Source organism: Oncorhynchus clarkii, chromosome 8, assembly GCF_045791955.1.
Source record: "Oncorhynchus clarkii lewisi isolate Uvic-CL-2024 chromosome 8, UVic_Ocla_1.0, whole genome shotgun sequence".
In the NCBI taxonomy this organism is placed as follows: Eukaryota; Metazoa; Chordata; class Actinopteri; order Salmoniformes; family Salmonidae; genus Oncorhynchus; species Oncorhynchus clarkii.
The window spans coordinates 9,898,664-9,970,752 of NC_092154.1; the positions used below are offsets into that span (position 1 = coordinate 9,898,664).

The 72,089-nt window shown below is 42.9% G+C and overlaps 2 protein-coding genes across 7 annotated transcripts in view; one reads left to right on the forward strand and one right to left on the reverse strand.

Moving 5' to 3' along the window:
• Positions 1–1,026: 1,026 nt before the first annotated feature.
• Positions 1,027–52,583, reverse strand: LOC139414914 (B-cell lymphoma/leukemia 11B-like). 2 transcript variants are annotated; one of them, XM_071162531.1, is made up of 5 exons: positions 51,639–52,583; positions 33,305–33,667; positions 5,696–6,405; positions 4,737–5,552; positions 1,027–4,505 (listed from the first exon to the last, which is right to left on the reverse strand). In XM_071162531.1, exons 1-5 carry the CDS (start codon positions 51,700–51,702, stop codon positions 3,885–3,887), a joined length of 2,574 nt encoding a protein of 857 aa, XP_071018632.1. In that variant the 5' UTR covers positions 51,703–52,583; the 3' UTR covers positions 1,027–3,884. The 2 variants fall into 2 exon arrangements, with proteins under 2 accessions (XP_071018632.1, XP_071018633.1); XM_071162532.1 differs by lacking the exons at positions 33,305–33,667; positions 51,639–52,583 and adding an exon at positions 31,222–31,716.
• Positions 52,584–62,727: 10,144 nt separating this feature from the next.
• The window catches only part of LOC139414915 (cyclin-K-like), a 13,633-nt gene continuing 4,271 nt past the window's right edge, over positions 62,728–72,089 (forward strand). The window contains exons 1-9 of one of the 5 annotated variants that reach the window (XM_071162533.1): positions 62,728–62,869; positions 63,226–63,455; positions 64,254–64,335; positions 66,419–66,550; positions 67,070–67,202; positions 67,286–67,343; positions 68,180–68,349; positions 68,678–68,904; positions 69,228–69,330. In XM_071162533.1, coding sequence (XP_071018634.1) covers positions 62,861–62,869; positions 63,226–63,455; positions 64,254–64,335; positions 66,419–66,550; positions 67,070–67,202; positions 67,286–67,343; positions 68,180–68,349; positions 68,678–68,904; positions 69,228–69,330 — 1,144 coding nt within the window. In that variant the 5' untranslated portion in view covers positions 62,728–62,860. Of the gene's footprint in view, positions 62,870–63,038; positions 63,059–63,169; positions 63,456–64,253; positions 64,336–66,418; positions 66,551–67,069; positions 67,203–67,285; positions 67,344–68,179; positions 68,350–68,677; positions 68,905–69,227; positions 69,331–72,089 lie in introns of those variants that run through there. The other 4 variants (XM_071162535.1, XM_071162536.1, XM_071162538.1 and 1 more) reach the window with 4 other exon arrangements.

Here is a 72,089-nt window from a genome sequence, read left to right on the forward strand (position 1 = left end):
CTGCCCTTTAAAAATCATTGACAGGTGCCACCTTTGACTGATTACATCAATGTGCGTGTTACAATAAACAAATAAATATTATTTTTTGAAAGAATAGCTGTGAAATAATTTGCATAAAGGGAGGGACCAGGGAAATCTGGTCACAATGCAGACACGGTGGACGGATAACAGACATATTTTAATACCATGTGTGTAGACACATTTCTGGAAATGTGGACGCAATCAGAATAAAGACAAGATCAGGACAAAGAACCCATGTAGGCGCCAGGTATAAACGGGGCTACTGAGAGCAACAGTTTTAAGCACCAGTCATGAGACATTCAACATAACTACTGGTGGTTATGGTAAAATAAACAACTAAAGATGCAACAATGGAAATGTAAAAGATGCTAATGTTATTAGTAATAGTGATATTAATGTTAATAACCACTAACAGATGTTAGCACTAATGGTGATAGTCATGTTAAAAAATACTTCAGATAGGGCAATTGCAACATTTATTGGATTTGTTGACTTTCTTTTCAACACATTAGAAAAATACAGATATGTTGAAAACAGCTGACGTTACTGCTGCTCTGAAACGCCTTGTTTTTCACAACTATCCCTCAAAAAGAAAAAAATTTTTGTACAAAGAGCAAAAGTCATGAAAGTTGAAAATGTGTTAAAATTTAAATTTTAAGTGCCATCACAAGAACTTCAACCAACCATGAGAAGAAAAAAAAACAATATTGTCCATGAACGCCTCCTAAAACTGATTTTATAAAAAAATAATAATAATACAATTTAAAAAAAAAAAGCATTTCTCCCATAACCCATTGCAGAATCCCAATCCCAAAATTCCTCTGATATTATGGATGATTTCTAATTCAAATGTTTTTTTTTAAATCCATATTAGGATAGATTTACCAAAAAAACGACTTTAAACATTTGAATCAAATCACAATTGGATTGGGAAGGTAAAATAGGCTAACAGAATGTTGGAACCATTTATTTTTAAAAACACAGCATCATTTATCAATATATCGTCATACAGTGAGCAAGAAATTATACGTATCTGCTCATGTAAATCTACTTAATAAAATCCCTCCACCATCATAACCATACAATGCTCGTTATGGCATTCAAAACACTGAAGAAAATAATACTTTGTTATTTCAAAACACAGAGGATTTCATCATTAACATACTTCAAACACTGTAAACGTTATTCTGGGACTGAATGTTCTTGTATGAAATGACTAGTTCTGTTTTGCGAGTCTGTCTTCCTGGTTCCTCAATGTGATTAAAATAACTCTCTAGCATCCATATTTTGGATGGAATATATGAAGCTTGTTCAGAAGTGGGAATTGTAGGTTTCTCCTCTCCCGCTGTCTCAATTGCAACAATAACAGTTATTATAGTTATTATCAACTTTGTTCTGAAATGAGAATTGATTAAAACAAAAAATGTTTTATTGGAATACACTAAAGATGTACTCTTACTGAATATCAACATGTGTTTTCCCCAAACACATGTCTCTATGGTATCTACACCTTTTCAGCCAGTCGCATACATTATGATAACTAATCTATTCCATTTCCACATGCTGATCTGAAATAGAGGACCATTATGAGATAAGTGTTTTGTGTAAGAATCTGATTTTTATCAACAAGATGATGATAAATAGGAAGATTTTCATTCGAGAGCACACCCATGTCCAATTGCCTAAACACACACAGCACATTTAAAACAGGCTGTGTGAAGTGATATCTTTGAGGTGAGGTGATTATCTCTATTGAAGATGGTTGTATTAAGGGAAGATGTGGCCTCAATCTTCCCTAATATTGGTCCTCTTTCTCTCTCTCTGATGTCCTTGGTATTAGATTTGACCAGTAGATATGCATTTGGGTTAAAACACACTTTTCATATGCTTTCAATTTCATTTGAATGACTTTGATCCTTGCTTGGGTCTCTCTCTCTCTTTCATTCTATGTCTCTCTCCCTCTCTCCCTCTCTCCCTCTATCCCCTCTCCATTTTCTCTATTTCAATTTTTCATTTTCTACCTCAAGAATGATCCAATCAGATCTCAAGGTCATGTGGCCATCAGTCTAACAGCTGTGCTGAACATTATTACCATAACTCAATGTAACTCAAATCGGCTTTTTTAGATTCATTCAAGGATGAGCCATCCTCATTCCACGCAGCTGAAAATCACAAATTGTAAATCCCTAAAAGTCACGAACGCCACGTACAGTGTCTTCACAAATCTGTTATTGGGCGTTAAACCCCCATATCGCTTTGTGAAGAAAAATGAACAACCCCCACCTTTTCCTTTTCAAAGCTGCTCTACTAATACATGAACGCTGAGTTAGTGAACTGTGAAAGCAGGCAGGCAGATTGAGGCTTAGAGCACACAGTGGAGAAACACAGGCATTGATATGAATTCCATTCTGAGACCGTTTTGCTGAATCCTGAGGGGATCAGAACTCACCCTGGGCGACGAGAACACTACTGTTCAAGAATTCCCCAGAAGGAACAATGAAATGATTCTAGAAGTGGAATGTACAGTACAATGTAGAATGTTTAAAAGTTTAACTTAACAAATTGGTTTTGATGAAGCTTTATCAAGTGTCAAGAGGGTGTAAGCGACATTGCCGCTATGTTGTTCAAATGTAAACAGTATGACCATAGGAAGGAAGCACTATTGAGAGGACCTGTATTGCAATTATCTAGTGAATGGTTGCAATAACAATGGATATTATTCAGAACTTAAATAACTCAAGCCACAGATCTTTGATTGTTTTAGTTAGAGTGGACATTCTGAATGTAAAATATGGGGCTAGTATACATTTAGTTTCTGTTAATAATGATGGATCAAAGAAAATCTAATATTTACATAACGTTTGATGAAATAAAACGGTTTATTCTTCCCAAAACATCCACACACATAACGTTTTATAGGACTGTTCTCCTTTCCACATTTACTACAGCAAGTTTGAACTGATATATCTTAAATATTCCCATGGTGATTTAATCCTGCATCTAAGGAGTTCATGTCAATGTCTGCAACCGCTATTTATGTCCCCGGCTAATATTGGGAATGTGGGGACTGGATTGCATCATCACAATAACACATGCTGATATTAAAAAATAATTGTTTGTGTAAAATTGGCTGTAATCTATTCAGACTTTTAAAACATCAACATTTGGGGTTTTTTGAAATCCTAAAATGTAAATTCTGTTGTCATAGTGACATTCAGTGCTTGATGTCAGAGATGAGCAGATGGATTGTAGTCTGCTGTTGACCTAATAGGATATTAATCATACAGATAAAAAATAAATAATTGCTATCATAATTTAAAAAGTTTACTCATTTACTTATAGTTTCCTTAAAGGAATTGTTTTTAATTAACAAATCAAAATTAAAATCGTATTTCTAATCAAGTGTGACCTGTTTCAAGTTATGTGTTTTTTTAGAAAAAAAATCTTCAGCATATTTTTTTTTTTTTACTTACTAGCTAGCTACCTAATTCCCTATAAAACCCCACAAAGATGTACCTGCACATGCCCAATATCTTTACAAAACTCCAATAAATACAGACATTATTGCACAGTAGAAAGGCTCAATGGATTCCGAAAATGATAAAATCCTCAGATAGATCAATAGTTGGCAGGAAACTAAAGGTTTCTAGAAACATCCCATGTTTCCCTTTGTTATATTTCTCAGTTGGCAGTTTCTGTGACAAAAAGAACAAACAAAAACAGAATTACGTACATTAAATTGTCCCCAAAAATATTCAAGAAGATGAAAGATTATCCAGCCAAGCCCCGTGTTGAAGTCCTGTTCATTCAGAATGAGTCTGAGGTGTTAGCCTAGCCTAGCCTTAGCTTTAGCCTAGCGTAACCTAGCCTCTCTCAGCCTCCTCCAGTTTGACGTCGCTGGCCATCAAGTGTTCCCCGTGCCACTTCTTCATGTGTTTCTCCAGGGTGCTGTAGACGCTGAAGGGCATGTGGCAGATGTCACAGCGGTACACCTCCTTCCCAAACTGCCCGTGGGTCTTCATGTGGCGAGTTAGCTTGGAGCTCTGTGCGCAGGCGTAGCTGCACAGGTCACACTTGTAGGGCCGCTCTCCCGTGTGGCTACGTCGGTGCACCGTCAGGTTGCTGCAGTTCTTGAATATCTTCCCGCAGTACTCACAGGTGTCGCTCCGTCTGCTCTCCTTACTAGGGGGTCGACCCGGCCCGGGACCCCGCAGGAGGTGAGGGGTGGAGCTACCGCTGCGGCCCGATGCGCCCACTCCCTCCAGGAATTCCCCAGGAGAGGTGGAGAAACGGAGGGAACCCGTCTCGGAGGAGGAGTGCTCTGAGGAGGTGGCGAAAGGGGACTGGTGGGCGTCACTGAAGCCGTGGAGGAAGGGTTCTCTGATGAAGTGGCGTGAAGCAGCGTAGCCCGCCAGGAGCTGGGAGTACATGTTCTCTGGGGAGATGAGGGTCGGAGCTGCGGGGAGCTCCAACTCCTTCTCCACCTTCACATCAAATAGAACGAAATTAAAGTTTATTTACACTGAATTTAACAAATCTAAACCCAGTAAAACAATACAACTAGATAAGAGAAAAATTATGTACTTCTTTCAGCAGTCTAAAAGTCTGTTTTATAGTATTGGAAACAGTTGTGTAAACGACAAATATAAGAAAACATAAAAACACAACAAGTTATTTAAGAAGAATAAAAGGAGTAGCTAAAAGGGGGTTCTTACCTTGATTCTCTTGTTGGAGGGGTTGGGGCTGGTGATGGGGGTGGGCCGGCGGTGGAACAGTCCAGAGAAAGAGTCTTCAGACCCACTAATCCTTCCGTTCATCAAGGGCCTCTCCTCTCTTTCAATCTCTCTCTCTCTGTCCATCGCTCTGCCCATCGCCCTGTCCAACGCTCGCTCTCTGTCCCGCTCAATCTCCATCTCCCCCCTCCCTGCATCTCCCCCCTCTCTCGACTCTCTATTAGGCTGCCTCTCCCTGTCCAGACTCATGGTCTTCTTGGAAGGGGCCAGCCTCAGGTGATTGTCCAGGTGGTTGTATGGGTGCATGATACCCACCCCTCCGCTCTCCGTCACTCTATCCCCACCATGAGGCTTCTCGTCTGGGGAAGGCCTCGACCCATTCTCCCTGTTCTTGTGGAACTCTGAGTCCATGCTCAGGTTAGACTCAGGCCTACTTAGGCCGTTCCTCATCTCCTCCTCATCCTCAATTTCCTCCTCCTCTTCTTCCTCTTCCTCATCCTCTTCCTCCTCCTCGTTGTCCATCCCCATTCTTCCCTCCCCCTTTCTGCTCTTCTCCTCCCCCTCTCCTACCTCTCCTCTATTCTCCTGTTCAGGGGAGCTCCCCATGGAGCCTGACTTGTGTATGTGTGTCTTCATGTGTCTCTTCAGCTTGGAGGCTTGAGAACAGGCATGGTCACACAGATGACACTTGTAGGGCCTCTCTCCTGTGTGACTCCGTCTGTGGACTATCAGGTTGCTCTGGAACTTGAAGGTCTTCCCACAGAACTCACAGGACTTGGACTTGGCTTGGGCCTGGACCTGAATGAATGAATGCATGAACAAATTAATTGTTTATTGTCCCATAGGGTAAATGTCTTGGCAACATTACAGGCAATTCTGTAATACATATAAGACATTACAAGACATACATCAGCATATATCCCAGGACACACTGCACATACCTGGGCCTGGTTCTGGCCCTGGGGAGGAGTGGTGGCGTTTCCCTGAGGCGTGGGGGGCTGTGGGGGGTAGGTGAGGAACGGTGGGGGCTTGGAGCCCGACTGGAAGAGAGTTGGACTCAGCAGGCGGTGCATGGGGGGCACCCGGGTGGGCGAGAGAGGAGGTGTAGGGCCTCCGTTGTTAGTATTGTTGCCAACCGCCAGCTCTCTGAGCCTTCTGGAGAAGTCCATGGAAGGAGGATCCATTGGGGTCAGACGCATCACCCTCTCGAAGGCACTGGGGTGCTGGAAGAGCAGGGGCCCCATCTCCTCTGGACCCAGGCGCTCCAGGAGGTGTCTGGGGGGCGGGGGTCTGACGAAGGGTGGGGTGGCAGGGAGCCGGGTGTCCAGATAGCCCGGAGGGGGACGGGGGTGGTGAGGGTGTTGGGGATGGTGTGGGTGGTGCTCTCTGAGTAGTGGCGCCGCCATCCGGAGGAGGTGGAAGGAGTTAGAGGTGTCCCCCAGGAAGGTTGGTAAGGGAGAACGAGGGAGGGAGTCTCCCCCACCCATGGGAGGGGGGAGGGCAATGCGAGGGGTGAGGGTGTAGTTGGAGGGGTGCGTGTCCAGATAGATGCGGATGCCGTGGGTGTGTTGGGCGTGCTGAAGCAGGAACCAGGCGCTGGTGAAGGTCTGTTTACAAGAGGTGCAAATGTAGCTGGACGGCTCATCTTTACCTGAGAAAGAGGGGGGGGGGGGGGGGGGGTAGAAAAGGGAGCGAGAAAAAGGGAGCGATTGTAAGTGGTTGGTTCCTATTTTAATAAGAGGTGTCTGCTAAATGACTAACATGAGAAAAATGTAGAAAGGATTGCATGACTGACTCATACTGTAATACAGTTTTGAATCACCTACATAACAACATTGGTATAATCAACATACATACATTATCTTTTGGCATGTCTGGAACGACAGCATATAAAATTAGGATCTCAATGACCTTTTCACACGACCCTGCTGTACACCAACATAACAACATGACGTGAGAGAGATATTCTATTCTCCCGGGACAGTCGACTTCATCACAGAGCTCCCACGGAGAGAATATCATATGATAACCTGAGTGAGAGAATATCATATGATAACCTGAGTGAGAGAATATAATATGATAACCTGGGTGAAAGAATATCATATGATAACCTGGGTGAAAGAATATCATATGATAACCTGAGTGAGAGAATATCATATGATAACCTGGGTGAAAGAATATCATATGATAACCTGGGTGAAAGAATATCATATGATAACCTGAGTGAGAGAATATCATATGATAACCTGAGTGAGAGAATATCATATGATAACCTGAGTGAGAGAATATCATATGATAACCTGAGTGAGAGAATGCCATATGATAACCTGAGTGAGAGAATATCATATGATAACCTGAGTGAGAGAATGCCATATGATAACCTGAGTGAGAGAATGCCATATGATAACCTGATATGATAACCTGAGTGAGAGAATATCATATGATAACCTGAGTGAGAGAATATCTGATATGATAACCTGAGTGAGAGAATGCCATATGATAACCTGAGTGAGAGAATATCATATGATAACCTGAGTGAGAGAATGCCATATGATAACCTGAGTGAGAGAATGCCATATGATAACCTGAGTGAGAGAATATCATATGATAACCTGAGTGAGAGAATGCCATATGATAACCTGAGTGAGAGAATGCCATATGGTAACCTGAGTGAGAGAATGCCATATGGTAACCTGAGTGAGAGAATGCCATATGGTAACCTGAGTGAGAGAATATCATATGATAACCTGAGTGAGAGAATATCATATGATAACCTGAGTGAGAGAATGCCATATGATAACCTGAGTGAGAGAATGGTTAGTGTGATCTCCTCAGACAAACACATATGAGCAATAAGAACTATATGCAAACAAACCCGGGGCTACCTAGGGGCAGGATAATACTAATGTGTGTGTGTGTGTGTGTGTGTGTGTGTGTGTGTGTGTGTGTGTGTGTGTGTGTGTGTGTGTGTGTGTGTGTGTGTGTGTGTTTTGGTGTGGGGGAACGAAAGATATATGACAAAAGAGAGACAGGGAGAGGGAAAAAAAGAGAGAGCTGAGAAAGGAAGAGAGAGCTGAGAAAGGAAGAGAGAGCTGAGAAAGGAAGAGAGAGAGGGAAACGCCTCCGCGAGGGTGACAGCATTCCCTCCCCCATATGCCCCCCTAGGCACAACTACGACAACATAACCAACAAAAACAGGTCACAACTCCTACAGCTCTGTCGCACGCTGGGTATGTACAGTACATAGTCAATGGTACTGTGGGCTTTGAGGTGACTCCTCTGGTAGGTGCACCTATAGCTCATCTCTTGGCAGTAGTACTGTAGACTACTTTATCACTGAGCTCAACCCAGAGTCTCTCTCTCAGAGTGCCTACTTGAAACAGAGCAATACTCAATCAAGAGGCATCAAAGCCAAAGGAATGGAATAATATTAAGAAACACTATTGATGGAAGGAAGGTAGTGTGGAAACCTACAGTGCCTTCCACTAATATTGGCACCCTTGGTAAATATGAGAAAAATATGAGAAAATTGGCTGTGAAAAAAAGGTCTTCGCTGTTTATCCTCTTGGTATTCAAAATATTCACAAAAATCAAACCTTAAATTGAAGTAAAATGATTTTAAAAAATAAAACGGAAATAAATTAAATAAATATTTTTCTCCGAAACTTGTGTGCCACAATTAATGTCACCCCTAGAAATTATTATGTGTAAAATCTAGCTGAAGTATGTTCCCATTCATATTTAATGTTTTAAAGTTCACCTGAGAGATTAGGAACACTTAAGTGGTAAGCCATGACTTCCTGTTTCACTAGGGTATAAATATGAGGAGACACACAGGCCAAGTTTCCTTAGTCATCCATCACTATGGGAAAGACCCGAGAATACAGTAATGATATGTGACAAAAAGTTGTTGAGCTTCACAAATCAGAAAATGTCTATAAGAAAATATCTCAACGGTTGAAAATTCCCATTTCCACGATCAGGGCAATAATTAAGAAGTTTAAAACAACTGGCTTGGAAGAGGACGCGTGTCTATATTGACCCCGAGCACAGTGAGGAGGATAGTTTGAGTGGACAAAACATCTCCAAGGATCACAGCTGGAGAATTGCAGACATGAGTTGGGTTTTGGGGTAAAAAGAAAGTCTCCAAAACTACAATCAGACGTAACAACAAGATGTTTGGAAGAGTTGCCATTGAAAAGCCTTTGTGTAACGATCGTCGTCGGTGGAAGGAAGAGTGGACCAAAGCGCAGCGTGGAAAGTGTTCATGATATTTATTTACAAGAAACACTCAAACAAAAATACCGTTCCGTCAGGCACAGACACTAAACAGAAAATAACTCCCCACAAAACACAAACGGAAATTCACAACTTATATATGATCCCCAATCAGAGACAACGATAGACAGCTGCCTCTGATTGGGAACCACACACACACACGGCAAAACAACAAAGAAATACAAAACATAGATTTTCCCACCCGAGTCACACCCTGACCTAACCAAACATAGAGAATAAATAAGGATCTCTAAGGTCAAAGGTCAGGGCGTGACACTTTGCTGTCATCAAACAACAAACTCAAGCGCCTACAGTTTGCCAAACGTTACTGGGACTTTCAATGGGATCCGGTTCTATGGTCAGATGAGACCAATATAGAGTTTCAATGGGACCCGGTTCTATGGTCAGATGAGGCCAATATAGAGTTTCAATGGGACCAGGTTCTATGATCAGACGAGACCAATATAGAGTTTCAATGGGACCGGGTTCTATGATCAGATGAGACCAATATAGAGTTTCAATGGGACCGGGTTCTATGATCAGATGAGACCAATATAGAGTTTCAATGGGACCAGGTTCTATGGTCAGATGAGACCAATATAGAGTTTCAATGGGACCAGGTTCTATGGTCAGATGAGACCAATATAGAGTTTCAATGGGACCAGGTTCTATGGTCAGATGAGGCCAATATAGAGTTTCAATGGGACCAGGTTCTATGATCAGATGAGACCAATATAGAGTTTCAATGGGACCAGGTTCTATGGTCAGATGAGGCCAATATAGAGTTTCAATGGGACCAGGTTCTATGGTCAGATGAGGCCAATATAGAGTTTCAATGGGACCAGGTTCTATGGTCAGATGAGACCAATATAGAGTTTCAATGGGACCAGGTTCTATGGTCAGATGAGACCAATATAGAGTTTCAATGGGACCAGGTTCTATGGTCAGATGAGACCAATATAGAGTTTCAATGGGACCGGGTTCTATGGTCAGATGAGACCAATATAGAGTTTCAATGGGACCGGGTTCTATGATCAGATGAGACCAATATAGAGTTTCAATGGGACCAGGTTCTATGGTCAGATGAGACCAATATAGAGTTTCAATGGGACCAGGTTCTATGATCAGACGAGACCAATATAGAGTTTCAATGGGACCAGGTTCTATGATCAGACCATATATAGAGAATGGGACCAGGTTCTATGATAGAGTTTCAATGGGACCAGGTTCTATGATCAGATGAGACCAATATAGAGTTTCAATGGGACCAGGTTCTATGATCAGACGAGACCAATATAGAGTTTCAATGGGACCAGGTTCTATGATCAGATGGGACCAATATAGAGTTTCAATGGGACCAGGTTCTATGATCAGACGAGACCAATATAGAGTTTCAATGGGACCAGGTTCTATGGTCAGATGAGACCAATATAGAGTTTCAATGGGACCAGGTTCTATGGTCAGATGAGACCAATATAGAGTTTCAATGGGACCAGGTTCTATGGTCAGATGAGACCAATATAGAGTTTCAATGGGACCAGGTTCTATGGTCAGATGAGACCAATATAGAGTTTCAATGGGACCAGGTTCTATGGTCAGATGAGACCAATATAGAGTTTCAATGGGACCAGGTTCTATGGTCAGATGAGACCAATATAGAGTTTCAGGGACCGGGTTCTATGATCAGATTTCAATGGGACCAGGTTCTATGATCAGATGAGGCCAATATAGAGTTTCAATGGGACCAGGTTCTATGGTCAGATGAGACCAATATAGAGTTTCAATGGGACCAGGTTCTATGGTCAGATGAGACCAATATAGAGTTTCAATGGGACCAGGTTCTATGGTCAGATGAGACCAATATAGAGTTTCAATGGGACCAGGTTCTATGGTCAGATGAGACCAATATAGAGTTTCAATGGGACCAGGTTCTATGGTCAGATGAGACCAATATAGAGTTTCAATGGGACCAGGTTCTATGATCAGATGAGGCCAATATAGAGTTTCAATGGGACCAGGTTCTATGGTCAGATGAGACCAATATAGAGTTTCAATGGGACCAGGTTCTATGGTCAGATGAGACCAATATAGAGTTTCAATGGGACCAGGTTCTATGGTCAGATGAGACCAATATAGAGTTTCAATGGGACCAGGTTCTATGGTCAGATGAGACCAATATAGAGTTTCAATGGGACCAGGTTCTATGGTCAGATGAGACCAAAATAGAGCTTTTGGAAACAAACACCAGAGGTGGGTTCGGCGTAGACAGAAAGATAACCTTGCAGAAAAGTACCTCGTCCCCACTGTGAAGTATGGTGGTGGATCTTCGATGTTGTGGGGCTGTTTTTCTTCCAAAGGCCCTGGACAACTGGTTAGGATACATGGTATCATGGACTCCATTAAGTACCAGCAGATATTACCTCAAAACCTGACTGCCTCTGCTAGGAAGCTTAAACTGGGCCTTGGTTGGATCTTCTAGCAGGACAATAAACCAAAGCACACCTCAAAATCATCACGAAATTGGTTCACTGACCACAGAATCAAGGTTTTGCCATGGCCATCCCAGTCCTCTGGCCTAAACCCCATAGAAAACCTGTGTGATGAGCTGAAGAATCTGGGAATCTGATGGATCTGGAGAGATTCTGTATGGAGGAATGGTCTCAGAGCCCTTGCCATGTGTTCTCCAACCTCATTAGGCATTATAGGAGAAGACTTGGCAAAGGGAGGTTTAAAGGCACAGTCAACTTAGTGTATGTAAACCTCTGACCCACTGGAATTGTGATACAGTGAATTATAAGGGAAATAACGAGTTTTAATGACTCCAACCTAAGTGTATGTAAACTTCCGACTTCAACTGTATCTCCCTCAGATTACACAGACCCACAAAATGTTGATAAACTCCCATATCTATTGGGTGAAATACAACAGTGTGCCATCACAGCAGCAATATTTGCAACCTGTTGCAAAGAACAACCACCATTGTAAATACAACCTATGTTTATGTTTATTTATAGAGAGAGAGAAAAATAGAGAGAGAAATAGAGAGAGAGAGAGAAATGGAGAGAGAGAGAGAGAGAGAGATAGAGAGAGAAATAGAGAGAGAGAGAGAAATAGAGAGAGAGAGAGAGAGATAGCAATAGAGAGAGAGAGAAATAGAGTTTGTGGTTCTCACTAGGCATATGCATCCACTTCTTGATGTTATGTGGGACTACCTCCAGGGAGACGGAAGGGGCCTACTCCGACTCTGCCGTGTTCCCGGCCCAGGATTAACGTCTTTAGTAATCAAATAAAGGGTGTTTAAAATGGCTCCACACACACACAGCACTGACTGAGAGAAGAACAGACCATTTCAGTAAATGAGCCTCTCATTAACTCGCTGACCTGCCTCCCTGGGGCTCTGTCTAACCAATCACTGAGCCAAGACAGGCACACGTCGCCACAGTTACTGGAGTCTGTGTGGAGCGTGTTGCGTGTGTCGGTACGCTAGGCTGTCTACCTGTGTTTAGTTTGGCTGGTCTTCACAGACCTGTTTGGCAGCTGAGCGCTGGACAGCTTACAACTTGGACGGAGAGAAGAGAGGGAGAGAGGGAACCAGAGATGAGGAGGAGGGGAGTGTAAGTAGAGAGTCTTTAGGGACCATGGTGGTTGTAGAGCTTTTTCCTGATAGAACAGTGCAGTTGAACATCACGGGGGGGGGGGGGGGGGGGCGCTCTTAGTCCTGCAATTACATATATTTCAATACTAGGTCATGAACATCTCAGCAATGTGTGTGTGTGTGTGTGTGTGTGTGTGTGTGTGTGTGTGTGTGTGTGTGTGTGTGTGTGTGCCTATGAGTGTGTGGCTAGCTAATCAAACCCGCACAGACCCCCTCCCTGTGTGAATTTGCATCTTGTCACATCTTCCAGAGAGAATGCCATATGCTGTTAGATCTGCGTGGCAGTTAATGGACTGGCAGCTTAATGGCTCTCTGCTGATGGCTCTCTGCTGATGGCTCTCTGCTGATGGCTCTCTCCTAATGGCTCTCTGCTGATGGCTCTCTGCTGATGGCTCTCTTCTGATGGCTCTCTCCTAATGGCTCTCTCCTAATGGCTCTCTGCTGATGGCTCTCTGCTGATGGCTCTCTCCTAATGGCTCTCTGCTGATGGCTCTCTGCTGATGGCTCTCTGCTGATGGCTCTCTTCTGATGGCTCTCTTCTGATGGCTCTCTGCTAATGGCTCTCTGCTGATGGCTTTTCTGTTGGCTCTCTGCTAATGGCTCTCTGGTAATGGCTCTCTTCTGATGGCTCTCTTCTGATGGCTCTCTTCTGATGGCTCTCTGCTGTTGGCTCTCTGCTAATGGCTCTCTGGTAATGGCTCTCTGCTAATGGCTCTCTGCTGATGGCTCTCCTCTGATGGCTCTCTGCTAATGCCTAATGACTGAAAAACACTAATTTCATCATGGTCCCTTACAAGCATGAGAAGCGAGGGTAACAGTGAGAGGGGGAGGAGGAGAGAGGGGGGGAGGAGAGAGAGAGAGGGGGAGGAGAGAGAAAGGGGGGGAGGTGGAGGAGAGAGGGGGAGGAGGAGGAGAGAGAGAGAGAGAGAGAGAGAGAGAGAGAGAGAGAGAGAGAGAGAGAGAGAGAGAGAGAGAGAGAGAGAGAGAGAGAGAGAGATAAAGGATATGTAAATGAGTCAATCAGGACTTGCCAATCAGCTGTCTCTGTGTGATGCTGTGAAATCCCCCATCAGGAAATACAGCATTTACATGTAGTAGAGCCACACGGAGTCACACACCAGAGTAGACACACACACCAGAGTAGACTGAACACACCAACTGAACACACCAACTGGAGCAGACAAACACACACTCACACACACTCACACACACCTCTCATGTACGCAGGACTCTCTCTCTCTCTCTCTCACACACACACACACACACACACACACACACACACACACACACACACACACACACACACACACACACACACACACACACACACACACACACACACACACCAGAGTAAACACACACACAGACACACACCAGAGTAGACACACACACCAGAGTAGACACACACACCAGAGTAGACACACACACACCAGAGTAGACACACACACCAGAGTAGACACACACACACACACACACACACACACACACACACACACACACACACACACACACACACACACACACACACACACACACACACACACACACACACTTCTGTCCTCTCATACACACACACACATACAAACACACACACTTCTGTCCCCTCATACACACACACACACACACACACACACACACACACACACACACACACACACACACACACACACACACACACACACTGTCCTCTCATACACACACACACACACACACACACACACACACACACACACACACACTTCCGTCCTCTCATACACACACACATACACACACACACACACACACACACACACACACATACACGCACTTCTGTCCTCTCATACATACACACACACACACACACACACACACACACACACACACACACACACACACACACACACACACACACACACACACACACACACACTTCTCTCCTCTCATACACACACACATACACACACACACACACACTTCTGTCCTCTCATGTGTGTGTGTATGAGGGGACACACTTCTGTCCTCTCAACCCTCTTCCGCTGACCAGGAAGTTCAACTACTAGTTACCGTGCTTACACTGTCATCTCCATGGACCCAACGAAGAGATCAAATGACCCATTTAACTTCCCCTTCCTCACCCCTCCTCACCCCTCCCCCCTCCTCCCCCTCCTGCCCCCTCCTCACGCCTCCTGCCCCCTCCTCACCTTTCCTCTCCCCTCCTGCCCCCCCCCCCCTCACCCCTTCCTCCCCCCTAACATTATTCTACTCCAAATTAAGTGGGAGGGGCCAGTAACTGTAGTGGGAGGAGCCAGTAGTCAGACAGGACATCATTAATGGTGGGTATATGTGTATAGGTGGGCCAATCATAAAATAGTTTCCCTCCCTCCTGGGTTAGTTTTTACTAAACCCCCACCAGCCAATTAGGTATTCTGTAGGGACCTTAGATCTTAAACCTAACAGCGCTTATATTCTTTCCAGATTGGCTTTTATAGCAATTATTTGTCTTAAAAGCACAAACACAATGCCAGGGAGCAGAGAGAAAGAGAGTGGGGGGGGAGAGGGAGGGAGGAGGAGAGGGGGGAGAGAGAGAGTGAGAGGAGGGAGAGAGAGAGAGAGAGGGAGGGAGAGAGAGAGAGAGAGGGAGAGAGAAAGAGATAGAGAGGGAGAGGAAGAGAGGGAGGGAAGGAGAGAGAGAGAGATAGAGAACTGTGCCATGGTATTGAATGATTACATCTGGGGTTGAAGAAAGTGAGGCTTGGTGAGGTTTGAAGCAGTAGACACGGTAACACTCGGTATCCCTATTCCAACCCAACATTTGAGAAAAATGTCAAATTCTGACATGAGTCTGTGAGAGCAAGTCACACACACACACACACACACACACACACACACACACACACACACACACACACACACACACACACACACACACACACACACACACACACACACACACACACACACACACACACACACACACTCCTGACAAACCCACACACAAATAGGGCCTCCCATCCTGGGTGCACCTGTCAGGGGAGGAGCTGACCCCTCTGGTCTTGTATCTGACCCCTCTGGTCTTGTATCTGACCCCTCTGGTCTTGTATCTGACCCGTCTGTCTGGGCTTGTATCTGACCCCTCTGGTGATTGATCTGACCCCTCTGTTCTTGTATCTGACCCCTCTGGTGTTGTATCTGACCCCTCTGGTGTTTGATCTGACCCCTCTGTTCTTGTATCTGACCCCTCTGGTGTTTGATCTGACCCCTCTGTTCTTGTATCTGACCCCTCTGGTGTTTGATCTGACCCCTCTGTTCTTGTATCTGACCCCTCTGGTGTTGTAAACAGGTTCTCATTAGCCTGGCTGTGATCTAGAGGCTCCCGGAGGTCCCCTTCAAACTCACCCCCCTACTCCTGTTCCTTCACCTCGTACCCCCTGCTCTCCTCCCTGTCTCCTCACCTCCTCCCCTCACCCCCTTCTCCCTTTCCTTCCCATCCTTCCCCTCCTGTCTCTGCCTTCTCTGCATGCCCCTCTCAGCTGTGCTCCGATGGTTTGTTGTTTGTCATAATGGGGGCTAATCAGGCAATAGAAGGCTATGTAGAGCAGAACAGAACAGAACAGAACAGAGCAGTGCAGAGCAGAACAGAATAGTGCAGAACAGAACAGAATTGAGCAGAGCAGAATAGAGCAGAATTGAGCAGAGCAGAACAGAACACAATTGAGCAGAGCAGAGCAGAACAGAACAGAATTGAGCAGAGCAGAGCAGAACAGAATAGAGCAGAACAGAATTGAGCAGAGCAGAATAGAGCAGAACAGAACAGAATTGAGCAGAGCAGAACAGAACAGAGCAGAATTGAGTAGAACAGAACAAAGCAGAATTGAGCAGAACAGAGCAGAACAGAACAGAGCAGAGCAGAGCAGAACAGAATAGAGCAGAACAGAATAGAGCAGAACAGAACAGAGCAGAGCAGAGCAGAACAGAGTAGAACAGAACAGAGCAGAACAGAGTAGAACAGAACAGAGAAGAGCAGCATATAGCCACTGTGAGGGTGGCAGTAGCAGGAACAGAGTAAGGCTCTCAAACTAACTCAAAGCAGGCCCAGGCCAACTATAACCACTTACATGTGTGTGAGCTCTATTGGTGTGTGTGTGTGTGTGTGTGTGTGTGTGTGTGCATCTGCAGTCAATCTGAACTAGGCCTGCTGAAAGCCCGGACAGACAGAGGGAGGCTTTAAGAGGACGGGGCTGCCAAATCGGTGTGTGGGATCCAAGGACAAACACGCACATGCACACGCACGCACGCACACACACACACACACACACACACACACACACACACACACACACACACACACACACACACACACACACACACACACACACACACACACACCTGGCTAAGGTATGTCTGGCTCCCTGATCTGTATGTCTCATAAGATGCAGGTCAACTGAGTGAATGGAACAATACAGGTATCAGAAACAGAAACAAGACAATAACAACCAGCCTCTCGTGTATCATGTATCTCCAGCAGCATAACCAGAGACAGACAATACCAACCAGCCTCTCGTGTAGCTAACTGTGAGAGCTGCTCTGCTGTGCTCCAAGCCTCCAAGGCATCTCTCAGGGCACGGGGACAAGCTGTGAAAAAGAACTGGAAAGACCTCTCTGTCAGTAAGAGCTATGGTTCTTGACTCAGCCTCTGTAGTCGCTCAAAAAAAAAAAAAAAAAAAGAGCTCCAAAAGTGCATCAGCTTCCTGGGGCATCTCTGTGAGCCTGACTCATCCACTCATAACTGTATGTGTGTATGTGTGTTTGTGTGTGTGTGTGTGTGTGTGTGTGGGGGGGGGGGTCCCGCTGTGTCTGCTGTCTATCATGTGTCGCTGGATGAGGTTGATGGATGACTATCACATGTGCTTGTGCTTGAGAGAAAACAAAATTAAGGGAATATATATATATATATATTTATATATATATATAGAGAGAGAGAGGGAGGGACAGACACAGAGAGAGAGAGAGAGAGAGAGAGAGGGAGGGACAGACAGAGAGAGAGAGAGAGAGAGACAGAGAGAGAGAAATACAGAGAGACAGAGAGAGAGAGAGAGAGAGAGAGAGAGAGAGAGAGAGAGAGGGAGGGACAGACACAGAGAGAGAGAGAGAGCGAGAGAGGGAGGGACAGACACAGAGAGAGAGAGAGAGAGAGAGAGAGGAGGGACAGACAGAGAGAGAGAGAGAGAGAGAGACAGAGAGAGAGAAATACAGAGAGACAGAGAGAGAGAGAGAGAGAGAGAGAGAGAGAGAGAGAGAGAGGGAGGGACAGACACAGAGAGAGAGAGAGAGCGAGAGAGGGAGGGACAGACACAGAGAGAGAGAGAGAAAGAGAGAGAGAGAGGTATTGGCTGATGTATTTTGATTATCCCATGAGGTCAAACAAAGAGGCACTGGGTTTGAAGGTAGGCCTTAAAATACATCCACAGGTACACCTCCAATTGACTCATTTGGTCTCTCTCTCTCTCTCTCTCTCTCTCTCTCTCTCTCTCTCTCTCTCTCTCTCTCTCTCTGTCAGGTCATATGGTCTCTCTCTCTCTCTCTGTCTGTCAGTTAATATGGTCTCTCTCTCTCTCACTCTCTCTCCCTCTGTCAGGTCATATGGTCTCTCTCTCTCTCTCTGTCTGTCAGTTCATATGGGCTCTCTCTCTGTCTGTCAGTTCATATGGGCTCTCTCTCTGTCTGTCAGTTCATATGGGCTCTCTCTCTGTCTGTCAGTTCATATGGGCTCTCTCTCTGTCTGTCAGTTCATATGGGCTCTCTCTCTGTCTGTCAGTTCATATGGGCTCTCTCTCTGTCTGTCAGTTCATATGGGCTCTCTCTCTGTCTGTCAGTTCATATGGGCTCTCTCTATGTCTGTCAGTTCATATGGGCCCTCTCTCTGTCTGTCAGTTCATATGGGCTCTCTCTCTGTCTGTCAGTTCATATGGGCTCTCTCTCTGTCTGTCAGTTCATATGGTCTCCCTCTCTCTGTCTGTCAGTTCATATGGGCTCTCTCTCTGTCTGTCAGTTCATATGGGCTCTCTCTCTGTCTGTCAGTTCATATGGGCTCTCTCTCTGTCTGTCAGTTCATATGGGCTCTCTCTCTGTCTGTCAGTTCATATGGGCTCTCTCTCTGTCTGTCAGTTCATATGGTCTCCCTCTCTCTGTCTGTCAGTTCATATGGGCTCTCTCTCTGTCTGTCAGTTCATATGGTCTCCCTCTCTCTGTCTGTCAGTTCATATGGTCTCCCTCTCTCTGTCTGTCAGTTCATATGGTCTCCCTCTCTCTGTCTGTCAGTTCATATGGGCTCTCTCTCTGTCTGTCAGTTCATATGGTCTCCCTCTCTCTGTCTGTCAGTTCATATGGTCTCCCTCTCTCTGTCTGTCAGTTCATATGGTCTCCCTCTCTCTGTCTGTCAGTTCATATGGTCTCCCTCTCTCTGTCTGTCAGTTCATATGGTCTCCCTCTCTCTCACTCTCTCTCCCTCTGTCAGGTCATATGGTCTCTCTCTCTCTCTCTGTCTGTCAGTTCATATGGGCTCTCTCTCTGTCTGTCAGTTCATATGGGCTCTCTCTCTGTCTGTCAGTTCATATGGGCTCTCTCTCTGTCTGTCAGTTCATATGGGCTCTCTCTCTGTCTGTCAGTTCATATGGGCTCTCTCTCTGTCTGTCAGTTCATATGGGCTCTCTCTCTGTCTGTCAGTTCATATGGGCTCTCTCTCTGTCTGTCAGTTCATATGGGCTCTCTCTATGTCTGTCAGTTCATATGGGCCCTCTCTCTGTCTGTCAGTTCATATGGGCTCTCTCTCTGTCTGTCAGTTCATATGGGCTCTCTCTCTGTCTGTCAGTTCATATGGTCTCACTCTCTCTGTCTGTCAGTTCATATGGGCTCTCTCTCTGTCTGTCAGTTCATATGGGCTCTCTCTCTGTCTGTCAGTTCATATGGGCTCTCTCTCTGTCTGTCAGTTCATATGGGCTCTCTCTCTGTCTGTCAGTTCATATGGGCTCTCTCTCTGTCTGTCAGTTCATATGGTCTCTCTCTCTCTGTCTGTCAGTTCATATGGGCTCTCTCTCTGTCTGTCAGTTCATATGGTCTCCCTCTCTCTGTCTGTCAGTTCATATGGGCTCTCTCTCTGTCTGTCAGTTCATATGGTCTCCCTCTCTCTGTCTGTCAGTTCATATGGTCTCCCTCTCTCTGTCTGTCAGTTCATATGGTCTCCCTCTCTCTGTCTGTCAGTTCATATGGGCTCTCTCTCTGTCTGTCAGTTCATATGGTCTCCCTCTCTCTGTCTGTCAGTTCATATGGTCTCCCTCTCTCTGTCTGTCAGTTCATATGGTCTCCCTCTCTCTGTCTGTCAGTTCATATGGTCTCCCTCTCTCTGTCTGTCAGTTCATATGGTCTCCCTCTCTCTGTCTGTCAGTTCATATGGTCTCTCTCCCTCTCTGTCAGGTCATATGGTCTCCCTCTCTCTGTCTGTCAGTTCATATGGGCTCTCTCTCTGTCTGTCAGTTCATATGGGCCCTCTCTCTGTCTGTCAGTTCATATGGGCTCTCTCCCTCTCTGTCAGTTCATATGGGCTCTCTCTCTGTCTGTCAGGTCATATGGTCTCCCTCTCTCTGTCTGTCAGTTCATATGGGCCCTCTCTCTGTCTGTCAGTTCATATGGGCTCTCTCTCTGTCTGTCAGTTCATATGGGCTCTCTCTCTGTCTGTCAGTTCATATGGGCTCTCTCTCTGTCTGTCAGTTCATATGGGCTCTCTCTCTGTCTGTCAGTTCATATGGTCTCTCTCTCTGTCTGTCAGTTCATATGGGCTCTCTCTCTGTCTGTCAGTTCATATGGGCTCTCTCTCTGTCTGTCAGTTCATATGGGCTCTCTCTCTGTCTGTCAGTTCATATGGGCTCTCTCTCTGTCTGTCAGTTCATATGGGCTCTCTCTCTGTCTGTCAGTTCATATGGGCTCTCTCTCTGTCTGTCAGTTCATATGGTCTCTCTCTCTGTCTGTCAGTTCATATGGGCTCTCTCTCTGTCTGTCAGTTCATATGGGCTCTCTCTCTGTCTGTCAGTTCATATGGTCTCCCTCTCTCTGTCTGTCAGTTCATATGGTCTCCCTCTCTCTGTCTGTCAGTTCATATGGGCTCTCTCTATGTCTGTCAGTTCATATGGGCTCTCTCTCTGTCTGTCAGTTCATATGGGCTCTCTCTCTGTCTGTCAGTTCATATGGGCTCTCTCTCTGTCTGTCAGTTCATATGGGCTCTCTCTCTGTCTGTCAGTTCATATGGGCTCTCTCTCTGTCTGTCAGTTCATATGGGCTCTCTCTCTGTCTGTCAGTTCATATGGGCTCTCTCTCTGTCTGTCAGTTCATATGGGCTCTCTCTCTGTCTGTCAGTTCATATGGGCTCTCTCTCTGTCTGTCAGTTCATATGGTCTCCCTCTCTCTGTCTGTCAGTTCATATGGTCTCCCTCTCTCTGTCTGTCAGTTCATATGGGCTCTCTCTCTGTCTGTCAGTTCATATGGGCTCTCTCTCTGTCTGTCAGTTCATATGGGCTCTCTCTCTGTCTGTCAGTTCATATGGGCTCTCTCTCTGTCTGTCAGTTCATATGGGCTCTCTCTCTGTCTGTCAGTTCATATGGGCTCTCTCTCTGTCTGTCAGTTCATATGGGCTCTCTCTCTGTCTGTCAGTTCATATGGGCTCTCTCTCTGTCTGTCAGTTCATATGGGCTCTCTCTCTGTCTGTCAGTTCATATGGGCTCTCTCTCTGTCTGTCAGTTCATATGGGCTCTCTCTCTGTCTGTCAGTTCATATGGGCTCTCTCTCTGTCTGTCAGTTCATATGGGCTCTCTCTCTGTCTGTCAGTTCATATGGGCTCTCTCTCTGTCTGTCAGTTCATATGGGCTCTCTCTCTGTCTGTCAGTTCATATGGGCTCTCTCTCTGTCTGTCAGTTCATATGGGCTCTCTCTCTGTCTGTCAGTTCATATGGGCTCTCTCTCTGTCTGTCAGTTCATATGGGCTCTCTCTCTTTGTAATAATAATTTTGCTGAGACTTAAAAACGTCACATGGAGTGTGGCTGTTCTGCTGCTCTGCAGGGCTGTGGGAGGTACTGTAAGCCTGTCCCAGGTGGGGAGTAGGGGGTCTGGAGCTGGGAAGAAACAGGAGGGATTGGAGGAGAATGGTGAGCACTAGTGGTTGGGAAGTTGGACTGAGACATAGAGGACTGAGGGATAGAGGACTGAGGGATAGAGGACTGAGGTTGGTACTGAGGCTGGGGCTGAGGCTGGGGCTGAGGCTGCAGGACTGGGACACTAGGGGACTGGCAGACATGCCTAAATGTGGGTTACTAACCCTCCGCAGCAGTGTGGAGCATTCTCTGGGTTCAGACAGCACAGTACACTGCAGCGTAAACATCCCCAGCTGCCCCAGCCAGCTAAATCCATTATCTTATTACACTGTAAAGTACCACCACTCTCACAGAGAACAAGCCTTCCATCCTAACCAATCAGGGAGCTATAAAAACCGGCTCGTCACATGCTGCCTTAGACCTGGGACCGTAGTCACAACTTCTCAGAGTAGGAGTGCTGATCTAGGATCAGACAGACACCAGTAGAAGGGATGTTACAGTAACAGCCTAGTATACGAATGGGTGGTCCACTACACTCTGTGACAGTCAGCTACAGCACAAATTCAGGCTTCAGTAGGAGACAGTAGAACAACAGGGAGGAGATGTTATCACTATAAAAGCCATGTCTCCAGGTCAACTCTATCTGTGGACTTCTGAAACAAAGTGAGGGCGTATCGAACCATCTCTTGGCTGGCAGCAGAGGTGTAAGCTCAAATAACACACCTCACTCCACAACAGTCCCCCTCCCCCGCCTCCCCTAAATCACATTCATGCACAGCAGAAGACACACACAGAGAGACACACACTGTGAGAACGATGGGGATGTGTTTGACCCTGGACTTCCCCTATGGGTTTATTTCTCTGCTCCGGTAGATGGAGCGAGAGATGTGACATTTGAAATGTCTTTATTATTTTGGAGTGAAATGTTTACTGTTAATTTATTATTATTTATTTCACTTTCTTTATTATCTATTTCACTTTCTTTGGGAATGTAAACATGTTTCCCATGCCAACAAAGCCCTTTGAATTGAATTGAATTGAATTGATAGAAAGAGAGAAAGAGAGAGAGACAGACAGAACCAGAGAGCGAGAGAGAGAGAGAGAAATAGAGAGAGAGAAATAGAGAAATAGAGGGAGAGAGAGACAAAGAGAGAGAGAGAGAGAGAGAGACAAAGAGAGAGAGAGAGAGAGAGAGAGATAAAGAGAGAGAGAGAGAGAGAGAGAGAGAGAGAGAGAGACAAAGAGAGAGAGAGAGAGAGAGAGAGACAAAGAGAGAGAGAGAGAGAGAGAGATAAAGAGAGAGAGAGAGAGAGAGAGAGAGAGAGAGAGAGAGAGAGAGAGAGAGAGAGAGAGAGAAATAAAGAGAGAGAGAGAGAGAGAGCATCCCCTGGCTCTTATCAATCTGATACATGTCCTGCTCCTGGCACGGCTCCTGCATAGCTTATAGTTAAGAAGGCCTTCATCCATCCAGTCTAACACACACAGACTGAAGTAGGGGCCTGCGCTGTCCCACCACACCCCAGCCCTGGCTACCCTGGCTGTTACCTCCTGCCACAGGCCCAGACTAGCTCCTTGCTCCACTGGCTCCAATCACACTGATAACATCTGACTCTTTCTTTTAGCTCTGTTCTGGGAAAGAGCACGGAGGAGAAGGGGTGTGTGTGTGTGTGTGTGCGTGTGCGTGCGTGTGTGCGTGCGTGCGTGTGTGTTTAGGTTGACTTGGTACCTCTGTAACCTTGCAGAGATAATTCCCTTGGGTCTGTTGTCATCAACCATTCTCTTTTTAAATAAGGAAGGAGGATATATACAATATAAAACTCCACAATGATTTAGATCAAATTATTGAGCAGGGACAGTACATACATTATTACAAGATTTAATAAAACAAAAAGAAGATATGATATTATTTGAACAACATCATTTCCATTATTTGTCTGTGATTCATACAACTGACAATAATGTAGCTAGTAACAATGTAGCTGAATAAAGTAGCTGTTAAGAATTTAACTTAATAATGTAGCTGTTAAGAATTTAACTTAATAATGTACTCTAGCTATTAACAATTTAACTTAATAATGTAGCTGTTAACAATTTAACTTAATAATGTAGCTGTTAACAATTTAACTTAATAATGTAGCTGTTAACAATTTAACTTAATAATGTAGCTGTTAAGAATGTAACTTAATAATGTAGCTATTAACAATTTAACTTAATAATGTAGCTGTTAACAATTTAACTTAATAATGTAGCTGTTAAGAATTTAACTTAATAATGTAACTGTTAACAATTTTACTTAACAATGTAGCTATTAACAATTTAACTTAATAATGTAGCTGTTAAGAATGTAACTTAATAATGTAGCTATTAACAATTTAACTTAATAATGTAGCTGTTAACAATTTAACTTAATAATGTAGCTGTTAAGAATTTAACTTAATAATGTAACTGTTAACAATTTTACTTAACAATGTAGCTATTAACAATTTAACTTAATAATGTAGCTGTTAAGAATTTAACTTAATAATGTAGCTGTTAACAATTTTACTTAATATTGTAGCTATTAACAATGTAACTTAATAATGTAGCTGTTAACAATGTAACTTAATAATGTAGCTGTTAACAATTTAACCTAATAATGTAGCTGTTAACAATTTAACTTAATAATGTATTGTAGCTATTAACAATTTAAGTTAATACTGTTGCTATTAACAAGTAGCTATTCAAAATTTAACTTAATACTGTAACTATTAACAATTTAACTTAATAATGTAGCTGTTATCAATTTAACTTAATACTGTAACTATTAACAATTTAACTTAATAATGTAGCTGTTATCAATTTAACTTAATAATGTAGCTGTTAACAATTTAACTTAATACTGTAACTATTAACAATTTAACTTAATAATGTAGCTGTTATCAATTTAACTTAATAATGTAGCTGTTAACAATTTAACTTAATAATGTATCTGTTATCAATTTAACTTAATTAAGTGTAGACACTGCAGTCTGTCTCTTGACTTTAACAGTACTATATCAGACAGACAGATCAGCCAATAAGATACTAAGATACATAATAACACTAAAGTAACTGGGATTAACCCTTCTCTCAAACACACAAGACCGTCTTTACAAAACCACACACAGTCAGAATGTAAACACACCATCTACTTTTCAACAGAAAAATTCAGGGAGTGAACATGCCCTGGTCAAAACACACCATGGTCAGAAAACACCCTGGTCAGAAAACACCCTGGTCAGAAAACACCCTGGTCAGAAAACACCCTGGTCAGAAAACACCCTGGTCAAAACACACCCTGGTCAGAAAACACCCTGGTCAGAACAGCTCTCCTATTTCCTAAATGGGTAACATATTTTCTGAAGTTTGCAGACTGTACAATAGACTTAGAAAAATGTCTAAAGAGCTTTTTATCCCATGTCTGTCATCTATGAAAGGCTTAAGTTGTTACCTAAAGACTGGTGTTAAAACAGGGGTAAGTCTCTTGTCTATGTTGCATGGCAGGTTTCTAACTGTTGTGACAATCCCTGGTCGGGTCGAAAGCGTCTCCGAAAATAAAAAAACGTGTATGGTTGTTGGCATCATGTTCAATCTTTAGAAATATAGCTCTTCTTGGGAGAATCAGAGGACGTTAACATCATGTCTCTAGAACACCTGCACAGCAAGGCCTTGGGCTCAACAGAACACCATTCACAGCATTCAATCTCAATCACAAGGTGTATGTATGGAAAATCTCTCTCAGTGAGCAGCAAACTACATTCACTGTGATACTTTAACAGTACAACGTCAGACACCTTGTAGAAACAGTCTCCTTCCATTCACAGATCAACTGAGAAAGCGTATCAGTACCACTATCGCTACTTGCTAGTCGCTACTCCTTCTACTCCTCCTTCTCCTTCTACTCCTCCTTCCCCTCCTTCTCCTCCTTCTACTCCTTCTACTCCTTCTCCTCCTACTCCTCCTTCTCCTTCTACTCCTTCTACTCCTCCTTCTACTCCTCCTTCTACTCCTTCTACTCCTCCTACTCCTCCTTCTCCTTCTACTCCTCCTCCTTCTACTCCTCATTCTACTCCTTCGCCTTCTACTCCTCATTCTACTCCTTCTACGCCCTCTCCTACTCCTTCTACTCCTTCCTCTCCTCCTTCTACTCCTACTCATTCTCTTTCTATTCCTTCTTCTCCTCCTTCTCCTCCTTCTCCTCCTTCTACTCCTACTCCTTCTACTCCTACTACATTTTCACTTAAGCCTTAACTTAACCCAAAATCAATGAGTGACACACACACACACACAGTGTGACATAGCTGGACGCGGTGTGATTCCTCTACGCGTTTAAGACTCGCCCATTAAGCAACATAAAAATCCACAGCACATCTGGACAACACCATCAGACAACACATACGTGTTTCCTTCAAACACACACACACACACACACACACACACACACACACACACACACACACACACACATAAATTCACACACGCACAATTATGCGGAAATTTAGCGGCAAGCATCTCTGAATGCTCCCTTGCTAGCCCAGTCCAAATTAGTGGTGAGTTTTATTCCTCCACTGTGGTAGGAAAATATCAAATGTGCTGCCATATGAGTGCCATAAAGATGGCAATGAACCGTTTGAAGCCTTCATGTGGGAGCCTGTGTGTGTGTGTGTGTGTGTGTGTGTGTGTGTGTGTGTGTGTGTGTGTGTGTGTGTGTGTGTGTGTGTGTGTGTGTGTGTGTGTTTGTCGCTCCAATAGGTCAGGTGGTACACATATGTGTCTCCATCACCATGTATAATGCCTCCAAGTATGGACCTGGTTGAACCTGGTAGCACACACAGCCAGGCAGTCAGACAGCCCTGGGGTGGTCTCCTTTCAGCTAGCCTGAAAATGGAACACTGTAGTGGGCTAGGGATGCGGAGCGAGGCGGGGCAGGATGGAGGTAAAGTTATATAGACTCTGTAGGCCTATCTACAGCTTATACATAATTGCAACAAAGAAAAACAAATGCAAAAAGTTTGCAGACCAGCTTACAGCGCAACCTTTCTCTCAATGAAATCTACAGTGTTATTCCTCAATTTCTGCCTTGAAATTAGGGCATAGGGAATCACTGTGGGGAGTGTCCTAGTCTGAATATAGTGTTTTTTTTTTTTTTACTTCTGCATTCAAATTGTGGTAAAGGCAATCGCTGTTCCGGTCTGGGTAGTCCTCCACACCCCAGAAAGTACAGTCTCAGTCATATTTCCTGTATTGTGTTCTGTCTCTCTTCCCCTACATAAGGAGTAGGACAGACTTAAAGAGAGCGTAGGACAGACATAAGGGGATATTGTGTCTCTCTTCCCCTACATAAGGAGAGGGCTCTGGACAGATTTAAAGAGAGTGTAGGACAGACTTAAAGAAAGCGTAGGACAGACTTAAAGAGAGCATAGGACAGACTTAAAGAGAGCGTAGGACAGACTTAAAGAGAGCATAGGACAGACTTAAAGAGAGTGTAGGACAGACTTAAAGAGAGCGTAGGACAGACTTAAAGAGAGCACAGGAAAGACTTAAAGAGAGCGTAGGACAGACTTAAAGAGAGTGCAGGACAGACTTAAAGAGAGCATAGGACAGACTTAAAGAGAGTGTAGGACAGACTTAAAGAGAGCGTAGGACAGACTTAAAGAGAGCACAGGAAAGACTTAAAGAGAGCGTAGGACAGACTTAAAGAGAGTGCAGGACAGACTTAAAGAGAGCATAGGACAGACTTAAAGAGAGTGCAGGACAGACTTAAAGAGAGCATAGGACAGACTTAAAGAGAGCGTAGGACAGACTTAAAGAGAGCGTAGGACAGACTTAAAGAGAGCATAGGACAGGCTTAAAGAGAGCATAGGAAAGACTTAAAGAGAGCGTAGGACAGACTTAAAGAGAGTGTAGGACAGACTTAAAGAGAGCGTAGGACAGACTTAAAGAGAGCATAGGACAGACTTAAAGAGAGCATAGGAAAGACTTAAAGAGAGCGTAGGACAGACTTAAAGAGAGTGTAGGACAGACTTAAAGAAAGCGTAGGACAGACTTAAAGAGAGTGTAGGACAGACTTAAAGAGAGTGTAGGACAGACTTAAAGAAAGCGTAGGACAGACTTAAAGAGAGCATAGGACAGACATAAGGGGTTATGTGTGTAGAGACATGCTCCTTTGACATTCTTTAGTGCAACCTACTACTGCAGGAGTGTCTCCCAAAATACACACTGCACTGAACACACCAACTGGAGCAGACAAACACACACACACTCACACACACACACCTCTCATGTACGCAGGACTCTCTCTCACACACACACACACACACACACACACACACACACACACACAAACACACACACACACACATACACACACATACACACTCACACACACTCACACTCACACACACAACACACACACACACACACACACACACTCACACACACCTCATATACGCAGGACTCTCACGTGTACACACACTCCCCTACAACACCCAACTGCCTCCCCATAACCCTTAATCACAACCCTGAGGCCTGGACATCAAATGAAGCAAGTAGAAACGAAATATCATCAGGAGTAATTAACACGGTTTCATATGCAAATGTGATGAATGCAAAACTACAAAGTCATTATGCTAATGTTGGTGTGTGTGTGTGTGTGCATCCTTGAACGCCTGTACAAATATTCACAGCTCCAATCTGAGGGATCTGTCTCAGAATCTATTTTATCTCTTTTCCCCCTCTCCTTTCTTTTCCTCTACTCTACTCTACTCTACTCTAATCTACTATATTCTACTCTACTCTCCTCTCCTCTCCTCTCCTCTCCTCTCCTCTCCTCTCCTCTCCTCTCCTCTACTCTACTCTACTCTACTCTACTATATTCTCCTCTCCTCTCCTCTCCTCTCCTCTCCTCTCCTCTCCTCTTCTCTCCTTTCCTCCTCTCCTCTCCTCTCCTCTACTCTACTCTACTCTACTCTACTCTACTCTACTCTACTCTACTCTACTCTACTCTACTCTACTCTACTCTACTCTACTCTACTCTACTCTACTCTACTCTCCTCTTCTTTCCTTTCCTCTACTCTACTCTACTCTACTCTACTCTACTCTACTCTACTCTACTCCCCTCCCCTCCCCTCCTCTCCTCTCCTCTCCTTTCCTCTCCTCTTCCTACTCTCCTCTCCTCTACTCTACTCTACTCTACTCTACTCTCCTCTTCTTTCCTTTCCTCTCCTCTTCCCTCTACTCTACTCTACTCCACTCTACTCCACTCTACTCCACTCTACTCCACTCCACTCCACTCTACTCCACTCCACTCCACTCCACTCCACTCCACTCCACTCCACTCCACTCCACTCTACTCTACTCTACTCTACTCTACTCTACTCTACTCTACTCTACTCTACTCTACTCTACTCTACTCTACTCTACTCTACTCTACTCTACTCCACTCCACTCCACTCCACTCCACTCCACTCCACTCCACTCCCCTCCTCTCCTCTCCTCTCCTCTCCTCTCCTCTCCTCTCCTCTTCTCTCCTTTCCTCTCCTCTTCCTCCCTCTATTATTCTCTCCTCTCATCCTCCTCTCCTATTCTCTCCTCTTGTCTCTCATTTCCTTCCCTTGCTCCATCTGTCTCTCCCACTGCAGAGAAAACCCAGAAGTAGCAAGTGAACTTATTTCTAAACTTCAAAACTGTTTTTATGTGCATTAGTCCGTCCACGTGCGCCATGTGTGTGTGTGTGTGTGTGTGTGTGTGTATATGTGTGTATATGTGTGTGTGTGTGTGTGTGTGTGTGTGTGTGTGTGTGTGTGTGTGTTTTTTTTTCATGCGATGGGCCAGGCTGCAGCTATTACGCAGGCAGCGTGCTGATTAGGCCTGCTTGGTACAGAAGCGAGACAGGGACCCTGCCCGACTGACTATACAGGGAGCGAAGGTATGAATATGCAACACCCTGATTGCTTTTCATGATTAAAGCCTATTTAATATGCTAATGTGAGCATGCCAGGTGATTAAAATAGCAATGGGTGGCAGGGCAGGGAGAAAAGAGGGAAGAGAGAGAAGAGAGATGAGGGAAGAGAGAGAAGAGAGATGAGGGGAGAGAAGAGAGATGAGGGAAGAGAGAAAAGAGAGATGAGGGGAGAGAAGAGAGATGAGGGAAGAGATAGAGAAGAGAGATGAGGGAAGAGAGAGAAGAGAGATGAGGGGAGAGAAGAGAGATGAGGGAAGAGAGAGAAGAGAGATGAGGGGAGAGAAGAGAGATGAGGGAAGAGAGAAAGGAGAGATGAGGGGAGAGAAGAGAGATGAGGGAAGAGAGAAAAGAGAGATGAGGGGAGAGAAGAGAGATGAGGGAAGAGAGAAAAGAGAGATGAGGGAAGAGAGAGAAGAGAGGAAAACTGAGAAGAGATAGAGAAGAGAGATGAGGGAAGAGAGAGAGAAGAGAGATGAGGGAAGAGAGAGAGAAGAGAGATGAGGGAAGAGAGAGAGAAGAGAGATGAGGGAAGAGAGAGAGAAGAGAGATGAGGGAAGAGAGAGAAGAGAGATGAGGGAAGAGAGAGAAGAGAGATGAGGGAAGAGAGAGAGAAGAGAGATGAGGGAAGAGAGAGAAGAGAGATGAAGGAAGAGAGAGAAGAGAGATGAGGGAAGAGAGAGAAGAGAGATGAGGGAAGAGAGAGAAGAGAGATGAGGGAAGAGAGAGAAGATAGATGAGAGAAGAGAGAGAAGAGAGGAAAACTGAGAAGAGAGAGAGAATGCACTGACACATTCAAATACACTTCTTGATACTGGAATACCAAGGGACGTTATAGACTCTACTGCTGTGATTCTGCTATACTACTACTGTTAATATGACAACTACCCCATACAATAACTACAGCACTCACTGCTGTTGACAAGTCTCTACCACACTGTACAATATATCACCACAGAGTAATGAAATGTCTGGGGCCTTAAACTAGAGCTTTAGAGACCAAGCTCAACCCAGTCAGATCAAAGAGAGAGATAGACAGAGACAGAGAGAGAGAGAGAGAGAGAGACAGAGAGAGAGAGAGAGAGAGAGAGAGAGAGAGAGAGAGAGAGAGAGAGAGAGAGAGAAAGAGAAAGAGAAAGAGAGACAGAGAGCAAGAGAGAGAGAGAGAGAGAGAGAGAGAGAGAGAGAGAGAGAGAGAAGAGAAATGAGGGAAGAGAGAGAAGAGAGATGAGGGAAGAGAGAGAAGAGAGATGAGGGAAGAGAGAGAAGTGTCACATTTCAAAGTGTTTGAGGTTAAGTTTAGGCATTAACTCTGAATGGTTAAGGTTAAGATTTAGGAAGGCTTAAAACAATAAATCTAAAAAACAACTTTCTATCGCTTGGCAACCTTCGGAATCAGAGGCTGAAGCTTACGTCAATCCCTCTAAACCCAAACCTACCTGAAGGTTTCCACTTCATCTCCTGACGTCCTCAGACACAGACGAGTCGAATCCTGACTCGTATAAAGGGTGACCTGGCTGCGATCTACACACACACACACTCACACTCACACTCACACTCACACACACACACACACACACACACACACACTCACACACATCTCAAACACACACACACACACACACATCTCAAACACACACACACACACACACATCTCAAACACGTACCACTGTCTCAACCGTACACACACACCACATGAGGCTGGTAAAGGGGAGGACGACTCATAATAATGACATCATAAATACATCATAAATACAACATAATTACATAGTAGAGTGAATGGAGTGGTATCAAACACATATCATTCCATTCTGGCCATTACCACGAGCCCGTACTCCCCAATTAAGGTGCCACCAGCCACCTGTGACACACACACGGCTCACGGGTTTGCATCAGTGAGAGAAAAGCAAGGAAAAAAACACTGAAGGACTATTTTCATCCAACATGGTGTGTGTGTGTGTGTGTGTGTGTGTGTGTGTCTTCTCCAGTTTAACGTGCCTTGCAGCATCCTTGTAGTCTAAGCGGATGACACAGAACAAAGCCAAGGCAGGATGTTACAAAACGAAACCACTCATCTGTCTCAGTCAGGAGAGGAAGGGGTTAAAGCGTGTTCCTGAGTGTGTGCATGTGGGCAGACTTGCGTGCTGTTGGACGTGCCTGCCTGTATGTTTGTGTGTTTGTATGTCTGTGTTTCTGCGTGTGTGTGTGTGTGTGTGTGTGTGTGTTTACGTTTCACAGACCCTGGGTGAGCCCTTCTCCCAGACTCCCTCCCTTCCTAACCGCAGTGCTCTGCTCTCTGTGACCCATATAGGCTAGCATGTGTTCTGTTCCTTCCACCCCGGGCCCCCTATGCGCTCGGCTCTGTCTGGCAGCCATGTTGGATCTAATTAGCCCTATTAAATATAATCTGGTTTGGCTGAAACTGAAGAACACGGCTCTAAGTGGCAATCTAATGTGTTGAGTAAAGCTCGAAACGCTCCTGAACTGTTTCATTCATTAATTCAGCCCCGGAAGGGTTCCTTGTCCTGCATTCCCAGAGATAAGGTTGACTTTTCCTCCGGGGAAATAAATCAAGGGAAGGTCACTGGTACTGTGGAGATGGAAGAAAGGAATTTAACTGGGTGGGATCTGATTCTGACTCACGTTGCTTCTAAATGAATTGATTTGGGATAAACTCAAAACGTGTCTATTTCTCTCAGTCTGTTATACCAGCGTGTTGAGTTGTGCAGCAATAAATACATTGATTTGGGATAAACTCAAGACGTGTCTATTTCTCTCAGTCTGTTATACCAGCGTGTTGAGTTGTGTAGCAATATTTTTTTTTTGCAAAAAGGGGGAACAGTCTTCCTCGTCGTACTGTCTGCTTTATGGTCTCTCTACAATTGACTGACTTGACTTACTCAATTCCCCAATTCACCCAATCCACCCATTCCACCCATTCCACCCATTCCACTCATTCCACTGTCTCCAGTCCAGCAGTTTGAGTTCCTGTAGTGATGACTTTGTGACCTGATAACTTTGAGCTTGTCCCCCTGCAGCTCCACTTGCTAATAGTCTCTTTAATCCAGATGAATGGTCCTATATCCTCTTTATTAATCCTCTTCTCTGCACCTCCCAGCCACAGCATTTTAATCAGCTTTCTTAACCTTTTGATGCAGGGGAATCTCCTTATGAACACACACACACACACACACACACACACACACACACACACACACACACACACACACACACACACACACACACACACACACACACACACAGGGCTCTGTCACGTCCTGGCACAACTGGTTACAACAGCAGGAGTCCTTCAGGCAGCTTTAGAGCTGGGGCTGTGAAGCTGTGTGTGTGAGTGTGTGTGTGTGTGTGTGTGTGTGTGTGTGTGTGTGTGTGTGTGTGTGTGTGTGTGTGTGTGTGTGTGTGTGTGTGTGTGTGTGTGTGTGTGTGTGTGTGTGTGTGTGTGTGTGTGTGTGTGTCTTTGTAATAGAGGGGCAAAGCTCAGAGTGAGTTCTGATTTCCTACCTGTGTTCCCTCTTTCTTGCTTGGGACAGATTCCTTTAGCGGGCGTCAGCCTCCTCTCCTCTTCTTCCTCCCCATGAGGGGTCACCTGCACCCCCACCTCCACCGGCACCGCCCCTCCCCGCAGCAAGACGGGGTTCCCCCTTTCGCCCGGTTTGAAGAACCCCCCAGGGGCGCGGCCTCCCCCACTGCACCGCCGTCTCTTATGCTCTATGAAGACCAGGATGTCTCCCAGAGGGAATTTGGTCTGGCACCTCCCACAGGTCAAGAGGTCATGCTCCCCTGGCCCCGCCCTCCTCGGAGTGGGGCTGGGAGTGGACGGCTCCGGGGAGCGAGTTCCCACCCCCAACTCATGATTGGCCTCGGCTGTGGGGGAAGATGAAAAGGGGGGGGGGGGGGAGAGAGGAGATGTTAATCATGATGTCATCATGGAACAGTTCTAGAACACACTAGATCGTCAACAAACTGTATCGTACAAAACTAAAGTCAATAACAAATTATGTTTTTCCTTTATGTTTCAGATAACGTTACCTGCAAAATGCCATAATTCCATACCACACCAGAGAACCTGCTTAATGTTAAGCATACTGTTTAGTCTCACCACACAAGCAGGCAGCTGTGTTGCTGTAAACCTTCCGCAACAAATAAACCAACCAAACACCTCAGACCCTCAGTCTTATCCGGGAGCTGAGATGAGTGAGTGAAGGCGTGGCTGACACACTATGAGTGAAGCTATGAACCGTTTCACAGCGGACTATGGGTTTCCGGTGCAGCTCGCTGTTCTCTGCAATAGCTTCTGCTGTATGGGAACCTCACTACAAGCATACAAGGTAGGCCACATCCACCCCACGACAGATGTTTAGGTTGAGTGGGGACATGTGTGTGTGTGTGTGTGTGTGTTTGTGTGTGTGTGTGTGAACACAGGTGTATTCTCCTCAGAGATATCTATAAAGAGAAGCCTCTCCTAACACAGGTGTATTGTCCTCAGAGAGATCTATAAAGAGAAGCCTCTCCTAACACAGGTGTATTGTCCTCAGAGAGATCTATAAAGAGAAGCCTCTCCTAACACAGGTGTATTGTCCTCAGAGATATCTATAAAGAGAAGCCTCTCCTAACCCAGGTGACAGTACTGCAGGTCTCATTCTCTACACTGTTGACACTGTCATCAATAACCATAAGTCATTCTCTCCTGGTCATTTTACAGTGAAGTCCCATGGTGTAAATTCATGAAGGACGCTTCCTCTGTAACAATACCCTGATATAACCAATAGGTTACGATATATACATCTTCTCCCAGAGGGCCTGCAGGAAGCTTGAAGCTCCAGTGACTCTCAGGGCGTTCTGTCTGAGCGGGTACCCAGGGAGAGGTGTTGATGCCTGGGAGAGGAGCTTAGCAGAGCCTGCCTCTATCGTCTACCAGCCGCATTTCCCTACAGTCTCTCGCCCTACAAACATCCACGGGCACAGATCAGTGTGTGTGTGTGTGTGTGTGTGTGTGTGTGTGTGTGTGTGTGTTAGTGTGTGTGTGTGTGTGTGGCTAAACTTCTAGTCACATCTGCTACAGCCAGGCAGTTACACAAAACATGGGTCCCAAAAGACCCCCTATTCCCATAGGGCTCTGGTCAAAAGTAGTGTACTACATAGGGAATAGGGCTCTGGTCTAAAGTTGTGTACTACATAGGGAATAGGGCTCTGGTCTAAAGTAGTGTACTACATAGGGAATAGGGCTCTGGTCTAAAGTAGTGTACTACATAGGGAATAGGGCTCTGGTCTAAAGTTGTGTACTACATAGGGAATAGGGCTCTGGTCTAAAGTAGTGTACTACATAGGGAATAGGGCTCTGGTCTAAAGTAGTGTACTACATAGGGAATAGGGCTCTGGTCTAAAGTTGTGTACTACATAGGGAATAGGGCTCTGGTCTAAAGTAGTACCACTATATAGGGAATAGGGCTCTGGTCTAAAGTAGTGTACTACATAGGGAATAGGGCTCTGGTCTAAAGTAGTGTACTACATAGGGAATAGGGCTCTGGTCTAAAGTAGTGTACTACATAGGGAATAGGGCTCTGGTCTAAAGTAGTACCACTATATAGGGAATAGGGCTCTGGTCTAAAGTAGTGTACTACATAGGGAATAGGGCTCTGGTCTAAAGTAGTGTACTACATAGGGAATAGGGCTCTGGTCTAAAGTAGTGTACTACATAGGGAATAGGGCTCTGGTCTAAAGTAGTGTACTACATAGGGAATAGGGCTCTGGTCTAAAGTAGTGCACTACATAGGGAATAGGGTGCCATTTGGAATGCAGACCTAGAGTTTCACATGGTTTCTTAGTTGCACATAATCCTCCATTATGTATGTCTTTCCAGTCCATTCCCTGACCTCTGACCTCCTGGCTATTGCCCTGAAGTGTTTTTTCACACAGCATATTTCTCTTAAACGCTATCTTGGAACAGGGCCAAGTCATTTCCATGTCATAAAAGAGGAAGACAAATATGTAGTTCTAACCTAGCCAGGCCAGGATATCACCTGATGGGACCTGTTTCAGTGTGTTTCTATGTGTTTCAGTATGGGCCTTGTGACCATGTGTCTCCTTAGCCCTGGCATCAAAGCCTCATCTCAGTTGCCAGGGACATTTAAGATGGGTGGGTGGCATAATTTGAAATGAACTCAATTCCTGACATGACTGCAACTATAAGCAGAGAGAGAGAGAGAGAGAGAGAGAGAGAGAGAGAGAGAGAGAGAGAGAGAAAGAAAGAGATCAAGGAAGGAAGAGAAAGAGAGAGAGAGAGAGAGAGAGAGAGAGAGAGAGAGAGAGAGAGAGAGAGAAATACAATGAGCTCCAAAAGTATTGAGACAGTGACACGTTCTTTGCTGTTTTGGCTCTGGCACTTTGGACTTAAAATGATACAACGACTACGAGGTTAAAGTGCAGACTGTCAGCTTTAATTTGAGGCTATTTTCATCCATATAGTGTGAACTGTTTCGAAATGACAGAACTTTTTGTGCATAGTCCACCACTCTAAGGGAACTAAAAGTATTGGGACAAATTCACTTATATGCGTAAAGAAGGTTTAGCCAAACGCACTTCAGCCCAGCTTAAACTCTAAAAGGGGAGATCAGGTGCTCGACTGAGAGACTTAAAAATCCAAAAAACATTCCTTACCCCAGGATATTTCAACTGGTGACGATCCAGAATGAATCAAAATAAGCACTCTGTTGCTGCAATAAATCTGATAGATGTATTGACGAGACAAGAAAACAGTCGGCTTAAGTTTCAGCATGAATCGCCTTCATCAGAGCCTCGAGTAGGACAAATGTAGGAGGCACCTACAGTACATATCCTCGCAGGGGAGTGTCCCACTCGTCCCACTCAAACATGTCAATAATATCAATACTGTCAGCAGTAGCAACTACGCAGGTTATTCAAGTAAGAGTATGAGCATCATTCCAGACTCCTCCCCATACATCCCAGACTCATCCCCATACAGCCCAGACTCCTCCCCATACATCCCAGACTCCTCCCCATACATCCCAAACTCCTCCCCATTACATCCCAGACTCCTCCCCATACATCCCAGACTCCTCCCCATACATCCCAGACTCCTCCCCATACATCCCAGACTCCTCCCCATACATCCCAGACTCCTCCCCATACATCCCAGACTCCTCCCAATACATCCCAGACTCATCCCCATACAGCCCAGACTCCTCCCCATACATCCCATACTCCTCCCCATACATCCCAGACTCCTCCCCATTACATCCCAGACTCCTCCCCATACATCCCAGACTCCTCCCCATACATCCCAGACTCCTCCCAATACATCCCAGACTCATCCCCATACAGACCAGACTCCTCCCCATACATCCCATACTCCTCCCCATACATCCCAGACTCCTCCCCATTACATCCCAGACTCCTCCCCATACATCCCAGACTCCTCCCCATACAGCCCAGACTCCTCCCCATTACATCCCAGACTCCTCCCCATACATCCCAGACTCCTCCCCATACATCCCAGACTCCTCCCCATACAGCCCAGACTCCTCCCCATTACATCCCAGACTCCTCCCCATACATCCCAGACTCCTCCCCATACATCCCAGACTCCTCCCCATACATTACACTTGAATAGCAAAAGACAGAATTAAACAAAGAAAAAAAAACACATTTACAAAAAAACGATGGATATTTATTCAGCATTAAAAAGTGCAGTATTTGGTCCCATATTCGTAGCTAACAATGACAACATCAAGCTTGTGCCTCTACAAACTTGTTGGATGCATTTGCTGTTTGTTTTGGTTGTGTTTCAGATTATTTTGTGCCCAATAGAAATTCATGGTAAATAATGTATTGTGTCATTTTGGAGTAACTTTTATTGTAAATAAGAATAGAATATGTTTCTAAACACTACTACATTAATGTGGATGCTACCATGGTTACAGATCACCCTGAATGAATCCTGAATCATGATGAGAACGTTACAGACACACAGCTGCCATAATGGTGAAAGGTATGTCTTAGGGGTATGATATTTGTGAGTCTGTAACTTTCTCAATCATCATTATTTCACAATTCATTCAGGAATATTCACTTCAACTTCACAGTCATGGTATCATTTCAGATCCAAAGTGCTGAAGTAAAGAGCCAAAACAACTGAACATGTGTCAATGTCACAGTACTTTGGGATTTCACTGTATGTACAGTATAAAAAGAGAGAGTTACAACACTGTATATAGACATACTACAACATTTGAAATGTCTTTATTGTTTTGGAACTTTTGTGAGTGTAATGTTTACTGTGCATTTTGTGTTGTTAATTTCACTTTTGTTTATTATCTATTTCACTTGCTTTGGCAATATAAATATATGTTTCCCATGCCAATAAATCTCTTAAATTGAATTGAATTGAGAAAGAGAGAAAGAGAGAGACAGAGAGAGAGAAAGAGAAGAGAGTATATAGAGAAAGAGAGCGAGAGAGAGAGAGAGAGAGAGAGAGAGAAAGAGAAGAGAGTATATAGAGAGAGAGAAAGAGAAGAGAGTATATAGAGAGAGAGAAAGAGAAGAGAGTATATAGAGAGAGAGAGAGAGAGGGGGGGGGGGGCGGGTGTAGAAAGAGAGAGCGAGAGCAGAACAGATAGAGAGGGGAACATATGTGTTTGTTAACCCAGGGAGGGTTGAGTAACATGTCCCAGGGCTTAGGACTGTAAATTAGCAGGCGTTGGCACCGTCACAATGCCATAGAAATATCAGCCAACCGCTTGCTCGCTCTGTCAAACATCTTCTAACCGCACCCTACCCTAATCTCCTCATCACCCACCCTCCAGGTCAGGAGAGAGAGAGAGAGAGACACACATTTATTTTCATAACAAAAAAACGAAGTATGTGTAGAAACAACAGAACAGACTTCACAGCTGCAGTTATAATGTTAAACTTGGCACCAATTATGAGGGTTTGAGTTGATAAGGTTGAAACCAAGTAACTAAATCCAGTAACTAAAATCTCACTGATCATCACTTTCCTTCCTATACAGTATTTATATGAAGACACAGCTATTAATCAGACAATGACTACGCCACAGGACTGTAGGCTAGGTGGCAGTCAGCTCCTGGGAACATTTTGATATCCTCTCTGGTTGAGCAACTATCATCATAGTTAAGCAACTATCAGAAGTTTAATGAGATGAGCTGGGTCTAGTGCTTTAATTCATGCTCAAGGGGTTATAATTGCAAACACACACACACACACACACACACACACACACAAACACACACACACACACACACACACACACACACACACTAGACTGAATGACATTAGACTGAATGACTAAAGACAGACAGGCTGAATGACTAAAGACAGACAGACTGAATGACTAAAGACAGACAGACTGAATGATTAAAGAAATACATTAGACTGAATGATTAGATTGAGGACACCCGATAACAGCATTTTCGTGAACAAAACTACAAAAAATGACAATTTTTCTCAAATGATCATGTATTTATATTTCGTATTTATTAAGGATCCCCATTAGTTCCTGCCAAGGCAGCAGCTACTCTTCCTGGGGTTTATTATGGATCCCCATTAGTTCCTGCCAAGGCAGCAACTACTCTTTCTGGGGTCCAAACACATTAAGACACTTACATTACACAAACCCCCCAGCATAAAATAGTACATCATATAACATTATTAAACCACTAGATATCTAAAATACAACATGTATAATACCACGATACAACAATATAACAATGCACGTGTGTGTAGAGGATGTGTGCTAGCATGTACAGTTGAAGTCGGAAGTTTACATACACTTAGGTTGGAGTCATTAAAACTTGTTTTTCAAATTCACTCCACAAATTTCTGGTTAACAAACTATAGTTTTAGCAAGTCGGTCAGGACATATACTTTGTGCATGACACAAGTAATTTTTCCAACAATTGTTTACAGACAGATTATTTCACTTATAATTCACTGTATCACAATTCCAGTGGGTCAGAAGTTTACATACCCTATGTTGACTGTGCCTTTAAACAGCTTGGAAAATTCCAGAAAATGATGTCATGGCTTTAGAAGCTTCTGATAGGCTAATTGACATCATTTGAGTCAATTGGAGGTGTACCTGTGGATGTATTTCAAGGCCTACCTTCAAACTCAGTGCCTTTAAGGTTGACATCATGGGAAAATCAAAAGAAATCAGCCAAGACCCCAGAAAAAAATTGTAGACCTCCACAAGTCTGATTTATCCTTGGGAACAATTTCCAAACGCCTGAAGGAACCACGTTCATCTGTTCAAACAATAGTAGGCAAGTATAAACACCATGGAACCACGCAGCTGTCATACCGCTCAGGAAGGAGATGTGTTCTGTCTCCTAGAGATGAACGTACTTTGGTGCAAAAAGTGCAAATCAATCCCAGAACAACAGCAAAGGACCTTGTGAAGATGGAAACATGTACAAAGGCATCTACATCCACAGTAAAACGAGTCCTATATCGACATAACCTGAATGGCCGCTCAGCAAGGAAGAAGTCACTACTCCAAAACCGCCATAAAAAAGCCAGACTACGGTTTGCAACTGCACATGGGGACAAAGATCGTACTTTTTGTAGAAATGCCCTCTGGTCTGATGAAACAAAAATAGAACTGTTTGGCCATAATGACCATCGTTATGTTAGAAGCAAAAATGAGCAAGGACAATTACGTGGATATATTGAAGCAACATCTCAAGACATCAGTCAGGAAGTTAAAGCTTGGTCACAAATGAGTCTTCCAAATGGACAATGACCCCAAGCATACTTCCAAAGTTGTGGCAAAATGATTTAAGGACAACAAAGTCAAGGTATTGGAGTGGCCATCACAAAGCCCTGGCATCAACTGAAAAAGCGTGTATGAGCAAGGAGGCCTACAAACCTGACTCAGTTACACCAACTCTGTAAGGAGTAATGGCCCAAAATTCACCCAACTTATTGTGGAAGCTTCCCGAAACGTTTGACCCAAGTTAAACAATTTAAAGGCAATGCTACCAAATACTAATTGAGTGTATGTAAACTTATGACCCACTGGGAATGTAATTAAATAAATACAAGCTTAAATGAATTATTCTCTCTACTATTATTCTGACATTTCACATTCTTAAAATAAAGTGGTGATCCTAACTGACTTTAGACAAGGGATTTTTACTAGGATTAAATGTCAGGAATTGTGAAAAAAACTGAGTTTAAATGTATATGGCTAAGGTGTATGTAAACTTCCGACTTCAACTGTATGTGTGTATGCTTGTGTAAATTTGTGACAATGTAGAGATTGACACAAACTTATACTACTGTAAGAGGGCTACAGTTCATTCAGTGTATCCACGGCAGACTGACTGATAAGTCCAGGGGCATTTGAGACTGACTGATAAGTCCAGGGGCATTTGAGACTGACTGATAAGTCCTGGGGCATTTGAGACTGACTGATAAGTCCAGGGGCATTTGAGACTGACTGATAAGTCCAGGGGCATTTGAGACTGACTGATAAGTCCAGGAGCATTTGAGACTGACTGATAAGTCCAGGGGCATTTGAGACTGACTGATAAGTCCAGGAGCATTTGAGACTGACTGATAAGTCCAGGAGCATTTGAGACTGACTGATAAGTCCAGGGGCATTTGAGACTGACTGATAAGTCCAGGAGCATTTGAGACTGACTGATAAGTCATGGGGCATTTGAGACTGACGGATAAGTCCAGGAGCATTTGAGACTGACTGATAAGTCCAGGAGCATTTGAGACTGACTGATAAGTCCAGGGGCATTTGAGACTGACTGATAAGTCCAGGAGCATTTGAGACTGACTGATAAGTCCAGGGGCATTTGAGACTGACTGATAAGTCCAGGAGCATTTGAGACTGACTGATAAGTCCTGGGGCATTTGAGACTGACGGATAAGTCCAGGAGCATTTGAGACTGACTGATAAGTCCTGGGGCATTTGAGACTGACGGATAAGTCCAGGAGCATTTGAGACTGACTGATAAGTCCTGGGGCATGTGTCTGATAATTAGATACATTTCTAGAATGAGTTCAGGCCTGTCATACTCCCACTGTGTTTTCCCTTTAGCCACTGGCTGTGCTAACACACACGTTCACACAAGCACACACACACACACACACACACACACACACACACACACACACACACACACACACACACACACACACACACACACACACACACACACACACACACACACACACACACACACACACACACACACACACACTCACACTCACACTCACACACACACTCTCTCTCTTTTCCAAGAGATGGGGATGAGATCCATTGCTGTCTTCAAAATAAATGGCACAATGCCACCAACGATACACACTGATGGTTCTGATCAAAAATTAAATGACAAGCGATCCTGTTTAATTGTGTGTTTTCTCCAGGGTGAGATCCAAGGCAGTAGCTGCTGTTACAGTGTGAGTGTGTGTGCGTGCGTGTGTGTGTGTGTGTGTGTGTGTGTGTGTGTGTGTGTGTGTGTGTGTGTGTGTGTGTGTGTGTGTGTGTGTGTGTGTGTGTGTGTGTGTGTGTGTGTGTGCGTGCGTGTGTGCGTGTGCGTGTGTGTGTGTGTGTGTTTCATTATCTTATCCCCCGTATTATCCCTCTCAGTGACATCTCATATCATTAACCTAGATCCCTCATTTCAAACATAAAGTGATGAATCAGGTTCATGTCAATAACGTTGACAAGATGTTCTATAAGAGATGTTTATGTGTTATCTGTTTAGGTTTCCTTTCGGTTACTAGTCCCAACACTCTAACCACTAGGCTACCCTTAGGTTACTTAATGTGCTGTTAGAGACGTTTCTCTGTTATCTGTTTAGGTTACTTAATGTGCTGTTAGAGACGTTTCTCTGTTATCTGTTTAGGTTACTTAATGTGAGAGGTTCAAGGGAAAAATGGATTTCCTCATAAAAATAGTATTTCATCACAAATAAATAAAAAGTTGCATTTTCTAAGATATAATTTTATGATATACTTTTTAAAATGATTGAATTAATCTTAAATTATTAGCCTTTTACAACATTTTTGGTATCATTTCACACAGACACAGAGACAGACACCGACACCGACACAGACGCACACACACAGACACAGACCCACACACATTACCAGTAAATGATCCTATTCTGAATGTACACAGATACTGCATTAACATAAACTAACTCCACCTCAGGTAGCAACTACAGAGGGGCCAAACATCCTTATACTCCATGTTAATGTTCCATAGGAGATCTGCTGAGATACTGTAGACTATCTTTCACGTGTTTCGTTTGAATAACACAGACAGGATGCTGTGTGTACATAGAGGCCCTCCACTTGTAGCAGCAGATAGTGAGTATGAACATGCGTGATCAGATACCGTCAAAATGACAATCCCGAGGTCATGAGGGGCACGAAAACATCACTGACCTTCACATTCGTAATAGAACATGACATACATCCCCGACTGGGAAGGTCAATGTTCCACAAAAAAAAAAGGTCTAATTTCCAAGAAAGTGAAAAAAGTCAATCTAGTCTTTGAACTGTCAGACGTTATTGCCATATACACACTGAGTGTACAAAACATTAGGAACACCTGCTCTTCCCATGACATAAGACTGACCAGGCGAATCTAGGTGAAAGCCATGATCCCTCATTGATGTCACTTGTTAAAATCCACTCCAATCAGTGTAGACTCATTGGAGGAGACAGGTTAAATAAGAAGCTTTGAGACAATTGAGACATGGATCGTGTACGAGTGCCATTCAGAGGTTGAATGGGCGAGACAAAAGAGTTAAAGTGGCTTTGAACGGCGTACGATAGTTGGCACACCGGTATGAGTGTGCCGAGAACATCAACACCACTGGGGGTTTTTCACGCTCAACAGTTTCCCATGTGTGTCAAGAATGGTTCACCACCCAAAGGACATCCAGATAACTTCACACAACTGTAGGAGGCATTGAAGTCAACATGGGCCCGGCATCTCTGTGGAACGCTTTGGACACCTTGTAGAGTCAACATGGGCCGGCATCTCTGTGGAACGCTTTGGACACCTTGTAGAGTCAACATGGGCCGGCATCTCTGTGGAACGCTTTGGACACCTTGTAGAGTCAACATGGGCCGGCATCTCTGTGGAACGCTTTGGACACCTTGTAGAGTCAACATGGCCCGGCATCTCTGTGGAACGCTTTGGACACCTTGTAGAGTCAACATGGGCCGGCATCTCTGTGGAACGCTTTGGACACCTTGTAGAGTCAACATGGCCCGGCATCTCTGTGGAACGCTTTGGACACCTTGTAGAGTCAACATGGGCCGGCATCTCTGTGGAACGCTTTGGACACCTTGTAGAGTCAACATGGGCCGGCATCTCTGTGGAACGCTTTGGACACCTTGTGGAGTCCATGGCCCGAAAAATTCAGGCTGTTCTGAGTGCAAAAGGGGGTGCGCCTCAATATTAGGAAGGTGTTCCTAATGTTTTGTACACTTTGGGATTCCTACAGTTTATGTCTCTGTAGAAATGAGTTGTAGTAATTCATGTACAGTACACTACACACCTGTCTATGTGGATGTGCAGGTCTGAGAGAGAGAGAGAGAGAGAGAGAGAGAGAGAGAGAGAGAGAGAGAGAGAGAGAGAAATACAAAGAGAGAGAGAGAAAGTACACTCAGCATTTACAGCAAGTCAGAACGTCCAGAAATATGCTGATATTCTGGTTCTCTTCTCTTCTTCCCAACATGACCTGTAGAACCATAGCTGCAGGCTAACTAGCTTGGTTGAGCAAGTCTTCAAATATGTACAGTCAAGATATCTCGTTGACTCAATTAAACTGGCAGTTTAGTTTACGCCTTCTTCGAGCTAACATCTTCCTTTAGCAGTGTTGGGGAAGCCACTCAATCAATATAGTGTACCAAACTACCAATTACTATCAATATAGTGTACCAAACTACCAATTACTATCAATATAGTGTACCAAACTACCAATTAATATCAATATAGCGTACCAAACTACCAATTACTATCAATATAGTGTACCAAACTACCAATTACTATCAATATAGTGTACCAAACTACCAATTACTATCAATATAGTGTACCAAACTACCAATTACTATCAATATAGTGTACCAAACTACCAATTACTTCGAATTAAAGGAAAGTAAGCTACTCTAAAGCAACCCTGAAGGAAAATATAGTATCCAATCTAAATCTGAAATACCATAGACTACAAATTGTAAGAACAGATCACTGTGGTGTCAGAATGTGCAATTAAGCCCAGTAAACACAACACTTACGTTTCAAGTGAGAATAAGGCAGGTCTGATGCCATAAAAAAATAATGTATTACCTACACCCATATCTAGTTATTCATAGCAAAGCTGAGAATTATTTTTAGATGTGTTTTTCCTTGACATTATCAAATATCTCAAGCAAAAAATTATCCAAATTTGGCACGCAGAAACTACAGGCCATGAGTAACGTGGTCAAAATAATGGCACTGGTTGGCCAGTAGGTGGCGTGGTTATGAGCAGTCTCACTTAAACCCTCATATCCGCCACCCGTCTTTGCTCATGCTAAACAAATTTGCCCGCAAGGACCCATAAGATACGTCACGATATATTTGCCTCCATCTTGGAGATTTTTGAAATCCTTTGAAAAAGCATATTCTCATGAACCATACGTCTAAATAACACCATATTCAGTATGCAGGCCCATGTTACATCTCGTAACTTAGTTTGATTGTATGTGTCCATTGAAATCCTTTTTAAATCAACTCCTTGTTTGGTATTGATATCTTAAACATTAAACAAACTGTAAGCAATTCACTATTTTGACTATTTAATCCTTAAAATAATAATTTAAAAAAATATTTGATGGACTATAAGTCAGATTCACTCCAAATGTGGTCTTTGGACTCATCACAACAGCCCCTAAAGAATGTGAGAAAATAACGATGTATTTAAAGATGACCACACTAAATGCTAACCTATACAGAAATGTTAAAATATGCAAAAAATACTTTAGAAATCTCCTTGACATGAACCATAGGACCAAATGACACCAAATGTGGAATGTATGTCTTAACTTACATTTGAGAAAAGTTATCGACAAAATCATAAACGGGATTTTACATCTCCATTTAAATCACTGTCAATCCACTGTCATCACTATCATGGATGTCATCGCTATCATCGCTATCATGGACGTCATCACTATCATCCAGCGCTATCATCGCTATCATGGACGTCATCACTATCATCCGTCGCTATCATCGCTGTCATGGACGTCATCACTATCATCCGTCGCTATCATCGCTGTCATGGACGTCATCACTATCATCCGTCGCTATCATCACTATCATGGAAGTCATCACTATCATCCGGCGCTATCATGGACGTCATCACTATCATCCGTCGCTATCATCGCTATCATGGACTTCATCACTATCATCCGTCGCTATCATCACTATTATGGACGTCATCACTGTCATCCGTCGCTATCATCACTATCATGGACGTCCCTAAGATCAACCTCATTGAATTGTGGTATTGATATCTCAAAAAACAAGGAAAATTTAACTATATCAGTCCTGAGATTCCAGGAAAAATCTGCTTTACATTTATCTGCATGTCCAGCCCTTATATTTAGGCTCACAATTATGTGTTTTGTTATTTTTTAGGATAACCAGGACTACAAGTAGAAGACAAAACAATTTGACATAAACAGTTCCATTCATGAGTTTTACTGACAAAAGTAAATCAAATAAACAATTTTTACCAGGTTTGTGCTTTGGAAGTCCAGATGTATTTATCAGGTCTGTCTGCAAAAGCAGGAACCTGATAAAACATTTATTTACATGGATGCTGTAAGTACAGAAATTGTTTACTCACTGGGAAATTAATATCCAACTAGTCAGTGACAACTGTGTGGAGTTTGTGACAGCAACTCTGTGAATTTATGCGAGCTTATTACAGTTTTATAGACACTGTGTCCTGTTAACCTCTTACCTTCTTACGACTCTTGTGTAGCTGGTGTAGTCTCAGCTTTTCATATATAGCTTTTATTAGTTTGTAGCTCAAACGACTGGGACTCTACAGACATTTGTTGTATAAAAGACCCGGCTCCAGGCTTCTTCTGCCCAGTGTCTTACAAACGCCGCTGTAGCTCAGCCCCCGTGAATCACACACAATAATGCTTGGTATCTACGGATGCAGATGGAATAGACGAAGCCAGTGCTACTACACAGTCTGTACACAATGTTTAAAAGTGGTTATAAGTCCAAAACGCGCTGACGATAGGGTGGGACTCATTGGCTTTTAACAACTCATTCTTTGTATAATGTAATGCTAATGGTGAAAATAATCTGTAATCATCTTCTCCTCGTGAATCATAACGTCAGATTCACTCCAGATTTGGGATTAAGACTCATTACATCAGTCTTTAATGGTTTTGATAGAAAAAAATTGTTGTTGCATTCAAATATGTCCGCTCTGTACCTATAGATGTACGTTAGCACATGTACTAGTGCTAAAAAAAAATTACAGGAAAAATCTACTCATGAATCATAAATCAGATTGATTCCAGATTTGGTATACATGAACTCAATGAATTAGCCAATGATTTGAGAATGATTAGTTGCTGAATTCAACGTCGACCACGCTACACCACTAGGTGGCACTATATCACACCAGGGCTTTTTAAGAACTGAACCCATGGACATGGGGCCATGAAACTTGGTATGTAAACCTATATATATCCTTAGAATCTTTGTGAATATAAAGTCAATGCAACTTTAGATGGCTGCACCAGACCAGTTGGTGGCACTATAGATGTCATTGGCACCAGACCAGTTGGTGGCACTATAGATGTCATTGGCACCCAAAGATACTAGATCAATAACTATTGGTCAAGTGGACTTTGTCTTGAGCAAAATAATGTTAGATTTAAATTCTATGTGAAATATATTTAACAGAAAATATTTTACTTATCTTAACATAAACCATTAGTCAAATTGACCCCAGGATTTGTATATAAACTCAATACATTAATGATTTAAAAAAAATATAAAAATATTTTGCCTATATTTAACTAGGCAAGTCAGTTAAGAACAAATTCTTATTTACAATGACAGCCCTCTCCGGCCAAATCCAGACGATGCTGATAGAGTGCTTGCTTTGTTATCCAACTGATCATGTCCTTTCTGTCATCCTGTGAACCCCGTTCATAGCTGCTCAAAGCTACATTTTATACTATTTTTGCAAAAAAAAAGTAGTTTGTAGTTCCAGTAGTTAGCTACAATGCTACAAAAAAGTAATTAACTACAGGTAACACTACCAAGATTTAAATTTAGTTCAACTACCACCAAGCTACTGTAAAATGTACTTGAATTACTAGTTGAACTACTCCCCAACACTGTCCTTTAGCCTCTGGTCTCACCCTCCCTCCCTCCCTCCCTCCCTCCCTCCCTCCCTCCCTCCCTCCCTCCCTCCCTCTCCCCTTCCCTCTCTCCCTCCTCTCCCTACCAGATGGGTGTATTGCCTCCAGGGCTAACCTGGGGGTTATGGCATGATACAAGGCAGCTCGCCCAGTATCGGTTTACACACATATGAGCACACTACGTGTATATGGCTTAATTCATTTGCAGGGCCTATACTGTAAATACAGGCATGGACACATGCAAACACACAAAACCTCACACACACACGGCTACACACACGCAATGCATATGTACACACGCAATGCGTATGTACACACGCAGACACAGGTGGACAGAATTAGGGACAGGTGGGGAGACAGATGGGCAGATGGACACATACAAATTCTACATTCTCTTTCTCTTGTTCTCTCCCTCTCTGTCTTTCTCTCTTTCCTAGTTTATAGTCTAATTACATTTCTTTCATAGAATATAGGCATTGTATTTAACGTTAAAGTTGAATCGTTTAAATCCTCTGGCTTAGCGTTATGTCAGTAACTGTTCTGTGCTTCCCAGTCATAAATACATATACGCCCACATGCAAACACACACACACACACACACACACACACACACACACACACACACAAACACACTCACAGTTTCAGATATTCGCTATAGATAACTAGGTTGTCGTTGAAGAAGCATTTTCAAACTTTTTGAAATATTTGAACACACGGTTCGTTCCGTTCCGTAGCTCTGTAAGCAAATGAGCCATAGGTGTGTAGGAGTTATTATAGTGGTGGAATGTCCCCTGAGCCCTGTGTGATGTTACGAGCTGCATCCCGAGGGCTGTTGATGAACTTAAACACAAGACCTGCCTCGGGCTCACCTGTCCATCATCCTCACCGATTCTTCAACTGACAAACGGGTGATTTGTGAGACAGAAAACAACACCCTTTCCTGCTGCTAACCCTACAATGCAGATGTAGCATCTCTTACAAACCTGTTACATCTCCCGTCCTTTCAGTAATACATGTAATCTAATAACACTTACAGTGGGCGCAGGCAATAGGCCTGTACCTAGTTCAGTTCTACTCATGAGCACATTATATGCATACATGGGGAAGGGGATTGCTGTGAACGACACCTGATGAAAACAACTGTAATACAAAACTCCTGTCCTCGTCCTGCAGCAACTGACCAGGTTGCTGATTTAACTGCTATCATGTTAGACTCCTCTCACCTGCTATGAAGAGAGAATGACAGCACTTGAATTTTCATTACTCAGGCCTATTGATAACCAATGGCTGCTGCTGTCTGATAGCCGACAGCGGGAATCTAGTCCCAGCTGCAGCAAGCAGGGATCCAACCACTGCAGAGCATCTCGTATATAGGATGCATGCCTAGGCTACAACAATATTACAAGTCACATCAGCACGCAAGGTTAGACCACAACCGAAGGTAATCGGATCCACACTGAGAATGTTAGGCCTTCCTTTGTCTTGGGGTGAAAATTGAAACAGCCTTTGTGACATGCAAAATTATTTTGGTTCAAAATAAATTATTTCAATTTAATTCTTCAAGCTGTTATGACTTTACTTGCTTTAAATATATATATATATATATATATATATATATATATATATATATATATATATATATATATATATATATACTTGGTATTGATATCTGGGGTTGAGGGTTAAAATACTGAAAGATTAAAAAGTCATGATAGAATAAAAAGAAGATTTAAAGGTCTAATCAATTGGGGATAAATCCAGTAAAAAGGCTGCAGAGTAAATGATTAGTCTACATGTTAAATTGTGTTTGGTAGGACATAATGTACCTAAACCCGCTCAACACAAAACAGATTTATCCAAAGATTACATCATAAAGCTCTGTTATGAATTAGCTAGATTAGGCCACTATGAAATTGGATTTAAGAACGGGAGAGAGCGCTGGGAAAACTCTGGATTTATTTAACTGATTTAAAATGTGATTATGTGACGTATTTTACTCATATGCCCACAACAATCTTCAATCAGATGTAATCTATAACATATCGGTTCGGGCCTAGGAAATTCACTTCGATTAACTACCGATGATTACGGCATTAAATGAAGGCCTGCCTACCCGAATCCACCAGCCTGGAATCCACGACAAGAAGCGAATCGTTTTCAAGCATTTTGGTGACGTTGGTGGTACTTTAGATACCCCGTCCTTTTCCAATATAAGTTATTATAGGCCTACCAGACGGCTGAACATCAACTAACTATTCACAACCTTGATCCACATGCTCTTCTTCTCTCCCAATAACTTGGTATCCAGACATGGCTTTTCGCTAATAAAGTGCAGGTCTATAATGCACAATATGCCGATAATACCCGCAACAACTGCAGCATCTCCGGCCAAAAGAAAGAAACGATTAGACTGCATAGAATAATTATATAATCAATATTCACCTGAATGTCACGCTGACATAAATACATAGTTTTCGTCGAGCAGAAAAGGGTATAGGCAATACCATTCTCAAAATGCATGATTGAATGGGCTAACTTAGATAATAAAGGATTTCAGGGAAATCAGGAAGATACATTTCACGGACTGATCAAGGAATTATTGATGTCTTCTAAGTATTGGTGTGTGTGTGTGTGTGTGTGTGAGAGAGAGAGATATGGCGTTATGCACAACTAAAGTCTAATTGAATATTTTTTGAAAGGCTTCCAAGCAACCAGGATGGCATGTTATTTATCTTCGCACACAGTAGTCTATGAGTGTCACATGTCTTCTCAACTAATTGTACTTTAAAACACAAGTGCAATTTTGGTTAATTAATTTCAATAACACAATGCCTAATAGCCACTTGACATTTAGCCACAGGGACAGAAATGTACGATTCAACAATAGGCTATTAGAATGAATAAATACATTATCTTTACATTTGGAATTGTAAATTGTGAAATAAAATAGTGTGTTTTTGTTGCACAATTATTTTGGTTTTAAATGTGAATTAATTATTGGTTAAATACGCCCGAAACAATAACCTATAAAGGCTGGTTATAACCATGAATGCACGCTCGATTTTTTTCTGGACATCAGTAGGTCCTTACAAAGAAAGTTATTCTGGACTTTTGATTTTTCAGGTTCTTGCAAAGACTACTTAAAAATCAGACCATTCCACACCTCTTGCAAAGATTTTAAAAAAGTGGTTTGCATTAAACATAAATAGCTATGCTATAAAATAAGATACGTGTTTAAAATGTATCGTGCTTGCTCCAGTATCACACCGTAAACATGTAGGCCTAAATTCATCCTAATAATTGCGCGTGATAATGGTAATTTAATCGGGTATATAAGATGCTAAATTCACATATTTGGGCTATTAACAATTGAGATGATCATACTCACGTCGTATTGTTTCTCTTTGCGACAGTGGTAGGTGCTGAGGGTTCCCCTGCTTGCGACGGGACATTGCCCCTGCATCTACTCTGGCATCGCCCGGAGACCTGCGCTTGAGGTTGGCTTGCTCCGTGATGATCCTCCGCTGGTCTGGTGCCCGGTAACTTTTTTCAAATTGCTTCCAATTCAGACGATTTTCACAAAGCTACTGCAAGTGAAAATGAGCCTAGTGTGTTTTTATTGTGGTTGTTGAAAGGCGGGTAAAAACCGTTGGTCAATTGTCCAGTTCTCTTATCGCAGAATCACTCACCCTAAACGCAACAACTGGAATTGCCAAAGGAAGCTTTAGGACACAACAGAAACATGCAGGTGCATGCAAATATTTCTGGAAGGTTATGTTTTGTTAATACAGCAATGGATATTGTAATAATTGCAGAGAATAACGATCATTTAAATTCCGACGAGGTGCCCTCTTCTGCAGCGCGTTGACAACTGGGGTAGCCTACGGTGCATGCCACTCTTCGACCGATGGGTCAATATTCGATTCAACTGTCACCTCTTCTTCTCCTCTGATATGTTCTTAAATAATTATAACAAATTAGCTACTCATTTACGTGATGTGAGCTTTGGCCCCATTCAGTCCTCGCGGCGCGCGTCTTGGCAACGGTGAACGGAATGGCATGGAACTCTACGCTCTAGGAGTTGAGGGGGAGACGGAGACAACAGCCAGTCACAGCCAAACACCTCCTCTTTCTCTCATTCCAAACAGCGGAGGTCCAGTGTTTCCGTCTTGTTGCTTTGGGAGGACCCCTTCGTGTGTGTATGGCTGGGGTTGCCTCTGTACAATGGGATAAGAATTCAAGTTCAAGTACGGACGTGACGTTGCGTCCACGCTGAGAGAGACATTAGTGGGACTTGGGGGCAGTGGGGGCGACTAGCGGTGACTCGCGTGCCCATTGGCTTACCTGGAGTGCGCGGGGTTTGGCGCGTGCGGTAAGGAATCAAATGGACACAGCGCGAGGAAACCAACGCAAACCGTGTGCGCATGCAGCGCAGACAACCCGTTCCAAATCGCTTTCACAATGAGATGATGGCATATCATGTAACAGATTTCAAGGTGCATTTTGGAAAAGCTTTAAACTGTCAATAAGGCTACTTTGAGCCTGAGTAATTTGAAGACTGGGGTTTTGGGATAAGCATAGAAGTGATTTGGTCCAAATTAGATTTGATTCTACATTCAATAGGCTACCGACATTCGCTTTGCGTAAATGCTATAGCAATTTTTCTTAAAGATTATGTTGATTACTAATGCAGTGTTTCAGTTGTTTATCATTTTGCTAATATGTAAAATAAGACACGGAGGCCTACATAAAAAATGCTGTGCCAAAAAGAACATTAGGCTATAATTAATTGAGGCATTAATGCAATAATACATAATAAAAAACAACCCATTGTTATGAGGACAGTATATTTGAATTTTGTGCATTATACCCTCTCAGACATGTTGGCCTATAATGATTCTTGAATTAATTGAGGTAGCAAACATTTCACATTTTAAACAATAACAATTTATGGGAAAGCAGTCCATTGTGACATGTATAACAATAGACAGACATACTGCACAGGTATGCCAAAAGGGAAATCTCCCCTGTGTTTGTCTGTGTTCTACATATTCATCTCCACCTTGCTGTGAAGCAACAGTACCCTCTGTTGGCATGACGATGTTAGCCTCCTCTAACGTTCCCCTGTGGCTGTGTGTCACTTTATTGGGTTTCATTGTACAATATGTGCATTATTAGCGAGTCTCAGAACAGTTGATCTCTCAACTGTCATATTTCCTCACATCATTTTCTCCTTTAAAAATGCCACTTAATTTGCCATAATAGGGATTTCTATACCCATTTAAATCATTCCTATTTGGACAGGATGATCAGGTCAGTCAAGTACTATGGCCTCCTTGAGAAGAAAAAAAACACCTTCAATGATATTAAAGTGTAATGCTCTCTGGTCATCATAGATTGGATGATGAAACTGAATGACCCACTTGAGAGACATAGTGTATAAAGGTTAACACCACATTCCAATTATTCCAGACTGTTTGTAACATTCTTTTAGATAAATACATGCACTTAAATAGTTTTAACGCTTCATACATGTAGATTCCCTAGGACCTCACCACCTTGTCTGTCCAGTCACGCCCCAGTTAGTGTAAAAGAGGGGCATCTTTAATCTAATGAAGTATCATGTAATTACTACAGCATACTAATTGCTATATTGTTCACATACGAATGAGGACTTTTTAGTGACTGCAAAATGTAGTATGATCAAATTAAGTATGATCAAATTAAAAAATGAACTTCATGTGGACACAATTTCCATTTCAGATCAACCGAGGCAATGGTATACAACATTTATTATCGGCTGCGATGAATATTACATGAAAGTACATCTTAAGAGCATTAGAAGTCTGATTGCTTGAGGCCAGGCCTATGGGATGTCCGGGACAGTCATTATTTATATAAATGAAATGTCATATCAGCTCTGTCTCAAATCAACGTAACCTCAGAAGACCCTAACGTAGAAACGGTGTACGGAAATCTAATAGGTAATCTATGTGTGTTGTCAACAAGCAGAGCATTTTGACAAGAGGCCATTGTACACAGAGTGACTGGTATCTATATATATATATATATATATATATATATATACGTAATAGGTAGTGACTGGTATCTATATATACGTTTGTATATTTTAACAGGCAGGGCAATTAAGAGCAGATTCTCATTTACAATGAATTCTCTGTTTAACCGTTTCTATTGCTATTATTATTTGATCTAGTCCATTAACATTGTTACTTGATAATTCTGCTGAATTCCATAACCTATTTATTTTCTATTTTTTATCATTGTGTTACTCTTTTTATAATGTGACTTGTGCTATGGCATTATGTATCAACACATCGTGCCAATAAAGGAACTTTAGATTTAAATTGATAGACAGTGACTGAAAGAAAGAGACAGACAGACAGATTGAAAGAGAGAGAGCGACACAGAGAGAGAAAAATATATATATACAGTGCATTCGGAAACTATTCAGACCCCTTGAAATGTTCTATATTTTGTTACGTTACAGACTTATTCTAAAATGGATTAAATACTTTTTTTAAATCATCAATCTACACACAATAACACATACTGACAAAGTGAAAACAGGTTTTTAGAATTGTTTGTACATTCATTACAAATAAAAACAGAAATACCTTGTTTACATAAGTATTTGCTATGAGACTTGAAATTGAGCTCAGGTGCATCCTGTTTCCATTGATCATCCTTAAGATTAGTCATCCAGGAGTCCACCTGTAGTAAATTCAATTGATTGAACATGATTTGGAAAGGCACGCACCTGTCTATATAAGGTCCCATTGTTGACAGTGTATGTCAGAGCAAAAACTAAGCCATGAGGTGGAAGGAATTGTGTCGAGGCACAGATCTGGGGAAAGGTTCCAAAAAATGTATGCAGCATTGAAGGTCCCCAAGAAGACAGTGGCCTCCATCAATCTTTTTTTTTTTTTATTGTTTTTATTGAACCTTTATTTAACTAGGCAAGCCATTTAAGAACAAATTCATATTCTTATTTGTAACCACCAAGACTCTTCACAGACTATCAGCCTGGCCAAACTGAGAAATCGGGGGAGAGGGAGGTGAGGGAGGTCAGGGAGGTGACCAAGAACCGGATGGTCACTCTGACAGAGCTCCAGCAAAAGGCACATGACAGCCCACTTGGAGTTTGCCAAAATTACTCTCTAAAGGACTCTCAGACCAAGAGAAACAAGACTCTCTGGTCTGATGAAATCAAGATTGAACTCTTTGAACTAAATGCCATGCGTCACTCCTAGAGGAAACCAAGAACCATCCCTACGGTGAAGCATGGTGGTGGCAGCATCATGCTCTGGGGTTGTTTTTCAGCAGCAGGGACTGGGAGACGAGTCAGGATTGAGGGAAAGATCAACAGAGCAAAGTACAGAGAGATCCTTGATGAAAACCTGCTCCAGAGCGCTCAGGACCTCAGACTGGGGCGAAGGTTCACTTTCCATCAGGACAACGACCCTAAGCACACAGCCAAGATAACACAGGATTGGCTTTGGGACAAGTCACTGAATGTCCTTGAGTGGCCCAGCCAGAGCCCGGACTTGAACCCGATCAAACATCTCTGGAGAGACCTGAAAATAGCTGTGTAGCGACGCTCCCCATCCAACCCGAGAGAGGATCTGCAGAGAAGAATGGGAGAAACTCCCCAAATACAGGTATGCCAAGCTTGTAGCGTCATACCCAAGAAGACTCAAGGCTCTAATCGATGGCAAAGGTGCTTAACAAAGTACTGAGTAAAGTGTCTGAATAATTATGTAAATGTGATATTTCATTTATTTTTATACATTTGCAAAATGTTCTAAAAAACAGTTTTTGCTTTGTCATTATGGGGTATTGTGATTTCATTATGGGGCATTGTGACATCTTTATGGGGTATGTGTGTAGATTGATGATGTGTAAAAAACATTGAATCCATTTTAGAAAAAGGCTATAAAGTAACAAAATGTGGAAAAAGTTGAGGGGTCTGAATACTTTCCAAATGCACTGTATATATATATATATATACACACACACACACAGTATAGGGAGCGAGAGCGAGAGTGAGAGAGAGAGAAATAGAGAGAGAGAGCAAGAAAAAGAGAGAGAGAGAGAAACAGAGAAGCAGAGAAACAGAGAAACAGAGAGAGAAGTTACACACTCTTACCATGATCCCTCCGGCTTCCTGAGTCCCAGCTCCCTGATCCTTACCCCTTGGGTTCCTCAATAAAACATCAGTATAGCTCCATGATGGAGGATCGCTGTTGGCTCGGGGCAAAGACAGTTATAGCCCGGTAGCATCGGGCCAAGACACCACAACATACTGCTTGTGGACTCAGGAAAGTTTTTAAGTCCAAAGTGTTGCTTCTGAGGAGACAAGTTGTGCGTGTCAGCGCTGTGTGAGTACTGTGTCAGGGAAAGACCATGAGAGTAAAGTAACTGAAACACTGGAGGGCATTCAACACAGGGAATGGGAAACGACTGTAAAGCTAAGGGCGTTAAGGACTTTACAGTCAGGGCTGAAAATGTACAGTATGGTCATGGAAATGCTATTGAATAATAACATAACATACGTGCATTAATGCAATCCGTCAATGAACATTTCCAAAGATCGTAGGATCTCTACAGAGTCCCAATTGTAATAGCAAAAAAACACCAAAGCAGCCAAGTGCAATGTGATTTACGGTGAGCTCCAAAAGTATTGGGACAGAGACACATTGCTGGTTGTTGTGGCTCTGTACTCCAGCACTTTGGAATTGAAATGTTACAACATAAGTGACTCCAAATTTACACAATAGATTATTTATCACTCATTTCTATTGGGCACAAAATAATCTGAAACACATCAAAAACAAACAGCAAATGCATCTAACGAGTTTGTAGAGTCACAAGCTGTATGTTGTCATTGTGTGCTAGAAATATGGCCCCAAATACTAAACTTATGACATATTAAATACACATACTGTATAAGTACATTTGTTCCAATACTAGTTGTCCTCTAAAATTGGGGACTATGTACAAAAAGGGCTGTAATTTGTAAATGGTTCACTCGATATGGATGAAAATACCCTCAATTTAAAGCTGACAGTCTGCACTTTCAACCTCATGGTTGTTGTATCATTTCAAATCTAAAGTGCTGGAGTACAGAGACACAACAGCAACAACAAAAAATTGAGCTCACAGTACAGGTTAAATAATTTAACATCATGTGAAAAAGGACAATGAGAAAACAAAGAGAGGTTCACTGTAGGGACACATCACGGTTAATAGGAATATTGCTCTGGGATTTGCTTATAGTGCCTCATTATGCACTGTTTAATATTAATACAGAAGAAAGGAGTATATTATTCATGAGATTATTTACTGTGTGTGTGTATGTGTGTGTGTGTGTGTGTGTGTGTGTGTGCGTGTGTGTGTGTGTGTGTGTGTGTGTGTCTGTGTGTGTGTGTGTGTGTGTGTGTGTGTGTGTGTGTGTGTGTGTGTGTGTGTGTGTGTGTGTGTGTGTGTGTGTGTTAGTGTGTGCCTGTGTGTGTCTGTGCCTGTGTGAGTGTATGTGTGTGTGTGTGTGTGTGTGTGTGTGTGTGTGTGTGTGTGTGTGTGTGTGTGTGTGTGTGTGTGTGTGTGTGTGTGTGTGTGTGTGTGTGTGTGTGTGTGCGTGTGTGTGTCCTACGGCCTGAGTGACAGATTAAGATCTCTTGCTATGGGCAACAAACTACCAGACAAGACTTGCAACAGTGGCCCATGGCACACAATGTGACAACTCTTCCCACAGTTAATAGGCTTTTGTCTGAGAAGGGGTTAATAATGCATGCAGATTCCAGATTTTAATTGGGATTAAGTAAATGTTTCAAAGCTGTCTGTTCTCTGGGAGTTGGGCGATAGATTCACATAGAGATAATGGGAAGAGATGAGCGAGGCTATTGGGAGCCGATTGCCTCATGTTCTTGGACACAACTGACACACATTAGTTGTGACAGGGACAATTTATCTCCTTCCTTCAACCAAATACAAATCAGATGATTTTGTTTGACTGAAACTTGAGTGATGGGGAAAGAGTTTGTTTCACCATTCTAGTCAATTCTGAAATTGCAAACACATTGCCCAATATGGACTGATGTATTAGTCAAATCTATCAACTTGATTGTGCAGTAGGCCGAGTTTGTCCCTCAATGAATAATGTGATATCTGTAATGTCTTCAGTAAAAGAGGCAACTAGACAATCCAAAGCAAACCATATATATTTATCAATTTGTCCAGTAGTAAATTAATGCATTGACTCCAGTGGGTGATTTTAACCTCTATTTTAACCCCCTCCTCCCCTTGAAAATGTATTAATACAAAATGTTGTACATTTTGAACAGATATGCATTGCATTGGAGATATGCATTGGATCAGTCTAAAACTTTGCACGTACACTGCTGCCATCTAGTGGCCAAAATCTAAATTGCGCTTGGGCTGGAATAATGCATTATGGCCTTTCTCTTGCATTTCGAAGATGATGGTACAAAAAACTAACGTTATTTTCTTTGTATTATTTTTTTTACCAGATCTAAAGTTATATTCTCCTACATTCATTTCACATTAACACAAACTTCAAAGTGTTTTCTTTCAAATGGTATCAAGAATATGCATATCCTTGCTTCAGGTCCTGAGCTACAGGCAGTTAGATTTGGGTATGTCATTAGTAGGGAGAAAATGGGAAAAAGGGTCCGATCCTTTAACATGAAAAGATCAATGGGGTAAACTCATTCAAAAAAGCTCATATGCATCATAACCACTACACACACAAACGTTATAATATTAATTTATGATCAGTTTACTTCCCATAGTAAAATTCTGCATGGGTCTTCAATATTGCTTAATTGTTACAGTATTGGGACGCAGCCAAAACACCGTTCTGAGTGGGCCTGCCAGCCTGCCTGCCTGTTACCAACATGCTCTGGTTAAGAATAAAGCAACGAGGTTTATAAAGTTACTCCCTCGCTTCATCTACTGTATAGTTCCAGTTCCATAGGTATAACAGTCTGACATCAAACATTAACAACAAGCCACGTCGTATAGCTTCCTCAAAACTGATGTTAGCCACTGCTTCTACTCACCACCAACCACAGTTTAAACGTTTTTTTACCAGCTTGCTTCATTTTAATGGATGGCCTTTCAATGTTTAGTCGCTGATGAGCACCGAGACATTTTATCTCTACATTTCCTTCATAATGCTAAATTTGAAAATGATTTGCTAGGAGATAATCAGCATAGTAACTTTGAAGCTGACGCGCATCGGTCCAATCACAGTTACCGGAGAAAAGACGCTGACTTATCTGTGACTTTGAGCCTCCTTGGATGGGCACTGCCGATGTAACTCTATGGCAGCACCCAAGGGGGCAGAAGCTCCCTGGCCCTCAGTGTGCTCTCCTAGTAGGTGCCGTGAGCCAATCACCCTGAGCCAATCACTCGCAACCAAAGAAGATCTACGATGCCTACGCTCTGTGCTTCCTCTGGCTGCCCTTCCGTCACAGAAGGCACTGAGTGAGGGTGAAACTGCTGCATTCTGCATTCTGGAATGACCTTACTCAAATAAAATGTACCAAAACAATAATATGACAGTGAGGAGTCAAGTATGCTGCTTATTAACGCAAGCAATTACTTTATTTACATTGTTTGCTAGCTGTTATCATATAATATTGAGACAGGAATGTATACCAGCATTACATGCAAAACAGCGTCATCTTCTGGACAGTGGCGGGGCTGTGGCCACTGATTGATTTTTTCATTTATCCATCCATTCATGAACTCGGACTGACCACTGAACTCCTTTTACTGAAGTATAATAAGAATTGGAGGCCGCGTCCAAAATGTCCGACCTGTTTTTTTCAAGGTAATCTACTAAGGTTTTATACGCCGATTCATGGACCGTCTATATCCGGGTTGCATCCGGTTATACGGACCAACATCACATGCTCACTAGCACTCATTATGCTTTCAAGACAACTGGGAACTTGGGGAAAAAACGAGGTCAAATCATGACGTCAGTGTTCTTCAGGTCGGAAAGTCGGAGCAAAAGAAAGAGGACAGACTTGGATTTCCGAGTTGGATGACCTTTCAAAACGAATTTACCCAGTCAGAGCTCGTTTTTTTCCTGAGTTCCCAGTTGTCGTGAACGCATTGAATTCGGAAGTCAGAGATTTCCAAGTTCCCAATCCCCAGTTGTTTTGAACGCTGTAACAGTGCACACAGGGAGCAGCGTGAGTGGCGACGACGTCATCACTTCGTCAAAAAACACGGCAGACGAGGATTTAATTTATTTTTATTTAACTAGGCAAGTCAGTTAAGAACAAATTATTAATTTTAATGACGGCCATCCTATATATAGGATGAAACACACATCACGACAAGAGAGACACCACAAAAATACATAGAGACCTAAGACAACAACATAGCAAGGCAGAAACACATGACAACATAGCATGGTAGCAGCACAAAACATGGTACAAACATTGTTGGGCACAAAGGGCAAGAAGGCAAAGCCTCATCATGCAAAGCAGCCACAACTGTCAGTAAGAGTGTCCATGATTGAGTCTTTGAATAAAAACTGTTTGTTGCTGCTCGTTCCAGCCGCTAGCAGGAACGAACTGAAAAGTGGAGCGACCCAGGGATGTGTGTGCTTTGGTGACATTTAACAGAATGTGACTGGCAGAACGGGTGTTGTATGTGGAGGATGAGGGCTGCAGTAGATAGATAGGGGGGAGTGAGGCTTAAGAGGGTTTTATAAATAAGCATCAACCAGTGGGTCTTGCGACAGGTATACAGAGATGACCAGTTTACAGAGGAGTATAGAGTGCATTGATGTGTCCTATAAGGAGCATTGGTGGCAAATCTGATGGCCGAATGGTAAAGAACATCTTGCCGCTCGAAAGCACACACCTGCCGATCTATAAATTACGTATCTAGCAGTCTAGGATGGGTAGGATGGTCATTTGAACCAGGGTTAGTTTGACAGCTGGGGTAAAAGAGGAGCGATTACGAAAGAGGAAACCAAGTCTAGATGTAACTTTAGCCTGCAGCTTTGATATGTGCTGAGAGAAGGACAGTGTACCGGAGGAATATACCATTTTAATATTTTCGGGTGTGAGTAACGGGAAAAAAACGGCCTCAGCGACAATTATTTGAATAATTCAATGGATGCTTTGTGTCTCCTTCTTGTCTTTCTGGGCCAGGCGTCAGTTAAACTGCAGTACCGAAGCAAAAACTGTGCTTCAAGAACCGGAACACTGGCCCCTTGGCTCCTCCACTTAGAAAAGTAAAGGCAAAGATTTGTATAACTAACTCAAGATTAACCAGAGCCTGTCGTTTCCAAAGGGAGCAAATGAATCATAGTGGGCAGAGCCAAGCACGAGCTAGTGAGATCCCATTGGCGCGTTCTAGTATTTATTTGCATATTTCCGTGAATTGCGCGTGTCCAATCACTAAATTTGCCCTTGCACTCCTTCTAAACAACACCATTTTATGAAACTTTGGCAAAGGGTAAAGTCTACAAAATGCAGTACACTCAGTTAGTTACAGATTCTAGTTTTGGAAACAGAAAACCGTATTGGGATCAAATGTTTAATCGATGAGAAAATTTGCAGAATGTCGCCCAAAATCCATCTTGCTACTGGATGCTTCACATTTATACAATACAATTTCAATTTCAATGTAAGGGCTTTATTGGTGTGGGAGACAAGTGAAAAGCAAGTGAAATAGATAATAAACAAAAGTGAAATAAACATTTACAGTAACCAATACACTCACAAAAGTTCCAAAATAAAATACATTTCAAATGTTATATTATGTGCAAATAGTACAATACAAAAGTGAAAATAAGTAAACATAATTATGGGTTGTATTTATAATAGTGTTTGCTCTTCACTGGTTGCCCTTTTCTTGTGGCAACAAGTCACAAATCTTGCTGCTGTGGTATTTCACCCAATAGATATGTGAGTTTATCCAAATTGGGTTTGTTTTTGAATTCTTTGTGAGTCTGTGTAATCTGAGGGAAATATGTGTCTCTAATATTGTCATACATTTGGCAGGAGGTTAGGAAGTGCATCTCAGTTTCCACCTCATTTTGTGGACAGTGTGCACATAACCTGTCTTCTCTTCAGAGCCATGTCTGCCTACCACGGCCTTTCTCAAAAGCAAGGCTATGCTCACTGAAGTCTGTACATAGTAAAACCTTCCTTAAGTTTGGTCAGTCACGGTGATCAGGTATTCTGCCACTGTGTACACTCTGGTTAGGGCCAAATTAGCATCCTAGTTTGCGCAGTTTTTTAAATGTTAATTCTTTCCAATGTGTCAAGTAATTATCTTTTTATTTTTTTCGTGATTTGGAACACGATTTGGAAATATCTGGCTCATTGTTCTATCTTTGGTAGAGTCATCTACATTAGTAGTTCTCTGTCGCTCTCTTGTGGGTCATTTTGTCCAAAACGCGACTGCGCACGCATACAACCCCCGCACCGGCTTCTGACGTACAACAAAATGGCGGCGTCCATGTTACGATGACTAATTCAATATAAATATAAAACGAGTTAATCGATTGTTGATAGTGTTACTCATTATTCAGTCTACATGATAAAGGTAATCGTGCTTATTTTGAGATTTTAGACCACGTACGTTAGACATGCGTGTGTTTTGGATTAGTTGAAATGTCATTAGCTGGCGGTAGCCTCGCGAGGGAGTGCTAAAGTTAAGTTTAGCAAGTTAACTTAGCTAGCTAACGTTAGCAACTTCGGCCTGAAAGCTAGTAAGCTAGCTAGAATGATAAAGGTAAACATCCTTCTAGCTAGCTTACAACACTATATGTTTGTGATATGTTTAGTTTTTATAACTCTAGCTAGCTAGCTTACTAGCTAACGTTACCCTATTTCTTCATCCAAGATGACAAAACACCATTCATTCATGCTGTGAATGATCCCTTCCTCCTCGGTTGCCAGTCTTCTAGTTCAGCGGCTCCATCACCCTCCTCGCTTCTCCAGATGAAGGAAAACAACCACCCCTCTAGTGGTCAAGCCTTCCTGGACCATATCAAGCCATGCTGGTACTGGGACAAGAAGGACCTGGCCCACACCCCGTCCCAGTCCGAGGGCCTGGACCCAGCCACAGAGGCCCGGTACCGCAGGGAGGGGGCCCGGTTCATATTTGATGTGGGGACCAGACTTGGACTGTATCCTTTTACACACTAGATATTGGAAAGTCATTTCATTTAGGGGCAGTGCTCGGTGACATCACCCCAAAAAATATTACAGGTTCACAATATTAACATTCAATATATCAAAATATATAACCATACACAAGGAAAGTGCTAAATATTTACAATTATGTATATATGTGTACTGAGTGTATAAAACATTTTAAGGACACCTTCCTAATATTTAGCTGCATCCCCACTTTTGTTCTCAGAACAACCTGAGAGCAACCAGAACAACCTCAATTCATTGGGCCACAGGGATGTAGGCCCATGTTGACTCCAATGCTTCCCATAGTTTGTCAAGTTGTCTGAATGGCCTTTGGGTGGTGGACCATTCTTGATACAGACGGGAAACTGTTGAGCATGGAAAGAAACCGAAGCGTTGCAGTTCTTGACACTACCTGGTGCGCCTGGCACTTATTACCATTACCCTGTTCAGAGGCACTTAAATATTTTGTCTTGCCCAATAACCCTCTGAATGGCACACACATACAATTCATGTCACAAGGCTTAAAAGTCCTTCTTTAACCTGTTTCTGCCACTTCATCTACACTGATTGAAGTGGATTTAACAAGTGACATCAATAAGGGATCATAGCTTTCACCTGGTCAGGCTATGTCATGGAAAGAGCAGATGTCCTTAATGTTTTGTACTCTCAGTGTATATTCAATTAGGGTAAAAAAAAAACAACAACTAGTTTTTACATTTTAGAACTAAAAATGGTTTCAAGTCCTCCTCCTGGTTGGTTGAATTTACCCTTAACTCTGTTATCAGACATTATGACACCTTGGCAACAGGTATCATCTACTTCCACCGCTTCTACATGTTTCATTCCTTCAAACAGTTCCCCAGATATGTGAGTATAGCCTTTACAGTACTGGTGTCACTATGCATAAGGGATTTCTGCAATGTTCATTAGTACTATTATCATTTACATTTAGCAGACACACTTAGCCAAAGGGACTTGCAATGCTATACTTGCCTTCACAAATCAGAATGATTGAACACAGTCATGTTGTCAACATTTTAATCTCAGTGGTGCATACCTGTGCTGGGATTAAATGGTGAGTGAGACCTGTGTATTGTGTACAGTTCCTTCAGAAAGTATTCACACCCCTTGACTTTTTTCCATATTTTGTTGTCTTACAGCCTGATATTTAAAATGAATTAAATTGAGATGTTTTGGTCTCTGGCCTACACACAATACCCCATAATGTCAAAGTTGAGTTATGTTTTAAGACATTTTTTACTAATTCATTAAAAATGAAAAATGTTTATGTCAATAAGTATTCGACACCTTCGTTATGGCCTAAATAAATTCAGGAGTGAAAATGTGCTTAACAAGTCATTTACATTGCACGAACTCACTTTGTGTGCAATAATAGTGTTTATCTCCACACATACAATTATCTGTAAGGTCCCTCTGTCGAGCAGTGAATTTCAACCACAAACACCAGGGAGGTTATCCAATGCTCGCAAAGAACTTGCAGACATTGAATTTCCCTTTGAGCATGGTGAAGTTATTAATTACACTCTGAATGCTGTGTCAATATCAAATCAATTTTATTTATATAGCCCTTCTTACATCAGCTGATCTTTTTTAATTTAACTAGGCAAGTCAGTTAAGAACAAATTCTTATTTTCAATGACGGCCTAGGAACAGTGGGTCAACTGCCTGTTCAGGGTTTGCAACCTTCCGGTTACTAGTCCATCGCTCTAACCACTAGGCTATCCTGCCGCCCCATATATCAAAGTGCTGTACAGAAACCCAGCCTAAAACCCCCAAACAGCAAGCAATGCAGATGTAGAAGCACGTTGGCTAGGAAAAACTCCCCAGAAAGGCCAATACATACCCAGTCACGACAACGATACAGGCGTCCTTTCTAACTCTGTTGCCGAGAAGAAGAAAAGCACCCAGGGATTTCATCACGAGGCCAATGGTGACTTTAAAACAGTTACATAGCTTAATGGCAGTTATAGGAGAAAACTGAGGATAGATGAACAATACTAACCTAATTATCCTGTTATCCTGTTTGCAAAACAAGGCACTAAAATAATACTGCAAAAAGTGTGGCAAAGCAATTAAAGTTGCACGATGCAGAAATCGCTCCGCCATTTCCTGGTTGCTAAAACTCTAATAGTTCCCCTAATTTCAGTTTGTGACAAAACAAGATAGTATATTGTAGGGAATCATTGTACCATGAAAACCGCAGTGAAATAATATATTTTCCTGAATACAAAGTGCTATGTTTGGCGCAAATCCAATAAAACCCATTACTGAGTAACACTCCATATTTTCCAGTATGGTGGTGGCTGTGTCATGTTATGGGAATGCTTCTAATTGTTAAGGACTGGGGAGTTTTTCAGGATGAAAAAAATAAATGGAATGGAGCTAAGCACTGGCGAAAACCTGGTTCAGTCTGGTTTCCACCAGACATTGTGAAATTAATTCACCTTTCTGCAGGACAATAACCGTAAACACAAGGCCAAATATACACTGGATTTGCTTCGCAAGAAGACAGTGAATGTTCCTGAGTGGCCTAGTTACAGTTTTGACTTAAATCGGCTTGAAAATCTATGGCAAGACTTGAAAATGGTTGTCTAGCAATGATCAACTTAACAAAGCTTGAATAATAAATAAAAAAAATGTGTACAATCCAGGTGTGGAAAGCTCTTAGACTTACCCAGAAAGACTCACAGCTGTCATCACTGCCAAAAGTGATTCTAACATGTGAATACTTATGTAAATTAGGTATTTCATTTTCAATACATTTGCAAACATTTCTAAAATCATATTTTCACTTTGTCATTATGGTGTATAGTGTAAAGATGGGTGAGGAAAAACCATTTTAAACCCATTTTGAATTCAGGCAGTAACACAACAAAATGTGGAATAAGTCAAGGAGTATGAATACTTCCTGAAGGCACCCTGTCTCCAGGTGACAGGTGCGTGTTGTCTCTTCCTGGCTGGGAAAGTGGAGGAGACTCCTAAGAAATGTAAAGACATCATCAAGACGGCTCGCAGCTTACTGAACGACGTACAGTTCGCCCAGTTTGGAGACGACCCAAAGGTGAGAAATATCTTACTCCATTCACTCTTCTCCTTCCTCTGTTTGTACAGTGAAGTCCTGCTGGTAACCTTGTCACACGTGCTAACCCAAACAAAACTATGCTAGCTCGATAATAGGCTTTTCTTTTCACAGTGTCCTTTTCAGCACAGTTCCAACCATAAAAATGGTGTCCCCCATGTACTTAACACACGTCTAATTTGCGACGTCGTATTATACAGTGCTCCCCATTAGTCTTCTTTTGTATCGGCATTAGCACAGTAAACTTGGAAAAAACAAAAAAAAGTAAGATTGTGCTGATTTATTAGCACATCGAACCATGTTGCGTGCTCTGGTTTAAAAACTCTCTGGGTTGTACCAAAACAATTACATCATATCTGCATTCCTCCATATGCACCTTCAAGATTATGGTGGATGCTTAACCAGGCCAAGTCAATACTGCTAGATTTTTTTGTAGTAGTGTGAAAAGCCCTTGTGTTTCCTTACTTTACGCTCTTGTTTGGGTCCTGGGATGTATCCTAGGATTTTCGCCATCAACAGGAAGAGGTTATGGTGCTAGAGAGGATCCTGCTACAGACGATCAAGTTTGACCTGCAAGTGGAACACCCTTACATGTTCCTGCTGCGATACGCCAAACAGCTCAAAGGTCTGAAAGGTGGTGTTTCCATCTTAGTTCGACTTCATTTCCAACTTTTCTTTTCCAACACTTCATTTCCAACTGTCTTTCTTTCATTCTAGGTGACAAAACCAAAGTTCAGAAGCTGGTGCAGATGGCCTGGACCTTCGTCAACGACAGGTGGGCCAAACATAACACAATAGTTTGGACTCCTTACAGTGTCTCTAGTTACGTCTGACCCGAAGGCTTGTATATTAATAATGTTACAGGTTTCCTATGTATTCTCCTGTTTCCTGTCATATATATAGTACCCCACCTTAGTGTCTCTAGTTATGTCTGACCTGAAGGCTTGAATGTTGTTACAGGTCTCCTATGTATACTCCTGTTTCCTGTCACATATAGTACCCCACCTTACAGTGTCTCTAGTTACGTCTGACCTGAAGGCTTGTATGTTGTTACAGGTCTCCTATGTATACTCCTGTTTCCTGTCATATATAGTACCTCATCTTACAGTGTCTCTAGTTACGTTTGACCTGAAGGCTTGTATGTTGTTACAGGTCTCCTATGTATACTCCTGTTTCCTGTCATATATATTACCTCATCTTACAGTGTCTCTAGTTACGTCTGACCTGAAGGCTTGTATGTTGTTACAGGTCTCCTATGTATACTCCTGTTTCCTGTCATATATAGTACCTCATCTTACAGTGTCTCTAGTTACGTCTGACCTGAAGGCTTGTATGTTGTTACAGGTCTCCTATGTATACTCCTGTTTCCTGTCATATATAGTACCTCTTCTTACAGTGTCTCTAGTTACGTCTGACCTGAAGGCTTGTATGTTGTTACAGGTCTCCTATGTATACTCCTGTTTCCTGTCATATATAGTACCTCATCTTACAGTGGTTGGTTCTCTCCTTCTCTCATCTTACAGTATTCATTGAGGAGTATTGTACGACTTTGTATTTGCCTCCACATCTAAACTGCTCTCTCTCTCTGTTCCTACCTCTCTCTCCCCCCAGTCTGTGCACCATGCTGTCCCTGCAGTGGGAACCAGAGATCATAGCTGTAGCAGTCATGTACCTGGCTGGACGGCTGTGTAAGTTTGACATCCAGGAGTGGACGTCCAAGCAGTCGTCACGGCGATGGTGGGAGCAGTTTGTCCAGGACGTCCCAGTGGAGCTGCTAGAAGGTATAGACAGGAAGTCTCTGACAGGATCTAGTGGAATATGTAACGCTGTATATTTGCCTTTCTGGACCTGCCTTCCAACATTGTGAGAGAGAAGAAGTTATTGATCTTTGTGTAAAAACATTTATTTGTAATGTAACAATTTCATATTTTTTTCTTTTGTCTCGTAGGGCTGAATCCTAAATTGAGATCTGTTCCCATAACTAAGCAAATCGCTTATTGACACGATTTATGCAACATGTCCAATGTGTAGCATATTTATCAAGTTAGAATTCGACCCATATTGTCCCTCTCTGCCGAACCTCGCCTCTCCTAATCTCTCTCTTCCCAGACATCTGTCACCAGATCCTGGACCTGTACTCCCAGGGGAAGACTCCCATCCCTCCAGGCCTGGAGCAGGAGACCAAGCAGAGAGGTCCACCCCACTCCCCGGTCCCTGCCCCTCCTCCAGTCCCAGAACCTCCACAGGACCAGCCTCCTGGGGGTGCTCCACCGCCCCCTCCACCCAAGAAGAACTCACCCCAGGGCAGCCCACCACGCCAGCTTAAACGCACACATGTGAGTGTGTGTTGTATGCCTTACTGCGTTGTCCCTGGATGTTTCAGCTCAGCTGGTGATAAAGAAAACCCACTTTTCCTTCTGGGGATCAATACAGTTTATTCATTCATTCAATAAATTATTAACTCATTCATTCATTCATTTGTGTGTAGTATCTATGGATAAAAGTGATCATTCAACCACCCTGACGTCATAGTTTCTCTATAGTTCTGTAGTAGCTTACCATAACTAAAGTGCTCAGAGGTCAAATTTGGTGCTTGTATTGTGTGCCTGCTTGAAGCAGCAGTGTATGTGAGTGACTATCTCTCTTTTTGTCTTCTCAGAGTTCTCTGAAAGAGGAACCTAAACCACCAGAACAAGTGGGTTGTAAGATTCCACGGTTGGAGAGCCCTATGCCACCCCTGCCCACTTCACAACCCCCTCCTGGTGAGTGTCTCTTGGGTCGTTCCTCCTCAAAAAGCACCAGAAAGAAGATTTCAAAACCTACCCTCTCAGATTGTTCTGAAATCGCTTCTGTAGTTAGTAACAGATACCATTAGCATTCAGAAACTATAATTTGATAATTGAGAAATTAAGATAATTGTTTGCACCCAATTTGACCATTTATATTATTCAGATCATATTCAATAAATACTGTATATTACCCAATGTCTGATTTGGACCAAAATTCTTCCTACCAACGAGACATGCGAAATCCCCTAAAACATTCTCCACACCCCATGCCAATCCCACCCCAACAACCAGTATCAGTTCTCGGTGTTTGACAAGTAGTATGAAGCTGTGGCTTGGAGTATTGCTTCTCCATACTATATAATGTATTCCCTGTGAATCTGGTTATGTTTTTTGCCCCTGTTCAGTGAAATTAGTAATTGAAGCTGCTCGCTTAAGTAGTGTGGAAGTACCAGGTTTGATCACTAAATGTTCCTGTGACCACACACAATCAATTTTTATCATGAGCCAAATCTATTGGTTTTCTACCCAAAGTTGCGAAAGAAATGTTGTGATCTCCTAGTGGTTAGAGCATTGGACTAGTAACCGGAAAGTTGCAAGTTCAAACCCCCGAGCTGACATGGTACAAATCTGTCGTTCTGCCCCTGAACAAGGCAGTTAACCCACTGTTCCTAGGCCGTCATTGAAAATAAGAATTTGTTCTTAACTGACTTGCCTAGTTAAATAAAGGTAAAATAAATAAAACATCTATTTAATAAACACAAGACACCAGCAAAATGAATAAAAGAAGGAACAGCAACATCTAGTGGTCAAAGCCTGGTACTTCCACACTACTTTATGGTAAATAATGCAAGCGACTTCCAATGACTAATTTCTCTGAACAGGGGGAAAAAGCCATCATATTCACAGGGAATACATTACATAGTATGGTGAAGCAATACTCCAAGCTGCAGCTTCATACAACATACTTCAAACATAGAGAACTGATATTGTATACTTGTTGTTGGGGTGGAATTGTCATTGAGTGTGGGGGGGGGGGTCAGTGGGTGTCTTGACAAATAAAATGTATTCCACGTGTCTTACTCATTGGTAGGAAGAAGTTTGGGCCAAATCAGAATTTGAGTACTTTATTTATTGAACATTATCGGAATCCTATACATTAAATTGGTTGCAATCAATAAGATTAATTTCTCAGAGATTAAAATTACATTTCAGCAAAATAATGTTTTAGGAATGCGATTCTTACCTGTTCTAAGAACAGTAACAATTTCAGAACTAGCTGAGATGATGATGGGTGTCATGGCTTGCTGAAATGACATGGAACAGGTCTTACTTCTCAGTAGTTTCTCATCATTTTCCAAGATGGCGTAGCAGTCGTTTATTTATATTTTTATACGCATATCTTTTTTAATATTTTTTTTTCTAAAACTACTCGAGGGGGTACTCAACTGGGGGTACTCAACTGGGGGTACTCAACTGACCTCTACATCGCGACCACCCCTGAATGCCCACCCCTCTGCTACTCAGAACCCTACTAATCCATCACGACTGGTCCATTGACATCACCAACGCGGAGACCAAAACAGACTTTACTCTGTCGAGATGCCCCTCCAAGGCCCTTTTGCTAGCTTGCTAGCCCCGGTCTGCTAGCTTGTAGCCCCGGCCTGCTAGCTGTCTGAATCGCCGTGTCTCCAGCCAGTCCAACCACTCACTGGACCCCTATTGGTCACCCGGCTATGCATGCCTCTCCATAATATCAATATGCCTTGTCCATTACTGTCCTGGTTAGTGATTATTGTCTTATTTCACTGTAGAGCCTCTAGCCCTGTTCAATATGCCTTAACCTACCATTTACTTCCATCTCCCACATATGCGGTGACATCACCTGGTTTAAACGTCTCCAGAGACAATATCTCTCAATATCATTACTCAATGCCTAGGTTTCCTTCCAATGTACTCACATCCTACCATGCCTTGAATCCATTCTCTCATGCCCAGAAACCTGCTCCTTTTACTCTCTCATTAGAAGCCTCCTCCCTAAGTTTGTTTTATTCACTGCTTTAGCAAACTCTGCCAACCCTGATGTCCTAGCCGTGTCTGAATCCTGGCTTAGGAACACAAAAAACCCTGAAGTTTCCATCCCTAACTAGAAACAAGTCTCTCACTGTTGCCGCTTGCTATAGACCACCCTCTGCCCCCAGCTGTGCCCTGGACACCATATGTGAATTGATTTCCCCCCATCTATCTTCAGAGGTTGTGCTGCTAGGTGACCTAAACTGGGACATGCTTAACATCCCGGCCATCCTACAATCTAAGCTTGATGCCCTCAATCTCACACAACTTATCAATGAACCCACCAGGTACAACCCCAAATCCGTAAACACGGACACCCTCATAGATATCATCCTAACCAACCTGCCCTCAAAATACACCTCTGCTGTTTTCAACCACCCCTCATCACTGTTAAACGCTCCCTAAAACACTTCAGCGTGCAGGCATTTCTAATCAACCTGGCCCGGGTATCTTGGAAGGATATTGACCTCATTCCGTCAGTAGAGGATGCCTGGTTAATCTTTAAAAGTGCCTTCCTCACCATCTTAAATTAGCATGCCCCATTCAAAAATGTAGAACCAGGAACAGATATAGTCCTTGGTTCTCTCCAGACCTGACTGCCCTTGACCAGCACAAAAACATCCCGTGGCGTTCTGCATTAGCATCGAACAGCCCCCGAGATA

Coding starts and splice junctions, on each gene's coding strand:
- LOC139414914 (XM_071162531.1), bottom strand. CDS start 51,702: ATGTCCCGTCGCAAGCAGGGGAACCCTCAGCACCTACCACTGTCGCAA. Junction 33,668..51,638: donor GCAAAGAGAAACAATACGAC/GTGAGTATGATC, acceptor CTTCCCCCACAG/CCGAGGCCAATCATGAGTTG. Junction 4,506..4,736: donor CCTCCAACAAGAGAATCAAG/GTAAGAACCCCC, acceptor TTTGATGTGAAG/GTGGAGAAGGAGTTGGAGCT.